Below are 72,089 nucleotides of genomic sequence, written 5' to 3'. Positions count from 1 at the left end.
GACCACAACGATCAACATTTTTAGATTTGAGTAATAATGGAATAGATAACAAAGTGAAGATTAGAGGTTATAGCTTTTGCCAAAAATCAACTGAGACCCATCAGGTTCTTGTACAATCACTGCCCCACCTTTGACGAATAATGGAGATATTTATGCAAAGTGGAAGAAGATGCGGTTCCAATCAGGGGCGGAGCTAGAATAACTTTTTAGGGAAGGCTGAATGAAATTTTAATTTTTTATAGTTTATATTTTTATAATTTTTAAAATATTAAATCTAATTTTTATAATATTAGTGGGGTCAAAGTGTTATTTTACTTTTACTAATTTAAAATTTTAAAAAAATTTAGTGGGCTTAAATAGAAATTTTCTATTTTAGGGGAGCCGAGGCCCATACCAGCCCCCTAGATTCGCCTCTAATTCTAATCTCATGAATCTAGATATACATGGTTGAGAGACAGTTAGTGAGTCTTCATTGAAAGAGAGAAGGATAGATTGGACAAAATCATTAATCTTGATAATTCCTCCAAGGATCAACATTATTGAAAATGAGCTCATTCCTAAATTTCTAGACAATCCAGAGGGTACTAGCAACAAGAGTGTAAAATCTTCTGGATTCCTAAGTAATAATATCCTTATGTTTGAGCAAGCGGAGGATCTAAAAAGAGATAGTAGGGATATGATTAGAATTAGAGCGAAAAGACAACGACGAACCAAACCAAACAGCTTTAGCAAAGTAACATTCAAAGAAAAGGTGTTCAAAGGTTTATATGTGATTAAGATAGATCGGGCAACAAACATCATCCTTAGAAAGACATCTAAAGAGGTCTTTAGCAAGAAGGCAATTGTTATAGAGCTTCTAAAGAAAAAGAGTTATTTTGAATAGAAGTTTGCGTAGCCAAAGTTGCTTCCATATTATTTTAAGATCATGAAGGGTGGAAGAAGATTGATTCCTTCTAGAAAGTATCCAAGAGATAGGAGAAATCATATTCTAATTATATTTGTTCTATTTAGTATAATGTTTAGAACTATCCATAATTCCTCCCATAAATAGGCAGATATTACGATTCAGCACACTTGAACCCATGTCCTCTTGTATTGACAACAATGATCATACTAATTGAACTAATATTCAATCGAGAATTTTATAAAATTTAAAAATATGACATATTCTACTTTAACAAAATACCTATAGTATTATATCCGTACAAAGCGTAAACTTAACATATAAAAAACACACAAAATCTAAGCAAAAAATCTAAATTAGATGGTTATTGGTGATAATTTTCTTAATAAATTGTGTACCAAAACAATATATTTTATATAAAAAATAAAGTAGCACCATATATCTTTTCCAACTAAAGTTCACAATAAATAATTTTTCCAAACTATTAAGGGTTTACAGCATTCTTTTAAAATATATATATGACATAATTATGGGCCACCATAATACAACACATATATAATACATTAATAGTAGAATCAAGTAATTGTTGTTAAATGCTTACAAATAATGTTAAATGATATGATAAAAATAAATAAATCAAACATGTGAAATAGAATTAACTTTATGAGTAAGAACTGTGTGATTGATAAGAAAATAAAAGAAAAAAATATAAAAGTGAGGAAATTATTTTTGAGTTTGTTTGTTCATAAGAATATAGGTATAAAATTATTTGATTGTTGAGAAAATAAATACAAATGACAAATTTTCAAGGTGTTGGAAACTTGGGATTATATTTCCTTCCATGAAGAATATAATATTATATTGGCTTGATCGCTAAAGCAAAACTTTGACAGACTTATTTGAAGTATTTTTATAACTCATTTGACCTGTTTATTTGAAGAAAAACAAAAGCAAATGGAAAAAGTAATGGAGTAGAAACTATCAAATATAATTTCTTATATTTTTAACTTAATTAAATAGTAGTATAGAGAAGAAAGTTCAATTCCAGAAAGACTGGAATTCTTAATTTTCCTATTTACACGACCAAATTTATAAGTTTAGGTAGCTGTCGTGCCTTTGTGCACGCACAATTATAAAATAAATAGAAAGGGGGAGTTTTTAGTTGATAAAGAAAAGAAAAAAAAAACAGAATTATGATTGCAAAAATAAATTTAAGGAAATTAAATTATATTGGTGAATCAAATATATTAATGTTTAGCCTCAGCCTTGGTACACTCCAAAATCGAATTGATGCTTAAAAAACAGATTTTTCCTTCCAAACGTTTAGTTGGTTATAGCGATAAAAAACGCCCCAACCGCCAATTTTTTCTCATGTAGTTGGCTCCGGTACAACCTGCAAACCAACACTTACTGATTATCTAACCACATAACACGTGTCCGCAATTTAAGATTGCAGCAGCCTTGTGATCTAGAAAAATCCAATTCGAATTAACGGCCTCAACTGTGTGGATTGTTTAAATTCAATTACTATCTCCTTTGACGAAATCCAACTAGTTTTTTCCAATTGAACACGGCAACTTGTTCGCGGGAATTAGAACTCGGGAGACGACCGTCTCGTTTTCCCAATTGTACGCCAATACAACTCCCACCCAACGTGCACTTTGAGCTGAAATTGGATCAACTTTAAGGGACGATTGTGACTATCCTATATACCGAAGAAATAGTGAATACCGTGTTGAAAGGTTTTTTAATGTGGGTTCATATCTCACGATTTATTTTTGAAATGATAACTGGACTAAAACTAAAAAGAAATTAGTTGAACATAAAACTAATCATGCTCTGTTGATTTACGGGAAGGAATTTAATGGTAATAATGGAGGATGAGAAGGAGGAAGGACTTAGGGTGCAATTGAACTAAAAGTGTAAGAAATAAGGAAAATAAAATGAAATGGTAAATTGCTCACAAACTTGCTCTAGACGCAGGAAAGAGAAAAGAAATAAATTGCTTTTATTCAATTTCGAGTGTATTTTTCAAAGCCACAATATAAGGGATTTATATATATTTTATATGCTAAATTTAGCTTAATTCATCTAACAATTAATCACATCAAGTTAGATTTTATATCAGATTTTTTTTCTAAATCTAGCTTTTACAAAATCAAATAAAAATTTAATTAGCCATAGATTTTTCAAAATTTCAATTCGGCCCCGTTTTATTGTTTGTGCTCCAATTTAGTCCGATTTGCTTGTTAACTTGAATTTTGATACTCTAACTGCTTACATGATAAAATTAAACAAAAATTACAGTCTCAGTAGTAAAATTACCAAAATTGGGTGTATCAAACACACAAATTCAACTTGTTATCAAATCCCCCTACTTAGCCAATGCTTGTCCTCAAGCATGATGTGTATTTTATACTAAAAATTATTTGATAATTTTTTTTTCGAAATCAAATCTCCTTCTTCAATCAAGCATAATGCAAACAATTAAGTATGCAAACAATTAAGTGAATAAAAAAATAAGTAATTCCTAGGTTCAATCAATAAGCATTTTATAAAATTTCAAATATTATGTAAAATTCAACTACTTCACTAAATTTAGGCTTAATCAAATTTGCGGGACAATCGTACTCAATAAAATTTTTTTCCACAAGTTTGAGACATAATCAAATATTTTTACGCGAAATGAGATGACAACCTAAACACCTCACCCCCAGTTACTCATTTGACATGTCCCCAATTAGTTTATTTCTTCTTTCTCAAGGTAGCTCGGTTAGTAGAGTGTTACAAGTTTCAATTTGTCATTCAAATCTTTTTACGCAAAATGAGATGACAACCCAAGCACCTCATCCTGTTACTCAATTTGGTCACATTTCTGAAATCTTCACTCATAACTAAGCCATTAACGTATTTTCTTCTTCTTCTTTTTTTTTTTAACTTAAATGAGATTGAGTACTTTTATTAGGCAAGTTTAAAGAGCCAAATTTTTTTATGAAATATTGACTTAGCCATAACATTTCCAACTCTACAAAATACTTTATTGATCAAAGTAAGCAATAGTTATTCATGAATTACCCAATTATTTAAATAAACTAAGTATAGAAATTGGAAGTTCATTTTCAAAATGAATTAAAGAATAATCTTAGTATATGAATTAACACATGCAAAGAAGAAATAGGATGTCATGTCTTACAAATCCCCTCTACTTAACCCACATTGCCCTCAATGTGCAGTTTTAAAAGAATAAGAAAGAGAAGGGCCAAGTGTACTCCATGTGTATGTTTAATTTGGCAGAGGGTGGTGGAAAATACGACTTTGCAATATAGCTAGGGTATTTGAGATTTGAGCCTCCATCATTATTCCTAGAAAGCAACACATTAAAATAGATTAAATAATAATCTTATTTTTTTATTTTTGACATAAACTAAATCGAATTCAAAATTAAATAAATTAAAATAAATATTTATGGGTTGCCTCCCGAAAAGTGCTTTCGTTTAACATCGTTAGCTTGACGACCTGAGTGTTATTATTTAGTTCCTTGAGAATTAATTCTTCCATCATGTGCAGTTGGAAGTTCTTGTAAAAAGGTTTCAACCTTTGCGTATTGACCTTGAAGCACTTTTCGAATTCCTTCATCATCAGTGGATTGAGGCATATTTGAGCTTTTCCATTCGGATTTGCCTTTTCCTCTATTAGAATCTTTAAATGTCCCAGTAACGGTTTGAGTTCCAATTTTGGGGCCTGCAAAATGGAAGACAAAAGTTTAGTTTACAAAGGAGACAATTCAAAATTTTTACTTTGACTTCTAGGAAACTGTGGTGCCTCCATGAAAATGACAACTTCACGAATTGGTTTCTTGATCACCACCAATTCCTCTAGTTTTTCCAACGTGTCGATATCTAAACTCCTGCAAAGTACAGTTTGTAATTTTCAAAATGTAACGTTGTCAAGGGTTCAATAATATCAATACTAGAGACATTCGTCATTGTACTGGGGTGGCCCATCGCCTCATAAACATTACATTTGACCACTTCACCGTCAAATTCCATAGTTAGAGTTTCAATTCAAACATTAATTTTCGTACGTGAGGTGCTTAAGAATGGTATTTTGAGTAAAATATCCGAGGAATTTTTCGAGTTGTCATACTCCAATTTGATGATGTAAAAATCTGTAAGAAAATTAGTGATACACAACTGACCTATCTGCCAATTGAATGATCACCCCTGTTTCTTTCAAATGACCTGTGTTTAGAAATTTAAAAATAGATAGAGGCATAATGTTAATCAGTGCACCTAAATCACACATGGCTTTCTTTATGCCAACATTACCTATTTTACAAGATATAGAAAGCATACATTAGTCCTTACAATTGGGAGAAATTTTCTTTTGTAGAACCGTAGAGATGTTTTCTTCTATATTTACCCATTCATTACCTTGAAGTTTCTTCTTAGTAGTGCATAATTCTTGTAACACCCCAAACTCGGCCTAAAAGTTTAGACCGAATTTGGAATGCTACATTGATCACCAAAGTGACCGTGAGAAAATATTTATATAAACATCCTTTGCTCGATTTTTGGAAAACATAAATATCACATGTTCAAAATCCGAATAATAAAATGATTAAAACATAAAACAGCATTCTACCACAGTGTTTGTAAAAACCTTAATTTCAAAACTGAATAACAAATAGAAATCAGAAACCATAACTAATAAATTTTTTTTTTATCTCAGACTGCCTGAGTCCTTCGCATACCGAGTCAAGCAACAAAATTTTCGAAATGTACTTGAAAGGGGAAAAAAAAGAGGGGGTAAGCTATACGAGCTTAGTGTGAGATCAAACTAATTAACTACCGAAATAGGAACAAATACAATAAACCTAAAAATAGTTCAACAGCGGAACAAACTTACAAAGCGACTTAACAAAACAGACCATATGTAACTTTACAGTCATACGGCTCTGTTAAACACAATACCTAAAATTCTCAGAAGTCACAAACTGTGCCTAAGCCCTTTCCTAGAATCCGAGTCGATTGGGCCTTAGCCCATTACACAAAATTCCTTTAGGCACGAGTGCCTTCTAGTCAAATATTGTAGTTAGATTTCCCAGACAATCAGACAGAAATGTTTCAGTCAAACAGATATAGCAGTCACAGAATCAAACAGATGTATATGAGTGCGAATGAGTTATAAAATAACTCACCCATCCAACCAACACCATCTCCGTCCCTCATCAAACCTCAATAGAGCTGTAAGCTTATCCAATCAATCACTCCAAATAGGACCTCGAAAAGCCCATCCAACCTTATATCCCCTATACATTGTCCACGACCCTTGGGGAATTGGGACTATCTGAAAGCTGTACAGTGCCATGCGGAATACCACGGTACAGACATGAATTATAACTGCCAAATCAGATACGTTATGCAGCAAAGCTAACGTATACTGTACTGTGCTATGCGGTGAACCACGGTACAGATGTGCAATATAAGCTGCCCAATCAGATAATAGTACGTAGCGTAGCTAACGTACATACGGTACAGTGCAAGGCGGTAAACTGCTACACCATTAACGAAAATGTCCACGACCCTTAGGGTATTGGGACCACCTATGACCCTCTAGGTATTATTAAGGCATTCAGAATGCAGATCAACTGCCAGATCGTAAATCTCCCTTCTCTTCAACATCCCACCTAAAAAAGGTTTATGCAGATGAGTGTATGCGGTGGTATGAATGTCGATGCATCAATCTACAACATAATCTTAGACAGACCTTCAGAAACATTCACTTGCAATCAGTCAATCAATTACAGAAACATGTACACTTGTGCACTTATATTCGATATCTAACCTGTCACACTTCAATCACAAATAGTACATAAATCGAGGTGAGAACAGAGTCATAATCACCCTCAGAAATCTTAGTTGAAAGGTTGGAACAAACAGAGATCACGAATACATTTAAATCAACCAAAAATCAAGCTTGGCGAAATAGGGCCACACGTCCGTGTGCTCCGGTTGTATAGAGCAATCCGGGCCGTGTGGGGATCCATACTCCATGTAATGAGAAGCGTACAGCCGTGTGGTAGAGGCACACACCCATTTGGTACAGAGGCACGGCCATTTAAGACACTGTTCAATTTCGCTAAATTCAACTGCAGAGTAGACACGACCGTGTGAAGGTGTCACACGCCCGTGTGGCAATCAGACACAGCCGTGTGTCTTACAAACACGCCCGTGTGGAATCCTTAAACCCCAAATTGGCTACACGGCTGTGTGTCTTGAAACACACGCCCGTGTGAGAACCCTAAAATTTCCAAATCAGTCACACAGTCGTGCGGCCCTAGGGACACGCCCGTGTAGTTTCTCACAAAAATCCCCAAATCGGCTACATGCTCGTGTGGCACCCATAACTAGCCTGAAACCTTAATCCCCAAATCCACATAATCGTGTGCCTCGGCACACGCCCGTGTGGCTGTCAGGGCAGTCACGAAACCACCTAAAATAGACTTGAAACCACCGCTTAAGCCCCCGAAACGATCCTTAAGCCTTTCCCTATCAATAGTACATCATAAAGTAGCAATTTCTCACCACTTCCATCAACTAACATCCTAAAACAACGGTTTAATATACCGACAAGAAAAGCTGAAACAATTACATAAAATAAAAGGGAAAGTAGTCATAGTTTGAATCCCACACCTGTTTGATGGCGAAGAAGACACGTCAGAGGAGCAGAAAAATTGAAGCCCTTCAACCCCACAACACTACGGATTCAAAAACGAGAAGAAGAAAACAAGAGCCAATCCCAAAAAGAAAAGAATAGAAACTAACGTACAAAGTAAAAGAAAATCAAAGAGAATAAAATAAAATAAAATAAAATAAAATAGAATAATAACCAAAATAAATGATAATATCCCTAATCACAATTAATAAAACAATTACTTAAACTTAAACTTAAAACAGAAATAACTAAAACGTTTTCTAAAACGCCCACACAGTAACTCAAACTCCAGACCTTCAACACAGTAACACACACCTTAACCACTAGACCAGCAGACCCATTCTTGTCACTAAACTGCACAACTTAGCTTATGTGTGCAGCCTCCCCACTATCCTTACACTCAAAACCCAAAATTTCTAGGCCCAAAATTTAGGGCGTTACAATTCTTTTAAGAATTTCACATAGTGTGAAACTTACTTTATTGCATCGAGTACGGGGATATTAATTTCTACCTTTCGAAATGTTTCGAGGATCTCTTTTTCTTCTCGATCCCTTTTACATTGAACGAGATTTCTAGGGAAGGGGGGTGGTGCCACAAATTGTTTCAATGGTGCCGACTCTGTGGGATTTGTTGGTTCAAGTTTTTATTCTTCCCATTCAGTATCGTGATCATGACTCGTGCCAGATTCTGATATAAAATTATTCTATCTTTTACGGTTACAACACTCACATTTTGTCATGGGTTCAGCTCAATTTGAGACGGCAATTTACCTTGGCTCTCCAAATGACTAACTGTAAGCACAAGCTTACTTATTTGCTAATATATTTCTTAAAAGTGCACTTTAGCCTTTTGTTGGAACTTTTTTGTTGAAATTTTTTTGTGCTAACAACTAACTTCTCTACTATGGTTTCAAAAGATGACTTTTGGGTTTGATACTGTTCAGGTGGAGATGACCTTGGTTGCTACAGTTGATTGTATCGAGGGTTCAAACCATAGCTCATATTTGAGTGGTCCCTCCACCCTGCATTGTAAGTGTTCGATTGTGGATCATAACACCTTTGAGGTGGCCCTAGGAAGTTCCCAATGACATCTACTTATGTTGTTATGTCCTCGTGTAAAACCGGACATGAGTTGTGATAATACTTTAGAATGACATGTTTTTATGTAACACCCCAAACCCGTGACCGTCACCGGATTTGACCACGTGGTGTTACCGGGCTTACTTCTCTTATTTCTCTCTTGGAAATATTTAATTTCTGTTCCAGGCAGGCTAGCTAACTGCGTCACTGTCACCTTAAAAATCATATCTCGAGTTCCAGAACTTGAAAATCAGTTCCGTAAATTTTTCCTGAAACTAGACTCATAATCCCATCTACACATTTTTTTCTAGAATTTTTGGTCCAGCCAATTAGTACAGTTTATTAGTTAAAGTCTCCCCTGTTTCAGGGTTCGACTACACTGACCTTTGTGCACTATGACTTGGATATCTTCCTGTACAGGGCTCCAACACTTATTCCGTTTGTTTCTAGAGAAACTAGACTCACAAAGGAATCTGTACATATAGAGCATGACTTCTAATTCTCTCTGGTTAATTTATAGTGAATTTTCAAAGTCGGAGCAGGGGATCCAGAAACCGTTCTGGCCCTGTTTCGCGAAAACCTGAATATCTCTTAAAATACAGATCATATGGTCATTTCGTTTCGTCCATATGAAAATAGATTCATCAAGGTTCAATTTCATAATTTATTCACTATTTAATTCTACTTCTATTATTTTTAGTGATTTTTCCATCTCACCTCACTGCTGCTGGCAGCATCTGTTACTAAAGCAAACAATGACTATTTCATAATTCTTCCATGGCCAACTATTTCCTCATACATAATACAAACTATGGCCACCTTATCAAAATTAAGGTTTCAAAGGCTCGTGCCTATAGGTTTTAGATTCACACTCAACCGACCACATAGGCCATTTTCGCATGGCTTAAAGTTTACAACCGAAATTCAACAAAACAAAATAGCCTATACATGCCAAATGTTCTCCTAGTTCAACTACGAAGACAATACCAAAAGATTTCCAGCCGGTGTGATGACTTCAACAAAGGTTCCGAAACGCATAAGCGATACAAGTCCAAGAGACCTAAAATGGGTGACAAGAAAACACCGAGTGAGTTTATAACTCAGAAGTCATAAGCATTCGACAACCATCCATTAATAAAATTATCACAACATGAAACAATAAACGAGGCTAGGTACTCCATCCATATCGAAACTATACCATAATTCCTCGGACCTTTCGGTTCAATCTCATACCAAGTCATACATCCACATTTCATATTCTGTACAATAAGATATTTGAGGCATTTTTTACACACCAACTCATTTTCACCACAATCATACAATTGCAATCATCACATAGATTTAAAGCTTACCAAGCTCAACCCCGAGCATGAACATATTGCCTATTCGTCATGAGCTCAAGGTACTTACCCGATCCGCTGTCCGGGATTAACTCGATAATGTCGCACACTCAGTGCCAATTGTAATGCAAGAGCATATAGTGAATCCGCACACTTAGTGCTATATATATTCAGCTCGCACACTTAGTGCTATATAATCAAACTCGCACACTTAGTGCTGTACAATTTTAAACCCGCACACTTAGTGCCAATCTTGTCACCGTGTCCATTTATACCCGCACACTTAGTGCCGAGACCAATACCTTATGCATTTTGCTGCCTTTATACATTCAACAATGGCATCATTCCATACACATACATTTCCATTTACACATCAACTCATTTAAACACAATTGCATATATATTATGATCATTTAAATCAACACCAAATATATGCTTAATGACTTACCTTGTGTTGGGCAAATAATTCTAAGTCGGCTACTCGTTGACCTTCGATTTCCCCTTGTTGGACGCCTCTCCTTTAGGATCTTAAGCTTAAATAAACAAATTAACTCATTCAATCGCTTTGGTACATATGTTGGTATCCACATTCTAATGATCATATAACATACGAACGACATGGTAAAATTTTATCTTGCTACCTTATGTTCTTGGCTATTCGCCAATAGCCTTATGCAATTTACTATTCTATCAATAATCCAATCACACATACACATATACATATTCGTATATTAAATAACCACCCTCACTAACCACCCATTTTAGTTGATTTTATACAATCAAAGGCAATATCATGATTGGGTATACTTATATAGCGAATGTGCTAAAATTGATCTAACATCACCTATACCCTTGATTGAATGGCGAATACTTATACTATCAATTATAGTATCGATTTTATTCTTTCAAACACATAGTCCCCATTCGGCCCTAACCATTTACTTAACGTATGTGTACAAATTCCATCTCAAAATTAGGAGTTGCAACTATAACTAGGTTACCACAATACTCATCAATGACCGAATGCCTAAGCACAACTCTACTAAAATTTATCCAACATCATTAACTTTGCCCTTCACTATTTTTTTCTAAACATCATATACAAAGTAACTTACATGTATATATTAAACCAACCTTGCTAGCACAATATCCCTTAACCGAATATCATAAACCCAAGCCACATATATAGTTCATCAAGGCCTTTCATTGGCCACATTCGACACCCTCCCTTATGAACAAACCAATTTCAACTTTCATGAAAATATATGTACCAAGAGCTTCAACTACTTGGCCAAATACCAAACCTCCAAACAACCAAATTTAATCCATGGAATGAATAGAACTTGAACTAATCACCTCATTTACATCTAAATTTCCAAGAGTTTCAAAGTGCTTACCTCTTCCTAAGCATCAACCAAGCCAAATCATGCACAAAAGAATTCCTTCTTCTTCCTCCTTCAAGCCACGGCAATGGAGAATAGAATGAGCATTTTCCTTCTTTTTTTTGTTTTTTCTCTCTAGTTACGGCACAATGGGGGGCATCCATGCTCATTTTTTTGTTCATTTCTTTAATGCTAGCTATTATTTTATGGCTTCCTACATACACCACTAGCATAACATGTTGGAAACATGTTCCCTTGCCCATAATTTTGTCATGGCCGGCCACTAACCTTGTCAAATGGATTATTTGACATGCAACTCCATTTATTTTACTTCATTCCTTTATTAACCTCTTAAAATTAGCCACATATAATTAAATCCTTTCACATGAGTCCTTTTTCTTTCAATTCACCTTCAAATTAACTAAATCAAAGAATAAAAAAATTCACACATGCATTTTCACATATTTAGACAGTAACTATCATACTCAAATAATTTAGTGACTCGGTTTAGCGGTCCCGAAACCGCTTTCCGACTAGGGTCACTTTAGGGATGTCACATTTTATGTATTAATTACATATTATTTTGAGTATGACCTTACTAATTTGAGCTATTTATAGTTTTTTATCTTGTAAGGACTAAATTGAAGGCAAAATGAAATTTAGGGGCAAAAAGCTTTAATTTAAAGATAAAATGGGCCAGCATGCGAAGTAGGAAAGAAGTGGTGCTGAAAATGCAAAGTATAGAAGACTTGAGGGAAAAAGTGCAAAGAAGAGATTTTATAAACATAAGACTCTATTTAAATTTTAATTATATTAGGATAATTGTTAAGATTATTATTTAGATTTAATTTTAGCTTTTAGCTTTATTTATATTTATTTATCTTTTAGAATTTAATTAGGGATAGACTAAGTTTCCTAGTATTATAAATAGGGAATAGAGTCAAATTTCACTCATCTTTTCTGTAAACAGTTCCTCTCTCAAAAAGCTTAGCCTTTGTTCTTTTCATATTATTTAATAAAATTCCATTTTTATTAAGTTTATTTTTTCCCTAAAAAGCATAAGCCATTAAATTTATCTAGCCAAAGGTTGTTGATATCCCCCAAAAAGGCCTCATGAGGCTTAGAATCCAAGCTTAGCCTTCTCAATAAGTATTCATCATTTCTCCGTATTACGGGGTTGACGCTTCCGTCCATGTCCCTTCAAAGGTGATTTTTTCAGCTTGTGCAAGGAATAATCACTTTGTATGTTTTGGGAAGGTTACACAGTCGGTTCGTTAGCTTACTGCATCAGTGGTTGTCGAGCCCAAGAGACAAAACGGCATGGCAATCACCATTGAGAACTGATGATTTAGTGTAAGACGGTCCCACAAAAATGAAAATTGGCTAGAGTCAGGTTCTTTTAAATCGTAAGTCTAAAATCTAAGTAGGGCTGGTGGTCGTAGGTGTCCTCTTCCACTATAACTAGCTTTTGCTATTCGAGAAGGATCACCTAAAAGCCAAAGATTGAACCCAAGGCGGATCGAGACAACCGGAGGCTAGAATCTCTCTATAAAAAACTCTCTTTCCTCAACTCTTTTTATATTTACAATTTTAATTTTAATTTTCACAATTTCAATTCAATCACACTTTTAATTTTGTTATTTTGTTATTTTTTTTCTCAGGTACGCAGGTTTTCTTGGGCACGACTCTGTCCATGGTCTCAAAGAACAGGAACTTGTGCAAATCTAGTCCCTGAGAATTTGACCCTACTTCCCTTATATTATTCTTTTCATTATTTTATAGGGATATGATATTTTTGGAGCTCTTAACGACGTATCAAATTTTGGCGCCATTGTCGAGGACTGGTAACATACTAATCTTGTTTCTTTTATTTCTTATGACCAGATCTGCTTCAGGTATTCTTTTTTTATTCAGAAATAGAGAAGACCGTGAGAGCTAATCGCAAGGAAACAAAGCTACGGAAAAAACAGTCAAGGGTGGTTGGGACTCAGAGTAAGCCACCACCGAAAATTGAAGTAGAAGACGATGGTTAACGAAAACCCTACTCAAACACTTGAAAGTGAAAGAGTAAAAGTTGATCCACCAGAAGAAGTGGTTAATGCTAGGGTTAACGAAAACCCAAATCTAGCACATCAACCCATAACTCAAACGATTCAGTAATTGGCTGAAGTTCCTATAGAACAACCGTCATTGTGCATTGCCTATCCTACTATAGATACTAATTTTGAACTAAAGTCAAGATTAATCCAGTTACTGCTAACTTTTCATGGATTGCAAAACGAAAATCTCCACAAACATCTGAAAGAGTTTCATATAGTTTATCTTAGCATGAAACCTCAATGTGTAACTGAGGATCAAATCAAATTGCGTGCTTTCTCTTTTTCCCTAGCAGATTTTACTAGGAATGGTTATTTTATCTACCCCTTGATCTATTACCACTTGGACTGATCTTTCTAGTTTATTTCTTAACAGGTTTTTTCCAGCATCGCGTGCAGTTGAGTTAAGAAGAAAGATAGTTGGGATAAGGCAAAAAAAAGTAGAGTCTCTTTACGACTATTAGGAGTGATTTAAGAAGTTGTGTACAAGTTGCCCACAACATGGTATAATGGAACAGTCCCTAGTCTAATACTTCTATAAGGGTTTAAAGCCCATAGAGATGAATATGATGGATGCTGCCAGTGGAGGAGCATTGGTCAACATGACTCCCCAATAGGCAATGGACTTGATATCCACGATGGCAGTAAATACTCAATAATTTTGAGCCAATCCTGACCCCACTAGAAGGGTTCACCAGCTAAGTATTTCAGCTTTACAAGATAAAATTGATCGACTTACTAATATCATGAATTTTTTTTGCAGTAAAAACATAACCAACCCGACTGTACGAAATTTGTGCAACACTTGAACATACAATTGATGCATGCCCTAGTTTGTGTGACAATACTATGGCCGACTTAGATGCTGTGGGAAACTTTCCTAGACCGCTCCAAAGACGATATAACACTTATGCAAATACATATAACCCAGGATGGAAAGACTATCCTAACTTGAGTTATGGCTTAAACTTGCAGCATAACCAGCCATGCCAAAATTAGTTTCCACAACAGTCATGAGATTCAAGTACTTCTCTAGAAACCATGGTCAATAAATTAGTAGCTAATATGCTTGATTTTCAACAGAAAACTGAAGCGTCTATAAGAGAGTTGACTACATCAATTGAGAAAATGAACTCTTAAGGAAAGTTGCTGTCACATACGAAACCAAACTGAAGCAAAACATGAATGCAGTGACGTTGCAAAGTGGAAGAGAACTAGAACCAATTCCTAGCAGAAATTTTGGCCAAGATTCTGCCCAAGAAAAGCACGAGAACGATGATCAGGTCCGAACAAAACCTCCATTGCCCATAATTCAACCTCCTTTTCCAAGACGATTGAACTAACATCGGAAAGGTAAAGAGGAAAAATAGATCCTCGAAACATTCAGAAACATCGAGATCAACATACCATTGTTGGATGTCATCAAACAAATTCCGCGTTATGCCAAGCTCCTCAAAGAACTCTGCACCAACAAGCAAAAATTAATTGGTAATGAAAGAGTAAGTGTTGGTGAGAATGTATACGAGATGTTACAGAGGAAGATGCCAGCAAAATGCAAAGATAGGGGCATGTTCGCAATACCATGCAAAATAGGCCACTTAGGAATTAAAAAAACTATGTATGATTTAGGGGACTCCATAAATGTAATGCATTTTTCTATTTATGAATCACTTAATGCAGGTTTTTTGATGAAAATTGGTATTATCATTCAATTAGCAAACATGTCTATTGTGTATCCCGAAGAAGTCTTCGAGGACGTATTGGTGAAAGTCAACGAACTTATATTTCATGCAGACTTTTATGTGATAAAAATGGAAGAGGATAACACTCTTAGATCTTCAGATATCTTGTTAAGCCGACCTTTCCTTAGTACTGCAAGTACTAAGATTGACGTACGTAGCGGAACTCTCACGATGGAGTTTGACGGGGAGATTATGAAGTTTAACGTTTATGACGCTATTAGTCACCCGAGTGAAATCTTGAACGTAAACAGTGTCGACATAATTGACTCATTAGTAAAAGAAACTTTTGAGTCACCTTATAAAGATAAACTTGAAACATTGTTTGATGATAATTTCAATTCAGGATCTATTTGTGAAACTGTTAATGAATTATTGGCTCCTATGGATACTAAATTTCTACCTTCTATTGTGTAGGCCCCTGATTTGGAATTAAAACCACTTTCTAAGCATCTCAAATGCGTATTTTTAGAGAATAATGAGACCATTGCCGACTTAATAGGGATTAACCCCTTCATAGGCACACATAATATTTTCTTCGAGGAAAAAAACAAAACCAAAGCAAAAGACACAAGGACGATTGAACCCAAATATGATGGATATAGTAAAAAATGAGAATTTCCAAGCCTATAAGAATGACAGAATTCAGCTAGAACAGCCCCAATACTAATTGAGGTGTCAAGCTAACAACGTTAAACAAGCGCTTGTTGAGAGGCAACCCAAATTTTATTTTTCTTTATTTTTCTTTTATTATTTATTATTTTATTTTATTATTTATTACTTTATTTTGTTTGGATATTAATAAATTTCTCTTCTTCTGTCTAGGTAAACCGGTGAGGAAAAAACTCAGGAATTGACATGCTTTCACAAACATCCCTTATTCTATCCCTATTCCAAGTAAGAATAGCATATCCCTGCTTTATACTTACCCAAAACCTGCATCCAAACACCCACCCTACAGCCAAACACCCTTTTTTTCTACACCTTCAAACCCTAAACTTTTCCCCATTTTTACCCAAATAACCCTTTAGCTGCCGTCCCCCTTCTCCCTCACTCCCACCACTGATTTTTTCCACCACCATGGTTAGGGCTAGAAGCGGTGCCATCGCTGAATCCTCATTCGCTGTCAACAGCAGCCGACGTTGATTCTTGGTGCCCTAACACGTCAACTTAGCCAACGAATGCCTTCTTCTCCTTCCTCTCTATGTGAAGCCAAACCTTCTCCTCCTTGTAGCTATGCAAGAACGACAGTGGCTACATGGGGAGTTTTCCTAAAACCTTTTTCTTTCACATATTTGTTTTCCTTTTTCTTTCAAATCGAGGACAATGTATTTTAAGTAGGGGGAAGTATTCCTCATTATTTTTGTCATTTTATCTATTATTTTTACTGTTGTGTTACTGTTGCTACTGCCTTATGCTTGTTTCTGCCCACATTTATTTTTTTAGAATATTCTGCCTCTTTTAATGCCCAAGATTTTAACCAATAATTGCCCACTGTTTGACCTGCAAGCATGATTCTTGTCTACTGAGTTAATTATAATTTTTCTAGTTTGATTTCGTCTCCTCTGTTTTATTTCTATTAAGCTAAAATAATTATGATTAATATAGTTAACCACATTTTGCTTATAGTAAAATCGATTATGTCTCAATGCAAAGAGGACACTTAGTACAATTGCATGCTAAAATTATGTTCATGACTGTTAAGTAGTTGTTGAAAGTTATTTTGACACTTGACTGTTTTTCCTAGTCCTCCAAAATTAAATTTCTGTTTCATTATAATAAATTTTGATGTCTCTGTGATTATGATTGCAGCTTAAAAACTTGACTAGCTAAGTAACCGGGGTAGGGTGCTTGGGTTGTCATCCTACTTCATGTCAAAAAGTTGTGTGACATGGTAGGTAAAACTCTGCTAACCGGAATTAAACAAAAAAAAGTTTTTAAGAATGTGTTGAGCTGAGTAACCGGGGTGGGGGTACTTGGCTGTCATCTCTCTTAGCTTCAAAAGGTTCAATATATTCTTAAGAACAAAAACATATATAAATATGATAAATTAGGAGTATGTTGGGCTGAGTAACCGGGGTGGGGTGCTTGGCTGTCATCTCTCTTCGCGTCAAAAGGTTCAATATATTCTTAAGCAAAAAAAAAAAAAAAAAAAAAAAAGAGAAAGAAAAAGAGAAAGTGTATTAATAATAAAATTGCATTTGGGGACTAAGAGTGGAAACAAATAGGGTGTCTTGGTAAGTTTAGTAAATTACCTAATTTTCATAAAATGATCCAAGTCGATTTTGATTTTTGTGTGAATAAATTGGAATACTTTTTCAGATTTACTTATAGCAAGCTAAATGTTCTCTTTATTTTCATATGCATTAAGCCCAATTTTTATAAAAGTTCGGAGTGATATTTCTTTCGTGGCAAAATCTAAATTCACAGTGGATAGGAACCATACTTGAGGACAAGCATGGGCTAAGTAGAGAGAATTTGATAATACTCTAGAATGACATATCTTTATGTATTAATTACATATTTATTTTGAGTATGATCCTACTAATTTGAGCTATTTATGGTTTTTTTATCTTGTAGGGACTAAATTGAAGGCAAAAGGAAATTTAGGGGCAAAAAGCTTTAATTTAAAAATAAATTGGGCCAACATGGGAAGTAGGAAAGAAGTAGTGCCGAAAATGTAAAGTATGGAAGACTTGAGGGCAAAAGTGCAAAGAAGAGATTTTATAAACACAAAACTCTATTTAAATTTTAATTATATTAGGACAATTGTTAAGATTATTATTTAGATTTAATTTTAGCTTTAATCTCTATTTATCTTTATTTATCTTTTAGAATTTAATTAGGAATAAACTAAATTTCCTAGTACTATAAATAGGGGATGGAGTGACATAAATTTTACTCATCTTTTCTGTAAACACTCCCTCTTCCAAAAAGCTTAGCCTTTGTTCTTTTCATATTATTCAATAAAATTCTATTTTTATTATGAGCCACTAAATTTATCTAGCCAAAGGTTATCGAGATCCCTTAAAAAGGCTTTATGAGGCTTAGAATCCGCGCTTAGCCTTCTCAACGAGTATTCATCGTTTCTCTATATTACGGGGCTGACGCTTTCGTCCTGTCCCTTCAAAGGTGATCTTTTCAACTTATACAAAGAACTGCAGCTTTGTATGTTTTGAGAAGGTTCCACAGTCGGTTCATTAGCTTACTGCGTTAGTGGTTGTTGAGCCCAAGAGACAAAATGGAGTGGCAATCACTATTGAGAAGTGATGCTTTATTGTAAGACGGTCCCACAAAAGAGACGGTTGGCTAGAGACAACCGGAGGTTGGAATCTATCCATAAAAAAACTCTTTTTCCTCAACTTTGTTTATCTTTACAATTTTAATTTTAATTTTATCAATTTCAATTCAGTTAGACTTTTAATTCTTTTTTTTTTGTTTTTTCTAGGTATGTAGGTTTTCTTGGGCACGACTCCATTTGGGATCTCGAGGAATAGGAACTTGTGCAAATCTAGTCCCTGAGGATTTGACCCTACTTCTCTTATACTATTCTTTTCATTATTTTATAGGGATATGATATTTTTGGTGCTCTCAACGACGCATTAAGTCGATTGGATGATCAAGCATGGTGCAAATTCTACACAGTCGAGCTAGGTTTGTTTTTCCTGTAATCAAAATTTTAACTACATTAGTGAGCTCGTCAATCTTATCTACTAAGGACGGAGTATTTAGCTCAAGGCCCTTCTTGTGGGTTCTGTAGTTGGTCGATACTGTTGAGAATTCACACCCATGGTCAAAATTAATTCCATTGCTCTTTGAAGAGCCATGTTAATAAGTGTCCCTCCACTAGCTACATCAATCATCTTCATTTCCATAAGGAGTAACCCCTCATAGAAATATTGAAGAAGTGATTGTTTAGTTAGGCCATATTGTGGGCAACTTGTACACAACTTCTTGTATCGCTCCCAATAGTCATAAAGTGATTTAGTCTCATTTTGTTGTATTCCGACAATACTTTTTCTTAATTTGGCTGATCGAGCTGTTGGGAAGAGCCTGTCAAGAAACAAACGAGACATATCAGACCATGTATTAACAGATCCTAGAGGTAAATAAAATAGTCATTCTCTAGCAGAGTCGGGTAACGAAAAAGGAAAAGCTCGGAGTTTAATTTGATTCTTGGTTACTCCCTGTGGTTTCATTCTTAAGTAAACCATGTGGAATTCATTAAGATGAGTGTGGGGGTTCTTTTTTTTTTTTCAAGCTACAGAAAGTGGGCAATAAATGAATTAAACACGACTTTAATTCAAATGGTTTTCCTCCTGTTAGATAAGTTATGCACAACGGTTATTGCTCATCTGGTGCTATAGCGAGTTGTCGAATGGTTTGATTTTCCATTTCTTTTGATTCATTGAGTGTATCGTCTATTGCTTATGTGTAAGATAATATTTTGTATTCGACCTCTCTCACTTGCGGTTGTTTTTTGCACCGAATAGCTTCTTTTCAAAGTGTTCGAGCTAATTTCTCGATTTCTAGTTCAAACTCTAAGGTTCCTAGTTTTGACCTGGTCATAAGTAAAATAAATGAAAATTAGAATAATTTTCAATCCACGGCAATGGCGCCAAAATTTGATGGGTGTAACGACTTGAATTTTATGGTTATCGGAAAAGTGTATTTTCGGATCTCAATTTCTGAAAAATAGATTCGTAAATATTTATTAAAAATATTACGAAGTTAAGTGGGTAGTTAATTAGAGTTTAATGAAGTAAATTAGCTTAAATTAAGGATAATTGGATAAAATGATTAAATTGAATATAGTGTGAAAGTTTAATTATAGAATAAAGAAAATTGAAGGGACTAAATAAATAAATAAGCCAAAATGAGTGTCAAGTGTGTGGTAAAAATAAAATACATGTGTAATAAATATTATACATACATTTGTAATACATGTATGTATTTACTTATTATTTAAGTAAATATTATTGTATTAATATTATTTTATATTAATTAAATAACGTAAATAATTAAAAAGGAAGAAGAAGAAAGACAAATGCATGGTAATGATGATATACAAATGTAAAAATATATATGGATACAAATGTAAAATAAATACTTGTTATTAAATAGATATTTATTATAGATATTATTATTGTTATCATATTATATATATATATATAAAGTAAAAGAAATAAAAGAAATAAAAAAAAAGAGAAACAAAGAAGAGAAAAACAGAGGAGAAAGAAAGAAAGAAATGGAGAAAAGGGAGAATTAAGGTTTTGAAGCTTTAAATTTAATAGGTAAGTCAATCAAGTCCTTTTCTCTTAATTTTGATGCTTTAAAAGCTTTAGAACAAAGTTTTGATGAAATTAAATTAAGGTTTTGAAAGTTTTAAAGTTTTTGAACATAGTTCATGTTGGATAAATTGTTGAATTAGGGATTTAAATTGAATGAATTTCAAGTTAAGATTGACAAATGGGTTAAATTGTAAAAGAAGCTATAAGTTTTGTGATTGAGAGATTAAATTGAAAGAAATTTTAAATTAAGGTTTTATCATGAACATTGGATATTTATGTTGAATATGATAGAAAATTGAGTTAGAAAAGTAAGTGAACTTAATTAGGCTCAAATTGAAAATAAGGTAGAAATTGAATAAAAATTCAATTATTCAATGTAAATTAGTGCTGTATTAATAGTATAAATTATCTTAATTTTCATAGCTAACATCGCACCCGAGGCATCCATGAAGAAAGGAAAAGAAAAAAGTGGACGAGGAGTAAACTCGAGAAAAATTCACGGTTTGTATTTCTATAATCCGAACTTAGTTATTGATTGTCATATTTTTTTTTATTTAAAGTATATGGCAAATGTTAAGGTAAGAATTATTGTGTTTTAGGATTGAAATGGGTTAATTGGAATATGTTAAATTTATTGAATTTATATGAATATATATATTTGATGTGGTATTGAATATGAATGTATGTTATATTGAAAATATATTGATTTGGGAAAAATAATGAAATTGATATGAAAATATATGATTATTGTGAAATTTGAACATTTGTTAATGTAAAGTGAATTGAAATATATTGAATTGAAAATATATATGAATAACTGAAATATGTACTGGCTAAAACAGAAAGTTTACTGTAAAACCCTATTAACAGTGTCGGGCTAGTCGGATTTAGTTGTCATGCCATAGGATTGGAAGTGTTCAGGGATATTCTGACTTTGTGTCGATGAGACACTATAAGTGTCGCCTTCTTTATTCTTGTTTGGATTCATTCCGAAGAGGTACTCCGTACCTTCTTTATTCTTTATTCTTGTTAGGATTTGTTACGATGAGGTACTCGTGTCTTTATCTCTTTATTCTTTATTATCGTTACGGTGTATTCCGGCTCCAGCCGATGAAACACTGTATGCTATCCCGATGTGTGGGTTAGATCTGTGTATCCGTCCATGTCCGAGTCATGTTAATAGGAGTAAATAAAGGTACTGAATAATTGATTTCTTCTTTGAATATTTGATATTCAATTCTGATTATTACTAATGGTAGTGATATTGAACAATAAAGATTAATTGATTGCTATTAAATGATAATGATAAATTGATTGATATTAAAAAGTACTGACTGTTACCGAAATGGATAAGTACAGAATACTAATTGAAATGTGATAGTTTAATATTATTTAATGTTACAAAATAGCGAACTGAAGAATGATTGAAACATATGAATTAAGTATCTCTGAATTAATGAATGGGAAATATTATTGTTCAAGTGATATATGAATTTATTTTGGAAAGCCAATCGGATTAATAGATGATAAGAATTGAATGAGTTATAAAGAATTTACCCATGAAATGAATAATTGAATATTTATGATCAATATATGTTTTAAGTGTATGTTATATTATTAAGTGTTTGGATTATAGAAATACCACTGAGTTCATACTCAGCGTACGGTTTGTTTCCGTGCGCAGGTTAGGTTAAGGTTAGACCGTTGAATCAGCATCTTAGGCCGATCTCGTACTCAATAAGGTAAAACATGTTACTTGTTGATAATGGAATGTACCTAGGATGTCTTAAGTGTGTTATTTTGCATTGTGATATTAATAGTCAATTAAGTAAATTGATAATTGATAATGATAAGTGTTTTAAGTCAAGTATTGGATTGATTTAGTATTGGTATTTGTATTGGTTGTGCTTTGAAATTTGCAGGGTTGGCTAGTAAAGTTTGAAAGGTTCATTATTGAGTCCATACGGCCTGGCACAAGGGCGTGTGACCAGACCGTGTGAGACACACGGCTTGTACACGGGCATGTTGTTAGGCCATGTGTCCCCTGCACCTAAAATGCTACAAAACAAATTGCCACACGAGCTGAGCACACGGGTGTGTGTCTTGACCGTGTGAAATTAATATGTTCATAGGTAAAAGTTAGAGAGCTCCACTGGTAGAGGACACGGGCGTGTCCAGGCCGTGTGAGCCACACGGTGTGGTCACACTGGCGTGTCACATAAGCCACACATGCGGGTAGTACTGTTCATAAAAGGGAAATTTTAAGAATTTTATGAAAAATTTTATAAGCTTCCGATTGAGTTCTGATTTGGTTCTAACATACATTTTAAGTCTCGAGGGCCCATTAAAGGAACATTAAGATATATTTTATGAACTGAATTGTACTTCTTTCTCTATTAATTGTAATCGAACTGTAGTGACCGGTAATACTCCGTAATCCTGTTCCGACTACGGGATAGGGTTAAGGGGTGTTACAATGGGCATCAAAACAACCAAATATAATTTCCTATGCTCTAACTTAATTAAATAGTAGTATAGAGTAGTAGGGTTGATTCCACAGGGACTGAGATTCCTAATTTTCCTATTTATGCGACCATATTTCTGAGTCTAGACAGTTGTCGTGCCCTCGTCTTGTGCGTGCAGAGCTGTAAAATAAATAAAAAGGTGGTTTAGTTGATAAAGAAAATAAAATAAACAAAAATAAAATAAAATAAAAATAGAATTATGATTGCAAAATAAAATTAAGGAAATAAAATCAAATTGGTGAATCAAATATATTAATGCTTAGCCTCAGTCTCGGTACACTCCGAAATCGAATCGATCCTTGAAAAATGGATTTTCCCTTCCAAACGATTAGTTGGTTATAGTGATCAAGGACGTCCCAATCACAAACTTTTCCTTGTGGTTAGTTCCAGTACGACCTGCAAACCAACTCTCACCGATTATTTAAAAACATAACACACGTCCACAATTTAAGATTTCGGCAGCCTTGCGATCTAGAAAAGCTCAACTCGAATTAATAGCCTCAGCTGCGTGGGTCGTTTAAATTCGATCACTATCTCCCTTGATGGAATCCAACTTGCTTTTTTCAATTGAACATCCTAACTTGTTCGTGAGAATTCGAACTCGGTAGATGACCGTCTCGTTTTCCCAACTGTACTCCAATACAACTCCCACCCAACATGCACTTTGAGCTGAAATTGAATCAACTTTAAGGGATGATTGTGATTATCCCATATATCAGAGAAATAATGAATACTGTAATGACCTGAAATTCACGGGCATCGGAAAAGTGAGTTATAGGGCCTCCGTCTTAGTGAAATAAGTTCGAAAATAATTATTTAAAATATTTATGAGCCTAGTGGTGTGTCTAATTAGGATCTAATTAAGTGAATTTAGCTTAATTTAGAGTAAGTAATAAAAAGGATTAAATTGAATAAAGGGTAAAAGTTTAATTATAAAGCAATAGAAAATAAAAAGGATTAAAATGGCAATTAAGCCATTGACTACAAATGAGGTGGCATATTGGTGAAATAAAATCAAAGATTTTTTAGGTTTTATATATTATAATGATTATTATTATGGTTTTATATTAGATTGTTATGATTATTTAATTGATAATATATTATAAATAAATTAAATAGAAGACAATTGTATGGTAATAAAATATACATGTGTAAGAATTGTATGGGTACATTTGTAATTTAAATATTTAATTACTTATAATTTAAGTATAAAAATATTTTATAATTATTAATTGTATTAATTAAATCATGAGATTTTTATTTAATAAGCAAATTAGATAATGACATTTGTAATAATATAAATATGTACACTTGTTATATAATTATTAATTTACTTAATATTAAAGTAAAAAATATTTTAATATATTATATTAATATTATATTATGTTAATAAAATAATAAAGTATAAAAGAATTAAAGAAATAAAGAAACAAAAGGGAATAGAAACAGAGTTGAAAACGGGAAGCAGGGGAGAAAAAGAGAAAGAAAAAGGGAAAGAAAAATAAAAGAGAAAACTAAGGATTTGAAGCTTGGAGTTAATTTGGTAAGTCAATTAAGTCCTTTTTAGTTAATTTTGATGTTTTAGGAGCTTTGAAACAAGATTTTGATGAAATTAAGTTGATAGTTCAAGAGTTCATATGTTTCCAAGTAGGGTTCATGTTGGAAAAATTATGGAATTAGGGATTTAATTGAATGAATTCTAAGTTAGAATTGATTAAGGGATTAAATTGTAAACTAGGCTATAAGTTTTATGTTGTAGGGACTAAAGTGAAGAAATTTCGAAATTAGGGAAATATGCTGGAAATTTTATAGTTAAATATAAGTTTAGACAAAATTTGAATAGAAAAAGAGAGTGAATTGGATTAAGAAAATAATTAAGTTTAGTTAGGATTAAATTGGGAATAAGGTAGGAGTTGTTTAGAAATTTAATTATTTATTGTAATTAATGCTGTAAATAATAATGTAAATTACTATTATTTTCAGTAGCCAACAAAGAACCGGAAGCATCAGCATCGAAAGGAAAGGAGAAAGTCATCGAGGACTAAAACGGGAAAATTACGGTGTGTATTACTATTATTCAAATTTTAATTATTATTGATTGCTGAAATTTTAATTGTTATGTATGGTAAATAAGACTTGAGGTAAGTATGTGAAATCGATATGAATATTGAGTGAAAATGAAAGTGATATAAATTGAATCAAATTGAATTGAATAAGTGAATTATGGAATATGTGATTATTTGAAAAGTGTATTGATTGAAAATAAATAAATTGTGACAAATGTATGGTGTTGATGGTATACACTTGTGTGAAAATTAATTTGTATATGAATTAAGATAATAGATATTTGAATTGAATGAGTATTGAAAATTTTGTGTAAATGAAATTGAAATTAGAAAAAAAAAATAATACCTTATTAACTTGTCGACTAGATTCGATACAAATGGCATGCCATTGGATTTGTGATGTGATGAAGAGATTGTAGTTCGGCCGAGAGGATGTTTCATTATTATATACTTGGTTTATCCAAATAGGCATTTAATGCCTTATTGGTGTGTTTGGGAGGACATATTATACCGGTGTGTTATGGAGGATTTACAATATTCCGGGTGTGTTTGGGTTGGACATTCTGGTGTGTTTGGATGGAATCTGCGTATCTGTCATAGTCCGAGCTTTGTTAATAGGGTAAATAATTGAAATGAAATTTTGAAAATGAGATTATTTGTTTTAGCACTATTGAAAAGTATGAGAAAGAATGTATGAACTAAATTATGAATTGAGTTAGTATGAGAAAAATAAATTATGAATTTAAGATTTATGAAGTAAAAGAATTTTATATAAAAGTAGTTTAAATAATTATAAAATTTATGGTTGATGTTTGTAATTTATTAATGTTAAATAGTCTTGATTTATAGTAATACCACTGAGTATATCCATACTCAATGTCAGTTGTTTCCGTCTTGCGAGTTAGTAGAAGTCAAGTGTCCCTCTCGACATCCGAACAATCCAGACTCCAACACAAACTTGGTGATGTATATTTTCTTTTGGGTAAAGGTGGCATGTACATAGGTGTTATTTAGTCACTTGAATATGTATATTACTTTGAGTAGTGAAGGATGAATTATAAAATTTAGATGGTTAAATGAAATGGTAAGGAAAGTACATGATATTTTGATACATGAACATTAAGTTGTTAAATGAATGAAGTTTTTAATCAATTTTGAATGATGCTATGATAGTTATTAAATTAAAATTTTGTTAATAATATAAATATTAGTATATGAATGTGAAATATTGGTGTTGGTTGTTTTGGTTTGAATTTGCGGGAGGTTTAGGTAAAATAAGCGAAATCTTTGAAATTTTTATAAAAAAAAATTGGAATACTCGAACAAGTCCCGTTCTACTTTTAATACGTGTTTGAACTTGAGAGTTCAAGATAGGGACTTAATTATTATATTATACTATGAAAGTTATATTAATTGTAAATTATTCGTAAGTTGTACGATATGTCCAGTAATGCCTCATAACCTCGTTCAGGTAACGGTTTGGGGTTAGGGGGTGTTACAAATACTGTGTTAAAAGATTTTTTAGTGTGGGCTCATATCTCACGATTTATTTTCGAAATAATAACTAGGCTAAAGCTAAAAAAAAAATTAGTTAAGCATGAAACTAATCATGCTCTGTTGATTTATGGGAAGGAATTTAATGGTGATGATGGAGGATGAGAAGGAGGGAGGACTTAGGGAGCAATTGAACCAATAGTGTAAGAAATAAGGAAAATAAAATGAAATAGTAAATTGCTCACAAAGTTGCTACAGACGCAAGAAAGAGAAAAGGAATAAATTGTTTTTATTCAATTTTGAGTGTATTTTTCAAAGCCACAATATAAGGTATTTATATACATTTCATATGCTAAATTTAGTCTAATTCATCTAACAACCCACTAAGTATAGATTGCAAATTAATATGAGCACTAGTCAAAAGTGATGATTTATCATCTTACAAATTTAATTATTCATAAGCATTATTCAAATTAAAAGTGATGATTTATCATCCAATGAATACATCTCTATGGGATAGGTTTCTCTCAAGGAGTATGTCCAATATGAAGGGTTGTGGCTCTTCAAATTGTATTCATTGAATGCATATAAGTAGAGACATTATGGTGCTCACAAAGATATAATTACAATCAATCTTATTTTCAAAAACTAGAGTAATAGTTAGGGAATTCCTCGATTTTGCTAATCAAAGGAAATTCAAAACTTCGTTGTATCTCGGGAGGACCTTTGTCTTAACCCTCTAGCAACTTTGTATGGGGGCAAATAGTTCTCTTTGAAAAGTGTCACTCATGCCTTGAAGTCTATTATTTATTTCCATACAAGTCTCCGGTTCTATCGTCTCCACTCAAATTTTTCAGCACTCACCATATAAAATCAGATTTTATATTAGATTTTTTTTCTAAATATAGCCTTTACAAAGTGAAATAAAAAATCTAATTAGCCATAAATTTCCCAAAATTTCAATTCGGCCCTTTTTTATTGTTTGTGCTTCAATTTAGCTCAATTTGCTTGTTAACTTGAATTTTTATACTCCAACTGTGTACCTGATAAAGTTAAATAAAATTACAAATTCAATAGTAAAATTACCGAAATTGGGTGTGTTAAACATATAAATTCAACTTATTATAAAAAGTTTCAGATTTTGCTATTAGTGATTTATGTTATAAGGATATAACACATATTTATTTTTATAACTCCTTTCTTTTCAACTTTTCTCAATATAATCTATAACTTACATACATACATCTATTTAAAGATATATATATTACATGAGTAAGTAAGATTTGATTTACTCGAAAAAATAAATAATTTAATTTTAAATTAATTATATTCAAAATTTTAAGCTAATTAAAATAAGTAATTTAGGTTATTAAGTTTGAGTTGAGTTGAATTTTATAATTGGAATAACTTGATAACTAATATATTAGTGTAAATACCTCTTTAGTCCTTGTCAATTTTGAAAATGAACAAATTAGTCTCTTTCAACAAAAATTCAAAAATAATAAAAATAATTTTAAAATTTAAAATTTTCTTAAAAGATCTAAAGAATATATAAAAAGTTAATTTTTTAAAAAAATTCCAAAAAATTCAAACAAGTAAATTACCAACTCAAGTTTATGTCATACTCTTATTTTGGTGTAAAAGAATTTTAAATATATATGATTTTAAATTTATGTATTCTAACATGAAATTAGTTATATTGTAACAAATATTTTAATTTGGCATATTTAACGTTTTTAATTTAGCTTGAATAAATTCATTCGATTCGACTCAATTTGAATTTCATTTCAGTCGTCTGAACTCGAAAAAATTTTAAATTGAGTTAAATGATAAAATAGGACTTGTTAACTCGACTAACTCGTAAATTTTTTAATAGATTTGGTCCAATGCTCACCTTTAAAATTATATTATAATATATTCAAATGTTATGAGTCATAACTCTTCTGATATAATGCAGGTTATCAATGGATGTTAATTAGCTACCTCCTAAAACTCCTAGTGTTGAAAGTTTTTTACCACCTTCATCATGCAACTTGACAACATATGTTCCAACACCAGATAGTGCCTCAGGATGAAGCTATGAAAGTATACCCATGTAGCTTGTAGTTATAGTTATTAGTTGTAATGACTTGTCGGATTCATGTGGTTTCAAACCCAACTAAGGATTTCTAAGGATCATCAATGAAAAACGTATTAGTCTAATGATATTCATATTTCATAAAATATGAAAGAAACAAAATGAAAGGAGACGACCTGGAAGTTGAAACTTTGAGTTTCTTTCGTAGTTTCATTAGATCATAAAACGGAATAACATCACATAACATGTTTAAATAATTTTTTTCATTTAAATTCTTTAAAATTTTAAATTAATAAAAATATAATTATAATTTAATTTCGAGTCTTACAAAATTTTCTGCCTTTGTCGATGATGCGAAGGAATAGCTGTCCATCAATTGAGCGTAACCAATATCAAGTCGGTGCAATTATTGTGGGTATTTCGCTACATTGAAAAAAGGTCAAATATGGTATATCAATTGAGTTTAAGTTCAATTGAAATCAGTAATAAAAAGTGTGAGTTTGAATATGTTTTTTTATTATATATTTTACTTTAATTTAAGAGATTAAAAGAGTCATGGAAGAAGAAGTAAATAATAAAGAGTCATGGTAGAAGTAAGTAATGTGTAAAAAAAACCTAAGGAACTACCAAATGAAAATGAGTTTTACATCATTTAAGTGTCATGAACCAATTTTACATAATTTGTGCATGCAGTTTTGAATGAATTAATATATCAGTTAAATTAGAATTTTTTTTCTGTATTAACTCGACTATCTTGTATTTCATTTGTATGAGTAACAATTTCAGCCAAAAGGGAAAAATATGTTTTTTTTCTCCAAATTAAGGTTGATGAACATCAAATCACACAAACAATTTAAGCAAAAATTTTATATCACTAAAGCTTTATTGAAGTTGGCCTGCATGCAACAGATAAAGCAACCAAGGAGCAGACCATGCAACATAAGTTACGGGGATGAAGTATGAAGAAGCAGATCAAGCCGCACTTACAGCACATGAAGTATGCATGCAGCTGTTGAAGCACAATACTGTTATTGTATTTCATTCCGTTTCGTTACCTTAAATATTGTTTTGTAATTTAGTCAGATTTGAACTAAGTAGGTGACATATTTGATATAATTAGGTGCTGATAGATTGATAAATCAATATACCTATGTGTGCAAGCAATTTTTTTTAAGTTCCAATGTTACTTAGTGGTATTAGGTAATGTTAGGTGACAATTTGCTTTGCTTTGACCAGCTAAATGTCTGGTATATATATTGGCTTTTAGCCTTCATTCATGTTAATGAAAATTCATTAGAATTTCATCCAAAAATACTCTCTCTTTTATTTGCTTTCATTTTTGTTCCTTAAGCCCGATTCTGTTCATTTGCTCAAAATCTCCTGACTTGAATTTCAAGTTTTCTTCATTCTTTATTTGGATTTATTACGTTGTTGCTTAAGTTCCTGACTGAGCTTCATACTTCCTCCGGATAATATGTTAAAAAACACAACAATTGGTATCTAGAGCCAAATTATTAGCGGACCTGTTACTTTTTCATTCCTTAAAACCATGTCTTCCTCAAGTTTTTCACCAGCTGCACCACCAGTCTTTAATGGAGAGGGCTACCACATTTGGATAGTGAAAATGAAGACCTACCTGCAGGCTTTCGATTTGTAGGAGGTTGTCAACTCAGATGTTGAACCAACACCTCTTAGAGCCAATCCAACAGTGACTCAAATGAGGCAGCATTCTGATGAAAGAACCAAAAGGCAGAAAGCCATGTCATGCATCATGAACAGTGTGTCTGATGTGATTTTCACAAGAATCATGGCTTGTGAGTCACCAAAGCAGGCCTGGGATAAGTTGAAGGAGGGGTTCTAAGGGACTAAAAGAACAAGACAGAAACAACTACTAAATTTGAGAAGAGATTTTGAAAACTTGATGATAAAGGAGGAAGAAACGGTGAAGCAATACTCAGATAGAATCATGGCTGTGGTAAACAGCATAAGGCTACTTGGAGAATAGTTTAGTGAAGTAAGAATTGTGGAGAAGGTGATCTCAACCTTTGTTGAAAGGTATGAGGCAAAGATATCATCCCTTGAAGACTCAAGATATCTGACTAGCTTCTCATTAACAGAGCTGATTAATGCCCTTTATGCTCAAGAGAAAGGAGAGCTAGTAGGTTGGAAAAGCATCAATAAGGTACCTTCCAAGCCAAAAGCAGACCAGCCTCAAACTCCTCTATATACAAAGGGAAGAAAACCTGGTCAGACAAGCCAAAGTCAGATGGTGCAAGAAGATATCCACCTTGCCCACACTGTATAAGGCTAAGTTTTCCGGGTGAAGTATGTTGGTTCAGACCTGATGTGCAATGCAAATTTTGCAAAAAGATAGGCCATGCTGAAAAGGTCTGCAAAACCAAAGGCAAGCAGAGACAAAAACAATTTCAACAGCGAAGAGCTGAAGCTCGAGTGGCAGAAGAAGGCAGTGATTAAGAAGAGCAAGTTTTTGCAGTCTCTTGCTCAGCTGTAAAAGAAGAAACCACAAAGGGATAGCTGATAGACAGTAGTTGCACAAATCATATGACTCATGATGCTGCTATTTTCAAGTCAATAGACAGAAGTTTCAAACAAAGGTGAAGGTTGGAAATGGACACTTCATCAAAGTAGAAGGCAAATGAGATGTGCTGATTGACACTCTTATAGGTACTAAACTTATTTCAAATGTCCTGTTAGTGCTTGAAATTGATAGAAACCTGCTCAGTATAGCTCAGTTCCTAGAAAAGGTCTACTCTGTGGTGTTCAAAGACAAGGAATGCCAGATCAGTGATCCAAGTGGATCCAAGCTCATGTCAGTAGCCATAGCTGACATAAGCTTTGTTGTAGACTGGAGCAAGGGCTCAGACAGTGCCTACACAGCTGTTCAAGATGAATCCAAGCTGTGGCATAAAAGACTTGGCCATGTCAACTACAACTCAATGACTCAACTAACCAAATAAGATTTGGTTGAAAACTTCACTAACTTAGTTGAAAAAGAAGAAGTTTGTGGAGTATGTCAGCTAGGAAAATAAGCTAGACTACCATTTCCTACAAACAAAGGCTGGAAAGCTTCTAAAAGACTGCAACTTGTACATACTAATGTGTGTGGTCCAATGAAGACTCAATCTCTAAATGACAGTAGGTATTTCATCTTATTCATTGATGATTACTCGAGATATTACTAGATTTATTTTTTAAAATAGAAATCAAAAGTGGCTTCAATATTCTGGAAGTTCAAGGCTGCAGCAGAAACTGAAACAGGTTGCAAGTTGAAGACATTAAGGTCTGATAATGGGATTGAGTACACTTCATCAGGGTTTCAAAGGTTTTGTGATGAAGCAGGCATCAAGCATCAGCTTACCTGCGCTTATACACCTCAACAGAATGGTGTAAGTGAAAGAAAGAATAGAAGCCTGATGGATAAGGCCAGGTGCCTAATGTTTGAAAGAGATTTGCCTAAGACATTTTGGGAAGAAGTAGTTAACACTGCTGTTTACCTCCAAAATAGGATCCCAACCAAGGCTTTGGCTTAGAAAACTCCGTTTATGGCATGGTTTGGGTTCAAACCATCACTAGCTCACCTAAGAGTCTTTGGATGCATTTGCTATGCTCATGTTCCAGCAGTAAAAATAGACAAGCTAGCCATGAAGGCTCAACCTGGCATCCTGGTGGGCTATAGCATTGTCAAGAAGGGCTACAGAATCCTGGATCCTTCATGCAACAAAGTGCTTGCGAGCAGAGATGTAGTGTTCGATGAGAAATCAGCCTGAAATTGAGAGAAGAATGAACCAGAGGTAGTCTCTGAAGATTTTGCAACAAATCAAGCTGAAGCTGATCAAGATGGTCTTGAAATGGACGTTGATCATGAACCAGTTAGGGGCACTAGACCATTGGCTGAGATTTATGAAAGAGCTTAAGTGGCTACTGTTGAACCATGCAGCTTTGAAGAGGTTGAAGCTCATCAAGGCTGGAAATAGGCAATGGCTGATGAAATCAGCATGATTGAGAAGAATCAAACCTGGTAGCTGATAAACCGTAATTTATACATATTTTTACCCCATGTTTAACGCATTTTATGGATGATTTTCCATTAGAATTGGTGAATTCGATGCTCCTAATGCTTTAATTTCATGTTTTACACTTAGAAGAGCATAGGAGAGCGAAAGGAATGAGAAACGGGCCAAAAACGGAGAAAATGGGCCAAAGTACAAAATCAACACGGTCTGGACCTCTTCACACGGGCAGACCACACGGCCATGTCAATTTGGCAGGCTCGAGCAAGGCCTGAAGTAATCGCACACGGGCGTGTCACACGGGCGTTTCCCTGCAGAGCCCAAGTTGAGTCCAATTCGGAAAAGGCTAATTTTGAGTGCTTTTAGGCATTCCAAAGCTTATAACTACACCTTAGAGGAGGAAGAAAAGGAGTGAGGGAGTAGGGGGTAAGGAATTACTCCAAGAAAGCCGATTGATTCATTTCAGAAGCTGGATTCATCATCAAGACTGAAGATCTCTCCTCAATTCCCCTTCAGGAGTTTTGAGTTTTCTTTATGTTTTGTATTCTTTATTATTCTGAGATGTTTTCTTATTTAGTTATGAACTAAATCCCCTAAATACCTAAGGGGAATGAAACCTAAGATGAATCTTGTTATTATTTCCTAAATCGTATGATAAATATCTAACTTGTTCTTAATTATATGTTCTTAAATCTTGTTTTGATATCCCAAAATACTGATTCAAGATAACCTCTTATTCAAAGGAGGAATAGACCTTGTCTAAGAGTACATTTTTCATAATTACGCGGAGTTGATTGCGCGCCTAGACATAGGCTGACAAGATTTTGCTGGATTAAAGTGAAACCTAATAAAGGGATCCATAGATCGAGTTAATGCAACCCTAGAGTGTTAATTAGAGAAAAGTCTCGGTTATTCAATCTAGGGATTAGACGTTATTAGTCTTGAATAGGGATAATAGCATAACTTAGGGATCTCTACGGAACAAGTTAAATGAATAAATCGTCCGATTCGGAGCCAGAATGACAAGTACAGTCTAGGTGGATTTTTCCTTAGCTATTGTCTTCATTCAATCGATTTTCCAAAAGCAATTCCCCAATTCTATTCTATGTGCATTCTTAGTTTAGATAATTAGTTAATTAAAACAAAACCTCTTTATTCTTAGGCCAGATAATAAAAAGACAGTCATTACTAGTACTTTTAGTTCTTTTGGGTTCGACAATCCGGTCTTGCTAAAACTATACTACTGTTCGATAGGTACACTTGCCTACATCGCGATAATAGTTAGTTCAAGAACGAGTAATTATAAATATTTAAAACCTATCACGAAATCACGCGATCAAGTTTTTGGCGCCGTTGCCGGGGAACTAAGATATTAGGAACACTCAATTTTTATTACTTTAGCTATTTATTTTTCTTACAATTTAATTTAATTTTATTATTATTATTATTATTTATTAATTTACTTTTTCCTTCTCTTGGCAGGTTTTTATAGTTTATGACTAGAAGAAACCTGTCAGGACCATTACTTTTTGACTAAGAAATCGATCATACAGTTCGCAAAAATCAAAAAGAAATAAGACGAAGGTTAAGATACACAGAGAACGAGCAAGAAGACGAAACTCAACCCCCAACCGAAGAGATGGCTGAAAACCAAGGCAATCAGCTACCTCCTGCAATTGCGTTTAATCAAAATCCTGCTCCACGCACTATGTATGATTATGCTAAACCTTCTTTAACAGGAACTGAATTGAGCATAGTTAGACCTGTTGTAGCTGCAAATACTTTTGAATTAAAACCTAACACTATTCAAATGATACAACAATTTGTTCAGTTTGATGGTTTGCAGGATGAGGATCCCAACGCTCATTTAGCCAACTTCTTAGAACTATGCGATACATTTAAAATTAAAGGTGTTTCTGATGATGCCATTCGTTTTCGGTTATTCCCTTTTTCATTGAAGAGCAAAGCTAAACAGTGGTTGAACTCGTTACCACGAGGGTCAATTACTACTTGGGAACAAATGACCAAAAAATTTTTACTAAAATATTTTCCGCCAGCTAAAATGGCTAAATTACGTAATGATATCTCTTCTTTTGTGCAAATGGATTTAGAAACACTCTACGATGCATGGGAGAGATACAAGGACCTTTTGAGAAGGTTCCCTCACCATGGGTTACCGCTTTCGCTCCAAGTACAAACATTCCACAATGGTCTGAATCCTTCGACTCGACAAATGGTTGATGCAGCTGCTGGCGGAACCATCAATAATAAAACACCTGAAGATGCCTATAAGTTTATTGAGGAGATTTCACTGAATAACTATCAGTAGCAAGTCATGAGGACAAAGCCAACGAAAATAGCCAGCGATTATAAAGTCGATTCGGTCATCATGCTCTCTAATCAGGTAGGACTCTTAAATAAAAAGATTGATGGTCTTAAATAAAAAGATTGATGGTTTTCTTAGTTCTTCACAGGTTCACCCAGTAATGCAGTGCAAAGCAAGTGGAGGTGGAACAAGCCATTCGGAATACCAACCTTATGGCCACAACATGGATAACGAGCAATTAAACTACATGGGTAATAATCTTCAACCTCAAAACAATCCATATAGTAACACTTACAATGCAGGTTGGAGGAACCACCCCAATTTCTCGTGGAGCGTTCAAGGAAATCAAAGACCACAACCACCTCCAGGCTACCAACAACCACCCTACCAACAAAAAAAGAAGCCGAACCTTGAAGAGATACTTTCAAAGTTTATATCGGTGTCAGAAACTCATTTTTAGAACACTGAGACAGCACTTAAAAATCAACAAGCGTCGATCTAAGGGCTTGAAACTCAGATAGGTCAACTTTCCAAATTAATCTCTGAATGACCACAAGGTAGCTTGCCAAGTAATACTGAACCCAACCCAAGGGAATAGCTCAACGCAATTAATATTCAAGATGAAGAAGGAGTTGTTGAGCCTGAACCAGAACCGAGGCAAGAAACTATAGTAAGCAAAGGTCAAAGTGAGGTAGATAACAATTAAAAAAAAATAGTGAATGTCGAATATAAACCTCGTGTGCCATACCCCAACACGACAAGGAAAGACTGCTCAGATGAACAATTTGGTAAATTCTTTAAACTCTTAAAAAATTACATATTAACTTACCATTTATTGAAGCTCTATCGCAGATGCCAAACGCAATGAAATTTTTAAAAGAGCTTTTAGAAAATAAGCGGAAGTTGGACGAGGCATCGCATGTGGAGCTAAACGCAGTGTTCTCAGCTATTCTAAAAAATAAGCTACCGAACAAACTAAAAGATCTAGGGAGTTTTACAATTCCTTACTTAATTGGTAGTTTAGATGTTAATAATGCATTAGCTGATTTAGAGGCTAGTATCAACGTCATGCCTTATAAAATGTTTAAGCAACTAGGTCTTGGGAAACCTAAACAGACTAGAATGAGCATTCAACAAGCAGATAAAACTATAAGATTTCCTAGGTGTATTATTGAAGATGTGCTAGTCAAAATCGATAAATTTATATTTCCCGTTGACTTCATTGTTTTAGACATAGAGGAGGATAGCAACACCCATTTAATTTTACGAAGGCCTTTTTTAGCAACTACTAAAACAATTATTGATGTTGGCACAGGTGAGCTCACGCTTCGCGTAGGAGACGAAACACTCACCCTTCAAGCTCGCAATTCTGACAACACATCAGAAATTGAAGGTGATCGTTTAACCTATTCTCTTAAAACTGACCATATGATACAACCCACTTTTCAGAAGATATGTCTGAAGGAAGTACATGAGCTACTCTCAAACAATAGTAAAGGATCTATTCATGAAGAATGAAGGCTGCAAATAAAGGAGCTAGATGAATGGTGAACACATAAATTGAGAACACATGATAAATTGAAACTACGCCAGAATGAGCTTGATACCTCTCCAAATCAACTTATAGTTGGAGATAAAGTCTTCTTAAATGCCGCAGATCCCCACATTGTCACTACCACACCGAATGAAGAAATCCCTCTTACGGTACTCAGCATTTTTCCATTCGATACGGTGGAGGTGAGTCATCCTAAGTTCGACACTTTTAAGGTAAAAAACACCCGTTTAAAACCTTATTTTAAGATTGATAGCAGGAATGAGGAATATAAACTCTTCGAACCACCATGATCATTCAACGGAGAGGTAAGTCGAGCTTAGACTGTATTAACTTCTTTTAAAATTTAGTCTTCAACACCTAACTTACTAACGGAGCTCTTAAATACAGGTTTTCCACAGAGACACGACCAAGCACACGGGCGTGCTTATGGTCCTGTGAAAACAAGGCAAGGAATTCCCCAAACACGGGCTACGATAAAACACCACGGTTGTGCGAAATGGCCGTGGTCAAGCCTGCCAAAACTACATGGGTGTGTCACACGCCCTGTGGAAGACCCAAGGTTGAAACTGAGACACTAGCACGGGCGTGCGACACGCCCGTGTCTAACACCCGTGGTCAAACCTGTTAGATTGACACGGCCGTGGGGATTACCCACACGGGCGTGGGAGAAGCGAACAACGCTAGACATGACCGTGCGACACGACCATGTGCACCCACACGCCCAAGGAACACGGGCATGTACTAAATATCAAACGCGCCCAAATTCAAAATTCGCGAATCACTCGGGCTAAAATTGGGGAACACGGGCGTGTACCCTGGCCGTGTGGCCCAAAATCTATAAATACCCTGCACTATTCACTTTCTTCCCCATTCAAAAACCCTAACCCTAGCCGTTGCAACTCTACACGGCCTCGCTGCCACGCCCGTGCGCCGCTTCCCACTCTATTTTTTACGCTCAATCTCTCCCCTCTAGCGTTTGTTTACTCCTTTCACTTCTATTTTACTTATTTCTAATGCTTAGTATCAACATAATCTTCATATATGTTGAACTATTCTTCATTTTTCTCATTATTCTATCATTTAATTTGCATTCTTAGGTTAGTCATGACATTTCTATGCTTCTTCTCATGCTATTACCATGTCAATGTCTATCATTTAATTTGCATTCCTAGGTTAGTTATCATAAATTTCATGTTAAATTGAGATTAGAAAAACCTCATACCCATTACATTTCTATTCTCATTCTTATTGTTATTTTGGTTGAGTTTGCTTCATATTAGTAATCTTGGCTAAAATAGTTACTTCAAATTCATGACTTTTTACTTCTTCGAATTCGTTTACCTATTATTATTATTCTTTATATAACAGACTTTTAATGTTGTCTTCACGAGGAAAGAAGGCTGCTGTCCCTGCTTCCAAGAAACGGAAGGAAACTTCAACTTCTGCGGTTCTAACTGTGGAAATTCGTCACCCCCTCCTTCAGTTTCCTCGAGGGCCCCACGAAGAACTTTTCCAAATAATTCAGGCTCGACCTTTAATTACGGGATGTTGCATTGACTGGGCTGCCGTAGAACAAGTTCAGTTGGTTGATGCGATTCAGGCCCTCTTAACCACCGACCCTTGGGAGTTGTTCTTTGGGATCATCGAACCAACATACCTCGAGCTCACGATGGAACTATGCTCAACATTTCATCTCCAGACCGTAATGACAACTATGATGATCCCGGCACGGTGCAATTTTGCCTAGGCGGATTAGTCCGCCAGCTCAGCGTCCTAGAATTTGGTACGGCATAGGGTTTATATACGGAGGAGTTCAAGGAAGAGAATGACTTAGATGCTTTCACTCGCCACATACATTTCTCTCTCTCGAAGTGCTAGCACACTTTGGCCCCTGACGCAACCTCCTACAATCCTAGCCGCTCCAAGGCATCAGTTCTCCCACCATCCTTGAGGTACCTACACGTTATTTTGGCTCACACAATTACAAGGAGGCGAGAGAGTACTGGCGTCATTAACACTCACGATGCCTACTTTTTATGGTGTATGTCGCACGGGCACGTCATCGACCTTGCCTATTTCATTGCCCTCGGGATTCAGCACCAGATGGAGCGGCATAGGAAGAGGGTCATCTCCATTGGCCCCTATGTGGCTCGACTGGCGTGACACTTCGGGCTCTTCAACACCGCGGCCCAAGAATCATCCCTCACCCTCATCGGCCAAATGTCTCCACAAGGCATCTCAAGCATGCTTAGCATTAGGATGATCGAGAGGTGCCGAGGAACCTACCCTCCCCAGTATCGTCTCGCCCAATCTACCGAGGAGGAGGCCTACGAGGACATTCCTGATGATGTCCTCCCAAAGCACGAGGACCCACCGACTCAGCCACCACCACCCTCTCGTCTAGTTCATGCGGCGGCTTCATATGCTGACATCTCTTAGCGCCTCACTAGATTCAAGCAGCAGTGTTTTCAATGATTTGACAACATTGATGCTACTCTACAGCAGATTTGTCAGCACCTCCACATCTCATCGCCAGTCCCACCTCGCGAACCATCCAGTGATGAAGATGTTTAAAACATTTATTTATTATTTTATGTTTTTAATTTTTATTAAAACTACTTGTTATTTTTATTAGGTTTTAGAAATTTTATTTTTAATTATTAATTTTGGTTATTTCTTTTTGAGTAATTATTCTTCCTAATATCCCCTAAAAATTTCCTGATGTTATTACAGTTATATAGAGCTCTTAAGCTCATCATCACATAGGAACTAAAACTCCACCGAGAAAGGTTCTCCACGACTGCCATGTCCTGCTCTCCCACGACCATAGTTACCACTAGAGATAATATCCTTTTGGCGCAGGACTTATGGCCTAATGAACCTCTACGACCGTCGGAGTATCCTCCTCCACTCTCGAACCGATTACTCTCCAGAACTCCAGTTCGAGGAATTCATCATACAGGAAGTTTCACTTCTCTCTCTATCTTCTTTTTATACTCTAATATCTATCTTTGTACATTGAGGGCAATGTACATCTTAAGTGTGGGGGGTATTTATTTCATTATCAGAAAAATCCCTGAATGACTGCCTTGTTCTCTTGAAAAGCTCTCATATCATATTTAGGATAAATTTTGATTGATTTATGATTTCGATTGATATATCTTGAATTAAAACATAGGCATTTATGCATTGATTTTTTAAACCTCAAGACATTAGAGAATCAAGCATGATAAGTTGATTTTTAAGAATTTAAATCTTAGGTTGTTTCCCCAAAGTTTTGGTATTACTTTGAGTTGGGATTCATAAGTTTTACACATCAAAAAGCCATAATTTTTGTGAGATTTTTGAGCCTTTTGAGCATCTATTAATTCTTTCATGCTCACTTTTATTATTGCTTTGAGTGCGTCAGTATTGAACTATTATTCTAGAACTTGCTTGATTATGCATGTCAAGACCACACCATTTGATTTGATATGTCAAAATGATTAAGGCACTTAGGATTAACTCACTCATGCTATGAAAAGCCTACCTCCACAATTAACCCCTAGTGAACCCCCTTGAACCTAACAAGCCATTTCTTGTATTACCATTAATATTAACCTTTAACCCATTATTGTTGAAATCCCTTAAATTAATTTAAGCCCCATTTTTGTCGAGATTTGAATTGAAATAGTTGCTTAGCTATGTTTTATTCTACTTTGTAAGTTAACTTGTTCTTAAAAAAAAAGTATACATATTAGTAATTTCATAATCTGAAAAGAAGGCCTGTTGTACGTAAGTGTTGATCAACCCTTTTTCTAGTTAGGCAATTTTTCAATTCAATCTTGATTCTAACCCTTTCTTTCAGCTTGTGACCACACCCCTTAACCAAACCTCATTACGACCCTCTAAAAACCTTTTGATTGATGTATCATTTTAAATTGTAGTGGTGGAGATTTTATTTTCATGCAAGCTTATGGTAATGAATTTTCATTATTGACTATAGAGTGCTTCATTTATTGTCCTTAAACACCTCGAGTGATTTGAGTGAATCTTTAGTGAGGATGTGAAACTCTATGATATTCTGAATCACAGTTAATTACTTAAATGAGGAGAGACATTTATGTTTGCCTAATTAAATACTCAACTTGGAATGTTTGAAACTTTTATGTTCTTTTAGTTGAATTCTCAATGTATGATTACCTATGGATTATTTTGAGATATTATCGATAGAAATTATAAGTTGAGAAGAATTTATTTTGATTATGAGTTGAGAATTTTGCTTGAGGACAAGCAAATGCTTAAGTGTGGGGGTATTTGACAAACCGTAATTTATACATATTTTTACCCCATGTTTAACGCATTTTATGGATGATTTTCCATTAGATTTGGTGAATTCGATGCTCCTAATGCTTTAATTTCATGTTTTACACTTAGGAGAGCATAGGAGAGCGAAAGAAATGAGAAACGGGCCAAAAACGGAGAAAATGGGCCAAAGTACGAAATCAACACGGCTTGGACCTCCTCACATGGGTAGACCACAAGGTCGTGTCAATTTGGCAGGCTCGAGCACGGCCTGAAGTAATCGCACACGGGCGTGTTACACGGGCGTGTCCCTGCCGAGCCCAAGTTGAGTCCAATTCGGAAAAGGCTAATTTTGAGGGCTTTTAGGCATTCCAAAGCCTATAAATACACCCTAGAGGAGGAAGAAAAGGAGGGAGGGAGTAGGGGGGTAAGGAATTACTCCAAGAAAGCCGATTGATTCATCTCAGAAGCCGAATTCATCATCAAGACTGAAGATCTCTCCTCAATTCCCCTTCAGGAGTTTTGGGTTTTCTTTATGTTTTGTATTCTTTATTATTCTGAGATGTTTTCTTATTTAGTTATGAACTAAATTCCCTAAATACCTAAGAGGAATGAAACCTAAGAAAAATCTTGTTATTATTTTCTGAATCGTATGATAAATATTTAACTTATTCTTAATTATGTGTTCTTAATTCTTGTTTTGATATCCCAGAATACTGATTCAAGATAAGCTCTTATTCAGAGGAGGAATAGACCTTGTCTAAGAGTACATTTGTCATAATTAAGTGGAGTTGATTGCGCGCCTAGACATAGGGTGACAAGATTTTGCCGGATTAGGGTGAAACCTAATAAGGGGATCCATAGATCGAGTTAATGCAACCCTAGAGTGTTAAGTAGAGAAAAGTCTCAGTTATTCAATCTAGGGATTAGACGTTATTAGTCTTGAATAGGGATAATAACATAACTTAGGGATCTCTACGGAACAAGTTAAATGAATAAATCGTCTGATTCGAAGCCAGAATAACAAGTATAGTCTAGGTGGATTTTTCCTTAGCTATTGTCTTCATTCAATCGATTTTCCCAAAAGCAATTCCCCAATTCTATTCTCTGTGCGTTCTTAGTTTAGATAATTAGTTAATTAAAACAAAACCTCTTTATTCTTATGCCAGATAATAAAAAGACAATCATTACTAGTACTTTTAGTTCCTTTGGGTTCGACAATCCGGTCTTGCTAAAACTATACTACTGTTATAGGTACACTTGCCTACATCGCGATAATAGTTGGTTCAAGAATGAGTAATTATAAATATTTAAAACCTATCATGAAATCACGCGATCAATAGCCAGTTGAGAGACCAGCAAACAAGAAAGTCATTGGGGTGAAATGGGTGTTTCGAGCCAAACACAATGCTGATGGATCCTTTAACAAACTAAAAGCAAGGCTGGTTGTGTAACACCCCTAACCCGTATCCGTTGCCAGACTAGGGTTATGAGGCATTACCGGACATATCAAAACATTTCGTAACCATTTCACAATTTAAAAGTCATACATCATCATATCATAGTCAAATATAACATAAAGTCCCTTTCAAAGGTCAACGAGACCATAAAACATGTATTAGAAAGAGGTCGGGACAAAATCGAACACATACAAAATTTTTCCAAAACTTAACACTTTTTTTCTAAGTTACAAAGGTCATATGCCCGTGTAAACAGGCTCTGTGCCTTGCACAGCGTTAGACACGCCTGTGTGTCTAGGCCATGGCAAAACAGGGCATATATACTGACTTGTCCACATGGCCATAAGACACACCCGTGTGTCTAGCCCGTGCTCAAAACTAACTTAAATTTGTAGGGCTACCCCAGGGGACACACGGCCGTGTAACATGATCGTGTGTAGCACACGGCTGAGACACACGCCCGTGTCTTTGCCTGTGTGAACAAAAATAGGTCATTTGCAAAGCCAATTTGCCACCCATTTGGGTTCTCCCCACAAGTCCAAAATCAAGCATCATATATACAACATTTTTAGCCAAAATCAACTCCAAACATGTATCAATTAATCCATAATATCATTTGTATCAATTAATCCATAATATCATCAACCAACTCATTCTCTATACCAAAACATACTAAAATCACATGTTAAACATTACCAAATTCTCAACTATGAACATACCAAAATGACCATATCACTTGGCCATATATATATATATATATATATATATATATATATATCTCAAATCAAAATAAACCATATCAAAACTAGTCTATACATGCCACATAACCAAAACTTAGAGATTTTATTTACCGAAGCAATAACCGGATAGTGTGATAACGTCTCCTACAACTTCTAACCCGAGTAGGTCTCTGAAACTCTATATACATAGGAAGAACACACAGAGTAAGCTTTGAAAGCTTAGTAAGCCATAAGCTAATAAATCATTTCAATGATATTTATAAACCAATATCACTAAATCGAATTTAACAAATCTCAATCACATATACATTCATTGTACCCGTAAATTCATATAACCACATTAAATAACTTTATTTATCTTATTTATCAATGAACATATAACTATGCTTTCAAATTCGAATAACATCCGTTCACTCAATCAATAAATCAAGCTCGCACATATTCATTACATCGCCAACCAAACCATGGTCATTTATTACAAGTCATACATAAAGTAGTATCAACTTCTTTACAAACACTTCCAAACTCGAACATCCATAATTCCCTTATTCACATAAACCAAATTCGCATACATGAATCATATAGCCAACTAAGATCGACTTTATGTTACTAATTATATATCAAATACAAAGCATACACCAACTCAACCATTTTAATTTCATTATCTGATCAAGTTTTTGAACCAAACAGTCATACCTCAAAACCATGTTTCATGTTTCATAAATCTCATGTCCGAAACGTAGGACCACAATTCCATATAACGAGTATATATAACACATTATTCATTTATATACATTCATATCATTTGTTGTCATATGTTTCACATATGGTCATATGATACATACTCACCTTTCATCTCTAAATTTCATAAACAAATCACACGTACCTGAATCGGATACAATTTCACATAGTTATTCATTTCTCGGAATGCCCTTTGAATCGTTCGGAATCAATAAGGATACTCGGATAGCTCATAAGCTCGTATAATGCCAACGCCCCAGACATGGTCTTACATGTAATCAAATATCGATGCCACTGTCCCAGACAGGGTCTTACACGAAATCAAATACGATGCCAATGTCCCAGACATGGTCTTACACGTAAATCACAAATCGATGCCAACGTCCCAGACTTGGTCTTACACGATAACACATATCGAAATCCTATGTCATGGCATATGTATCGTAACTATTCCTATGGTTCGTACGGGGCCTTTCAGACGTTGTCACATTATCAGAACTTTCTCAAGTTCACATATTCAATTAATCCATGGTCAGAACAAATTCTCCCAAGCTCGATTCAATTCGGCATCACATATATATTTCTTTACAATTCAATTCAGCATATATAATGCACATACATTTCAATTTAACAACATTTACTTACTTATGAACTTACCTCGTACTAACACTAACGAACCGGACAACTATTTGATAATTTTCGATATTCCCCGATCCAAATCCGATTTCCTCATTTCTTAATCTAATTTAATGCAATTTCGACTTATTTAATCATATATTCAATCAAATTCATACAAAAACACATAAATTGGCTAATTACACTTTTTCCCCTAACATTTCACATTATCACAATTTAGTCCCTAATTTAAAACAACACAAATTATTCAAAATTTCATTATGCCCATGTTAGGCCGAATTCACCTTGGGTCCCTAACAGCCCATTAATTTCATTTATTACACATTTTGACCCCTCAGATTACAAAATTTTCAATTTAGTCCTTAATACACATTTTTATCAAAAATCACTTAATTAAACATGAAAATCAAGCATCAAGGATTTATTCTTCATCATCAAACAACAATTTCATCACATTATCAACAATGGAAAATCTCAAATTCATCATCAATTTTGAAAATTAAAGCAAAGGCCAGCTAGTACAAGAAGCAATGATTTCAAAAATGTAAAAATTATCAAAAATCGAACAAAAACGAACCTTTAATTTAGCTTCCAAAGGTGCTGAACTAAAAACAACCTCCATGGCTTTCTTTTTCTCCACATTCGACCATTAAAGATGAAAATGCATGTGATTTTTTTATGTTTTATTTTATTTATTTCATAATAATATATTATTTACCTTTTTAACCTTTGTAAATTAATATGAAAACCTTATAATATAATCCCATAACCATCCATCCCATGGTATAATGGCCAAATTTCACTTTAAGGACCCCACATTATAAAAGCCATAGTAATGTAGCACTTTAACAATTAGCTAGCCACTTTTACAATATATGCGATTAAGTCCATTTATAAATTTAAGCAACCAATCGGTAAAATTAATTCACGAAAATTTCATACATGCATTCTAACATGCTGTAAACACATAGAATATAATTAAAATATTTTTCTAACTTGAATTCATGGTCCCGAAACTACTGTTCTGACTAGGGTCTAAACCGGGCTGTTACAGGTTGTAAAAGGGTTCAACCAAAAGTATGGCATTACCTACTTTGAGACCTTTGCACCAGCAGCTAGGCTTGACACCATAAGGTTGCTAGTTGCCTTAGCTACACAGATGCAATGGAAAATCCATCAGCTCGATGTGAAGTTAGCCTTCCTCAATGGTTTTCTTGATAAGGAGATCTATGTTGAGCAGCTTAAAGGTTTCAAAGCTGTTGGTGAAGAGGACAAGGCGTACAAACTGAAGAAAGCCTTGTATGGCTTAAAACAAGCACCAAGAGCTTGGTATAGCAAGATTGATGGCTACCTAGCTAGCCTTGAATTTGAAAGAAGCATTAGTGAACCTACCTTGTATATGAAGAAGCAAGGTAGTAAAACTCAACTGATAGTGTCTCTATATGTTGATGACATGCTATGTAACAGCCCGGTTTAGACCCTAGTCGGAACAGTGGTTTCGGGACCACAAATATAAGGTCAGAAAAATATTTTAACATTATTTTTCGTGTTTATAATATGTGAATTGATATATGTGAAAGTTTCGTATGAAAATTTAATTGTTTGTGTACTCAATTTGATAAAAGAACTTAATCGCGTAAATTATAAAAGTTGTAGGTTATATGTTAAGTGTGCCTATTTGCTATGTCTTTTTAACTGTGAGGTCCTTATGTTGTAAATTGACCATGGTAAGTGGGATTGGTCATAAATGACCTTAAAATAGATGAATTATAATGTTTTAAACAAAGGCAAAATTGGAAATTAATATTAATATGTGTTATAATAAAAGAAAACAATCAGCCAAAATTATAAAAAGAAAAAGAAGAAGAAGAAAATTCAAGTTTAGGGTTTATCTAGGAGATTTGGTGATTAAGGTATGTTTTGAGCTTGGTTTTTGATGATTTTTACGTTTTTGAGATCGTTGCTTAGTAATCTATCAAGCCTATGCCCTAATTTTTGAATTGTTTGATGATTTTGAAAGATTCCATTGATGAATTCATGTGTTTTATGATATTTAATGATGAATTATGAAAGCTTAGTGCTTGATATACATGTTTTGTAAAGTGATTTTGAGTAACAATGCATATTAGGGATTTAATTTAGAAAAGTGTAAATTCAAGGGTTGAATTGTGAAATAAATGAAAGTTTTGGGATCCTAGAGGTCTTTATGATATTCAGCTATACATGGGTTCATTGAAATCATATGTATTTTGTGTTTTTTGTGAAATAGGGACTAAAATGTTAAAATGAGAAAATATGAGGGTTAATTTGTAAAATGCCCTAAATATGTGTTTATGGATTAAATTGAATGATTTTTTTAAATAAAAGGGTTAATTTTGAATACATATAGATTAAAAAAAGAGGAATTCGGACTTAGACCGATGGAAGTCGAAGGTTATTGAGTAAACGGTCCGAATCATCAATTCCAAGTACGAGGTAAGTTTGTACTTGATAAATGATGTTATAGTTATGTTTTAATGCTTTGATAATGCATAAATTGTATAGATATTTGATTACAGTTTGAGCATGATGATAATCGACTATGTTCGGCGCTAAGTGTGCGGTTCGAAATTAACTTCGGCTACAAATGGCACTAAATGTGCAAGTTGGAATAGCTTCGACTATATGAGGCACTAAGTGTGCGATACCTAGATAGCTTCAGTTTATTGAAATGGCACTAAGTGTGCAAGATTGTTACGGTTTTGACAAATCATTGATGCACTAAGTGTACGAATTCTTGAAGCATGGAAAGACTTTCGAATGAATTAATTATTTGAACAAGAGGTGAGAATGAAATGAATAAATACGGGAAAGTTCAGGTATGTTCGATACCTATGTGGTAGATGATATTATGTGTATGAAGCTTGACGAATTCGTATGAACATATTAAATGAGATAGAATGGAATTGATGGATGAATTGTGAATTACTAAGTGTTTATTAGTTGATGTTTCGTGTATTATAAACTGTTGATTATTTATGGTACGAACTTACTAAGTTTTAAAGCTTACTATGTGAAATGTTCTCTGTTTTACAGCGTTACAAAGCTAGCTCGGACCTGGGGATCGTCAGTGACATCAATCACAGTATCAGACATCTATTTTGGTATTAATTTGAGAGTTGTATTTATGGTATATGGCATGTATAGGCTTGAAGTATTTTGGTATGTTTTGTGATGTGAATATCTAGCCATGAGATTTGGCTTGTAAATGTTGGTATATATAGCCTTTTAAGTTGGCCTAAATGGAGTGTTTGATAGGTAAGTCATACGATGTATTTGATGTTCATGTGATGGTTTGAATATGGAATATAGAATTGGCAAGTTTTGTGGTAGGAAGTATGTGATAAAATGATGAGTTTATGTATTTTAAACTTATGTAAGTTGTATTGATTTTGGTACATTGACTAGGCATGTTCTGGTTGTGAAATTGAGTAAGGAATTGAATGGTATTTGAACGGCATGAAATATATACAAAATGGTTGAATTGGATGCCAATGAATGTATGCAAATAATGCTAAAATGTTGTGAGTTTTGAGTGCTTGAGATAGGTGGGAAATGTGGCTTAAACCAAGCCTAATTTCACCCCACACAGTTGAGCACACGGGCGTGTGTCTCGGCCGTAATAATTTAGCTATTAAGTCAGTCTCAAGCACGGCCTAGACACACAGGCATGTCTGGTGGCCGTGTGAGGCACACAGCCTTGATACATGGGCGTGTGTGGCCATTTCGAAGGGTACACGGGCTAGACACACGGGCGTGTGGTCGGCCATGTGACCCAAGTCAGTTTCAACCATGGCTAAGGCACACGGACATGTCTTATGGCCGTGTGGACAAGTCAATATGTATGCCCTATTTTGCCATGGCCTAGACAGACGGGTGTGTCTAATGCCATGTGAGGCACACGGCCTGTTCACACGAGCGTGTGACCTTTATAACTTAGAAAAATGTTTAAGTTTTGAAAAAATTTGTATGAGCTCGGTTTAGTCTTGACCCCTTTCTAAAGTATGATTAAGGTCTTTTTGACCTTTGTAAGAGACTCTTTAATGATGTGTGACTTTGATGTTATGATGTTTGAGAAATGAATACGAGATGTTTAGATTTGTTCGGTAATGCCTATAACCCTAGTCCGGCAACGAATATGGGTTAGGGGCGTTACATGCTAGTGACGGGAGGAGATCAAGCAATGCTGACAAACTTCAAATGCAAAATGGAGAAAATGTTTGAGATATCTGATTTGGGAAAGATGACTTACTTCCTTGGCATGGAAGTGTCACAAACTCAGCATAGAATCTTTCTAAGTTAGAAAGCTTTTGCCTTAAAAATTTTGAGAAAATTCTCCATGCAAAATTGCAAAGCAACATGCACACCAATAGTTGTAGGAGAGAAACTATCAAGCCAAGGTGACTTTGAGCAGGTCAGTGAATCTGTCTATAGGAGTTTAGTTGGTTCTTTGCTTTATTTAACTGCCACTAGACTAGACATTATGTTCCCTGTGAATTTTCTATCAAGATTCATGCATTGCTGCAATGAGAAGTATTTTCAAGCTGCCAAAAGAATTCTCAGGTACATTAAAGGTACACTGAGCTATGGAATGATGTTCACCAAGGCTGAAAGCATGAAATTGTTGGCTATGCTAATTGGGCTGGATCGATAGATGACGAAGAGTACCTCAGGGTATGTTTTTACTCTTGGTTTAATTATTTTTTGCTGGAGTTTGAAGAAGCAAAATGTTGTGGCTCAATCAGCTGCTGAAGCAGAATATGTAGCAGCTGCTAGTGCTGTTAATCAAGCCATTTGGCTGAGAAAGATAATGGGCTGATTTGAATCTACACCAAAGGAAAGCAACAAAGATTAATTGTGATAACCAGTCTGCTGTTGCAATTGCAAAGAATCCAGTGTTCCATGGGAGAACGAAACACTTCAAGATCCAGTTTTATTTTGTTAGAGAGATGGAGTAAGCACAAGAAGTGAGATTGATTCATTGCAGTTCTGAAGGGCAATTTGCTGATATTTTGACTAAGCCCCTTAGTGTGTCAAGATTTGAAGATTTAAGAGCCAAAATTGGAGTTTGCAGCATGCAAGCCAAGGAGGAGTGTTGAAGTTGGCCTGCATGTAGTAGATAAAGCAACCAAAAAGTAGACCATGCAACATAAGTTATGCAGATGAAGTATGAAGAAGCAGATCAAGCCACACTTACAGTACATGAAGTATGCATGTAGCTGCTGAAGCACAATACTGCTATTGTATTTCACTTCGTTTTGTTACCTTAAATATTGTTTTGTAATTTAGTCATATTTGAACTAAGTAGGTGAAGTAATTAGGTGCTGATAGATTGATAAATTAGTATACCTATGTGTGCAAGCAATTTTTTTTAAGTTCCAATGTTACTTAATGGTAGTAGGTAATGTTAGGTGACAATTTGCTTTGTTTTGACCAGCTAAATTTCTGGTATATGTATTGGCTTTTAGCCTTCATTCATGTTAATGAAAATTTATTAGAATTTCATCCAAAAATACTCTCTCGTTTCTTTGTTTTCATTTTTGTTCCTTAAGCCCGATTTTGTTCGTTTGCTCAAAATCTCCTGACTTGAATTTCAAGTTTTCTTCATTCTTTATCCAGATTTATTAAGTTGTTGCTTAAGTTCCTGACTGAGCTTCATAATTCCTCCGGATAATCTGCTAAAAAACCCAACAAGCTCAACCTTTGGCAATCTAAAGATGTCATTGGATTCTATGCATGTATATTGATTGCCTGAGATGAAAATAACTTGCACTAATCAAATAGCTCAAGAAAGCATTGCCTTGCAGTGCTAAACTAAACCTTGGGCTTCGTAAGCTTGCGGTGCTCAATAGGCATCAGAGTAGGAAAACTTACAGAACTCTGGCTCCAATGAGTGCTGCCGCTTGATATAAAGCCTTGTGAACTGCTTTTTGACTCATTCCTTCATTTACTGCGTAAAAAAAATTTGAAAGGTGAGGACACAACTGCAAAGCATTCATGAGATAGATATTTAGTCCAATTAAAGCGAATATGTACCTATGGACTGACGATCCGTCAGTACCTCCAACCAGTGTTGTTCGAACTGCATGTTAAAAAGAGCTTCCTCTAACCTTGATAATTGTTCAAACAAGGGTCCAAATGTTCTAGCATGAGAGTAACAGTAAGTGCCAGTAAAGTTGTGGAGCAAAAGAAAGATGGAAACATAAATAAAAACATAGTTTACCGACTTTTGCATGCCGATCATAGTACGATAAATGGCTTTCACGTACATCGAAATCCACTGTTTATTGATTAGGAGATTTATTTTTGAAGCAGAAATGATAGACGCCCTTTTTATTAGTAAGAAACGGGAATTTCTCACTTATCCTATCACGAGTAACGTGAATCTGATCACCTGAAGCTCCCTTTACCTAATCAATATTACAACACTCGATGAGACTTTGGTAAGTATAAACTTTTATGACCCCATTATTGGAATCCAACTTATCAGATCAAAACAAAAACATTTGGAATCGAATGTAATAAAGAAAGAGGAAGCTTACCACCAGATCAACAGAAGGCCAGCCCGAATTAACTTTAATGACGAAGAATGATACATGAATTGTATCTCCTTCATACTTAACATCATGAGAAAAACATTCCTTTTTAGTGATCGTGAATCTAATTCCAAACACTGCATTTAAACTGCATAATGATGCTATCAATATAACAACTACAAATTCAAGGAATCCGATTTTTATTTTTATTTGCAATTTACAATGTCAATGAATCCCAATTATGCAACTTGATAAATGAATAAGTTTACATAAAAAAAAAGATTTTCTTAAATGATTTTCTCCACAACATGTCATTAAATTCAGATCCAGAGAGTTTTTCTTTCTCTTCAAATTAAAACGCTCCATGATCATAAAAACCTTTTCATACTAGGAAATTTTCCAAGGAAAAACCCAGATTTATTGAAGAAAAAAAAAGAAAAAGGGTGAATTAGAATTACAATTGAATGATCTGTTAGTGTTATAGTGTCTAAGAAAATGCAGGAAAATATGAAAATAACTCACAACAAGATCCAAACTATGAAAGTTAAAAAGAATTGCATGAAACTAAGGCAATAATTGCAACAATAAATTTTAATTAAATAAACAAATTTACTTTTTTGGGGTTTTTTCTTTAAAAAAAATTTAGAAGGAGGATAATGTGATGTCATCAATGTGTATATGTAATCGGTATGTCTAGAATGGATGAGTTTAAGAAATCTAGTTGCATGAATGTATTTATCTAAGATACATGTATTTACTAGATACACATTAATTACTAGATGCATGTATTGAAACTAATAGTCAATTGTAACAACTATGTAATGGTGTACTGCAAGTGTGACAGGTCGAGTTGTAATATTTATAGTGTTACAATAAATACTCGAGTATTCCAAGTATTGAGCCCAAAAGAGTTCGGGGACTAAGTGATTCCTTATTGACAAGCATACAACAAAGAATTCTAGCTAACTACTTACGGTAATTCATTATTAGAGTTAATTAAGCTAAGGGGAACTACCTAACACTAACAAGGACCAAATTGTAAAATCGTAAAACTATGAACTTCACAATTCAATAAACGACAGTGGTTGGTTGGACAGTGGTTGGTTGACTTCTATGCTGCCGATTAGTCTTTGAGTTAGGGATCTAAAAAGCCTAAACTTCTAATTGGCTCAAATTTACCTTCTGATCATCATTTTACCAAATTGGACAATTTAGTCTAGTTTATCTCTTGATTTCATCAAAATAACTTGAGATAAACAAGCTGATGCTCAATAAAATCTCTTCTCAGTCTCACCTATCTATATGTCCCCTTAGAGGCACCAACTCCAAGTTTTAAAATTTATTCAATTTAGTCCTTATACAAATAACTAACCAAACAACATTTCCAATCAACCAACCACCATAAATTTAGCTACTCATCATCATTTCCATACAAGAAACAACCCAATATACATTCAAATCATACATTAAAATAAGCACAAAAAGAAGGTTAAAGAAATCTTAAAATTTTCTTGATAGTTGTTTAGAGAATATGAAGGTGGGAACAATGGTGGTTAAAAATAAAACTAAAGTTCAGATTTTTATCTAAGAAAAGAAAATGGAGTTGAGCTATATTAATGACTATGGATTAAACTGAAAATACAAAGAGAGTTGGAGTACTAAAGTGTAAATAAAACCAAGCTATAGTAAAAACTAACTAACTAGCTAACATTAAAACCAGAAAAAGCTTAAAACTAAACCATAGAAAGGAGGAAGATAACTAGAAAGCTAAAAAGATGAAAAGAAAGTAAAATGAATAACCTCTCTTCAGTTCTCAGCCAAAAGTGACTTTTAATATTTGATTACAACCCAAAATTTTAGACAAAAATGCCCCTAGACTATAACACCCTAGGCTCGACTCTATCACCGAGCCCAAGTACTAGATGATACAAAGACTTGAATAACTGGCTAACATATTTGAATCAAATCTTATTTCATTCTCAACTATTTAATATACACATTAAACTACACTATCATATACATCTTCTAAAAGTTACTGCCTTACAACCATAATTAAAATTTTGAATTTAAAACTTTAAAATTCCATGACTTTGGCTAAACCCTCGAGGTGTAACCTCTAGGAGTGCCCATCTGTAACGCCCCGTACTCGATACCATCGCTGGAGTCGAACACAAGGTGTTAACAGACTTAATTCATTACTTAATCAGCTCAAACAATTTATTTTTAAAATTTTCAATCAAGCTAGCAATCTGCATCACAGTCGCTTAAAAATTCATATCTCGAGTTCCAAAACTCTAAATCTAATTACGTAAATTTTCCCTGAAACATAGACTCATATATCTATTTAATAATTTTTTCTAGAATTTTTGGTCAAGCAAATTAGTACAGTTTATTAGTTAAAGTGTCCCCTGTTTCAGGGTTCGACTGCTCTGACCTCTGTGTATTACGAATCAGATATCTCCCTGTACAGAGTTTCAATGACTATGCCGTTTGTTTCTAATAAAACTAGACTCAATAAGGAATCTGAAAATATAAATCATGACTTCTAATTATCTTTGAACAATTTATGGTGAATTTCCAAAGTCAGAACAGGGGATCCAGAAATCGCTCTGGCCCTATTTCACAAAAATTTAAACATCTCATAAAATATAACTCATATACCTGTTTTGTTCCATCCATATGAAAATAGACTCATAATTCTTCAATTCCATATTTATTCATCATCTAATTGTATCTCTACTGTTTTTAATGATTTTTCAAACTCACGTCACTCTCTATCGTTCGAACCTATTTTATGGTAAATTTTACCTATTTCATGGTTTCCATGAATTAGCTAGCAATTTAGCATACATAACACCAAATATGATCATGATTAGCCATTCCAATGGCAAATCATTACCAAGCATTTCCATACCACTCAATAACCATATCATAAGACCATATATACAAAATGATTATAATGCTATACATGCCATACTCAAAATATGCAAGCCATTATGCCAAGATGGTATACGGATAGTGTGAGCATGCCTCCGATCGTTCCCGATTTCCGAGCTGGTTTGTCAACACTACAAGGAATGAAAAGGAGGAAGTAAGCATAAATGCTTAGTAAGCTCACATGCAAATAGCAAGTAACACAACTATATAAGCAAACATAAAACATCATTTGCATAATCATCACCGAGACATTCATATCACATTTTCTTTTATCATCTTACCATATTGTTGTTATATCGAGTTTTCAACCCGAGGGTTAAGTACATACCTGTACAAAGTGTCCATTTCACAACACTTACCAAAACGTCGCTTGCATCTTAAGTGTTCTTCCATTTCACTAGAAATTTCACCCGTTGAACACATCGGAATACAACTCGGATACACGGATAATTTGCACATAAGTGCCTCATATGTAATCAAGAAATCATGTAACCCGCCCCTAAGTGAACTCGGACTCAACTCAACGAGTTCGGATGCCTAGTTACATTTCACGAACTCGGACTCAACTCAACGAGTTCGGACATTCGCATCCATAAGTGAACTCGGACTCAACTCAACGAGTTCGGATGCTCAACCATCCTAGTGACATGTCACATGTATCCTAATCTATTCCTAAGGTTCAAACGGGCTTTTTCCCTCGATCTCACATTTTTCGTCTTCCATGGAATATCGGAACCGATACTCGGTAGCAATTCATATTTATCAAGTAGTAAACATAATTTGCATATTACTCAATATTAACCACAAAGCATAATATTTCATGATTAAAAATCAGCATATCATATAATTAACATTAATAACTTAAAAATAACATTTATGTTACATCATTTACACATGAACTTACCTCGTATGCGAAAATGGCTACTTTTACCATTTCGTCCACAATTTGGCATTTTCCCCATTTTAGCCCGAATTTTAGTTTTCCTTGCTCTATCATTTAAAATATAGTCTAATTAGGACTCACATTATTCAAATTGACCCAAACTCATATTTTAGCAAAATTACATTTTGCCCCTAAACTTTCACATATTTACACTTTTGTCCCAAAGCTCGTAAATTAAACTTTAGCCTATTTTCTTATGTTTTATGACATGCTGATCATTTTTCCCTTCTATGGAAACATCAAATTCTCACTCTAACATGTACTTATGACTATTAGGTATTTTTACCGATTAAGCCCTTTTGCTCGTTTTCGCTTTAAAACCGAGTAGTATAAGTTGTCTAACATAATTTAAAACCTCATATTCTATCATAAAACACCAAAATACACAAATTTCACCTATGGGTATTTTTCCAAATATGAACCCTAGGTTGAATTATTGCTAGCATAAGCTTAATCGAGCTACGGGACTCCAAAACGTAAAAATCATTAAAACGAGGCTAGAACGGACTTACAATCGAGCTTGGAAGCTTGAAAACCCTAGCCATGGTTTCTCCTTGCTATATTCAGCCATGGGGTTGAAGATGAGCAAAATTGGCTTTTAATTTTGTATTTTAATTCATTTTACCCCTAAATGACCAAAATGCCCTTACTACTAAACTTTCCAAAAATTCCATCCATGTCCAATTTTTGTCCATAGACTTAGAAATTGGTAAAATTTCTATTTAAGACCTTCTAATTAATATTTCAAAACAATTTCATACTAGAAACTTCTAGAATGCAAGTTTTGCAAATTATTCGATTTAGTCCCTAATTTCAATTTAAGCACTTTATGCATAAAATTTCTTCACGAAATTTTCAAACAATCATGCAATCATATCATAGACCTAAAAATAATCATAAAATCATTATTTCTATCTCGGATTTTGTGGTCACGAAACCACTATTCCGACTAGGCCCAAAATTAGGATATTACACCATCTATACGCAAGTTACAGCTATCGCTCTTTTTTTTCCTCAATTTGGCAGAGTCTAGCTTAGTCCTCTCATACAACCTTTATATTATTTTTTAACCTTGTAGTCAAGGTAGTGCAAGAGTAAGTTCTGATGAACTTAGTAGGATTCGATGAAATAAGGTAGCAATCATGTTTCAAAATTTCTAAGGGACAAAAATTTAAAGTAGAGAATTTAAACACCTTGTATACTCTTAGCCTTCTGTAGATTTCACCTACGAGATCAATGCTCCGCTCTCCCTTTTCGCAGTTTACCATTGCGAACTAATTCTCTAACTGAGACATTCATGTATTCCTTTAAGGTAACAGTCTTTTAACAATATAAGACTGATTCCACCCTAACCCAACTTCATTTTTTCTTTACAACCTTGGATGTGAATTCCAATATCTATCATTCTCTTTTATTTGTTTCCTCGAGTTTCAGATTCTTAACCTCCATTACTGTACGTCCCAAGTTAGTCCCTGGCGACCTCCTTCTTCTATTAACCCGAGTGACTTAACCTCCGTGTGGGCCTTGGCGGACCTATCTGCCTCTGGTTGACCTTTGTCTGTGAACCTTTAGGTTCTGGTCCATCATCTATTTATATCCTCCATTTCAGGGTTATTCGCCAAAGATTTGTAGCCTTGTACATGTGAATTCTCCATAACTTGACACCATAAATCCTCTTTAAGAGGTTTACCTACCACATCAGACTTTTCTACCCATTTTTCCTTGTTCTTACATGTTTAAGAATATTTGATTTGCCCCATTTACGCGGTCTTTTATGGTCGAGTCGTACCTCGATCTCCATTATCTCATCCTGTCAACTTTTAAGTTCATCCTTTTTTGGCGGTCTATATATGACTCCATGGTCGAGCTATGGTCTCACTCAGTATGGTCCCATGTGAATGTCCTAGTGGACTATGTTGGTTGCCATAGCCGAGTTATAGTCTTACACCTGAAATCCCATATTTAATGTCCTGGTGGATATCCCCATGTTTACTGTCCCAACAGAATACCCCATGTTTACTGTCTCGGTGGACTATATTGGTTTCTATAGCCGAACTATAGTATTACATATTAGACCTCTTTTGAGGTGTCGCCCAATAAATCCTACTGACCACCGTCGCGGTGTTGTTATAAGGAACCTAATTACTGTTATCATAGTGTCACCCCGAAGGACTAGTTGATATCATTCCATTTCTCGTTTAACCTTAATGATCGAACACCGAAATGTCCTTTTCGCAAGGCCTGGAACTTCGCACATCACGGTTTGCACTCAGCAACCCCGTATGGCGGTATCTAGCAGAAATTCCTTTTTTCCTATCCATCCACCCATTCCTAACCTTGATGCTTGAACACCGCAATATTCCCTCTTCAAGGCCTAGAGCTTTGCGCTTCACGATTTGCATTCAGCATCCCCGTATTATGGTTTCTACATAAACTCCCATTACCAAATCTTTCCTAGACATACAGTTTCATACAAGTACACTTATATACTATAACCGAGGAACCACAAATAATCTCTAATAATGAAAATTTCTTTTCTGATGTGAAAAACTTGACAATGCTACAACTAAAAAGCATACTAAGAAAATTAACACTTCTTCACTAGGATTCTGATACCAATTATTGGCAACATTAGATAATATCTCACACAATTGTGGTTTTAAACTTCAAACTTTTATAATGTTTTTAACCCTCACATAAAATTACTCACTTACCTTAGTACATCAACAACCATATATATATATATATATATATATATATAGGTGGATGGTTGAAATCTCAGCTGTAGTGGTGGAACTTTTAGGGCATATGAAAGTCACATCTAAAAGTGTAATTGATTTGGAGGAAGAGAAAAAACAGTTTTGGAGGTAACAATTTCATGAGTATTATTGCCAACGTATGAGGAATGATAAAATAGGTTGATTTTAGTTAGAGGTGTTCATGGGTTGGGCTTATGCATGATATTAACACACCTTATGTTTGCCCAAGCCCGGCCCGGCCTAAAATATGGGTCTAAAATTTTGTCCAAACTCGTCCATATTTATAAATGGCTAACTTAAGCCCATTTTAAGCCTAATATATTATTTTAAAATATATTTATAATATTATTAATTTAATATTTAATAATTTTATATATTTTTATTTATTAAGGTTTTATATATAGACACGCTAACAATTTTTACATCATACTAGTAGTATTATATGTTATTATAGATTTAATTTTTATGTGTTATAAAACATAATATATAAAAATAACATAACCTAAGACATTACTAACTTTAAAATGGGTTGGGCCGGGTTTCAACATTTAAGGCTTAAGCCTAACTCATATTTTAAATTGACCTAATTTTTTGCTGAAGCCTATTTTTCGAGTATAATATTTTATCCTAATTTTCTCAAATTTCAAGTGGACCTTCATGTTTGAACGAGTAGCTCGGCCATAAACAGTTCTTTAGCTTGTTGGTCCTCCTAAAGCTTTTTTTCTATCTATGTTCGCATCCACGTTCAAGTCCGGCTTTCTTTAAACTCATTTGTTCCTCAACGTCTCTTTCCTGATGGATCGATGCCTTCTTTTATATAATTTTTTTGGAATAATTGATAGATATTTCATCCTTTTGCGAAGCTTTCGACAACCATCTATGGGTTGCTGGCTGCACTATTTTTCTGTGGCCATACTTTCTTGGCAAGAAATTCAATAATGGAGTGCCTTTGATAAAACACCACCTATGATTCATCGTCTGCTCCAATCTTTACTGTCACTGTGTTTGTTAATTGGCATTTCCTGGCAAGCAAGCCAAGCAGAAGAGATATTCGTGTTTGGATATGAGAAAAGGTATCACTTAAATTTTGATATCTTCCGTCTATTTGTATTTTTTTCTTTTTGGGTATCATAACATGAATTTACTCCATATCTTAATCCATGCATTTGTATCAGTTTTTAAACATGTGAATACATAAAATATTAATTCTTTTATAAAAATATAAAACTAAATACACGAATTTCGGAACTAAAAAGAGTAACTACAATCATTTGGATTTGGGATCATAACCAAAACTCTTTTGACATTTGTCACTATTGTCATCAGTCAAAGACATTAACATGGCCTTTACCATTTCTTTTCTAATTTTGCTTCTAAGTTTCAGACAAACCATCCTTTCATTGTAAGACATTACTGTCCTAAAGTGCAAAGCCAACCCTCACTTGTCTACCTCTTTCAATCCAAGGAAACAGTGTTCGCCCCTCACTAATCGGAGAAATTTTTTATCAAAATTTCTTGGGAGATTATTGTCCAAGTTTGGAATTTTTCTTGGTCGGTTTTGGTGAATTTTTCTTGGTGGGTTTTGGTCTCTTAATTGAAAGATTAAAAGGGTATTTTAATGAAAGAATGGAAAGTATGAAGATCAAACAAGATGATCATGAAGATTTGAGGATTGATTAATTTTTGACCTTTTGATGAGCTTTTATAAATATTAATTTTTGACCTTTTGATGAGCTTTTATAAATAAGGTGACATTTCTTGAGATGTCAATTTTGTAATGTTGTTGAATTATAGAAAATTTAGAAGGAAAATATCTTTCTTTGAGGCTCAAATAGGGTTTTGTTGGCTTGAATTTCTGGGGAAAAACATTAAAGCTTTTAAGGACTTGACATTATTGACAAGGTTATTTTATGTCGAAATCTTGATGATTTATACAAAGACGAAAAGACAAATATGACAGCATTTCCATGCGTATTAGTTGTTTATTGTAAAGATAACACGAAGCTTATGTTAAGGTATTATTTGCTTAATGTAGGGCAGATTTATACAATAAGCTCCCTCATTTTGCTTCTGAACCTGACAGCCCTTTGAATTTTCCGAGGACTTTTGCCGGCAGATTGGCAACTTGTTCTATCGACACGTCGAAGCGGAGATTTGTACTAGTGCCGAACAATCAGTAGGCCATATAGGAGAAACACAGTTTGTTTAAGAGTATAGTTTCCTTTATCTGATTCATGCCAGAGAGAGAATAAACAAGCAAAACGCAATGGTCGCAATGGGACGCTCAAGTGCCACCGTCTCTCCAAAAGTGCAGGTCGGGGAAGTAGACACGAGTGCACCTTTTACAACAGTTAAAGATGCCGTCACTCGTTTCAGTGAAGCTACTTTCTCTGGGGAAAAACCCACCATGAAAGCAGCAAAAGCTCGCCCTGCAGAGGTATTAAGTTTTCGGGACTCGGATATGATATTTATTAGTATTTCCATTGCCTAATTATGAACTACGTGATTCTATCTTCAAGGACTGGTTGCAGAGGAACTGCGTGTTCGGTAACATTTAAATCTTATCTGTTTTGGATGTATTTGTTGTTGAGTTGCAGAGAGTGTTGGCAAAAGAGACTCAGCTTCACCTGGCTCAAAACGTATTGAACAAATTTAAGGGGCGCCTCGAAAATGCCGAGACAACTAAGTCTCAAGCACTCGAAGATCTCGAAAGGGCTAAAACAACGGTCGAGGAACTGACTCACAAACTCAAAACTGCCAACGAAGCAAAGAATTCTGTGATCAAGGCTACAGAAGCTGCAAAGGATCAGGCAAAGCAGTTTGAAGAAACAAATTCCGGTGATCTCCCTGGAACCAATGGTGCTAGGAGCCAAGACTTGGGGACTGCGAATGAACAATACACAACCGTGATTACCGAACTTTATGCTGCAAAACAAGAACTGAGCAAGGCTCGCAAGCAACGTGATGCATCCTTAGAAGCAAAAATTGCTGCTTTCAACCAAGCAGGAGAAGCTGAACACGCAGTTAAAGTTAACATTGAAAAGGTTGGAGCACTCTCCAGGGAGATTTCAGCTGTACAGGAATCGATCGGAAATGTTAAGCTTGCATCTCTTGAAATACAGAAAGAACAAGCTAAACTATATGCCGAAAAAGATACCCAGAGGCAATTATATAAAGCTAAAATTGAAGAGTCCACAAAGAGGTTGCTTGCTTTAAAGAACGAATCTGACATTGAACTTGCAAGAAATCTTGAGGCAAAACTGTGCAAAACTGTCAATCAGATTGCGGATTTGCAGAAGCAGATTAAATATGCAAAGGCTTCCGATCTGGAGTCCGTGCAAGCTGTTACTTCAGAGCTCGATGGTGTTAAAGGATCACAGCAAAAAGTCATTAACAAGGAAAACTTGTTGAGGAATTTGGTGGAGTCTCTTAAGGTCGAACTAGAGAATGTGAAGAAAGAGCATTCGGAACTGAAGGAGAAGGAAGCGGAAACAGAGTCCATTGCAGGGAATCTGCATGTCAAGCTTCGAAGAAGTAAATATGATTTTGATGTTTTCCTTGCAGAGGAATCCAAAACAAGAGGAGCCTACGAAGAAATGATTTCAACCCTCCAACAGCTATCCGTTGAAACGGAAGGCGCACAACGAGAAGCAGAAGAGATGAAGAAGGAAACTGAGAAGTTGAAGTTGGAAGCTGAAGCCTCGAGAGTTAGGCTCAAGGAAGCAGATAAGAAGTTGAGAAATGTTTCTGAAGAAAATGAAGCTGCAAAAGAAGCTGAGACACGGGCACTTGATCAGATAAAGATGCTCTCCGAAAGAATAAATGCTGCCCGTGCTTCAACCCCAGAATGTGGAGCTGATATCACCATCTCTGGGGAAGAATTCGAGTCTTTGAGCCATAAGGCTGAGGAGTCGAATAATATAGCTGAAATGAAAGTAAAGGCTGCCATGGCTCGGGTAGAAGCAGTGAAGGCTAGTGAAAATGAGGCTCTCAAGAGGATTGAGGCGATTCAGAAAGAGATTGAAGACATGAAGGCCGCAACCATGGATGCTTTGAAGAGGGCAGAGGTCGCTGAAGCAGCAAAGATGGCGGTGGAAGGAGAGCTCCAAAGATGGCGTGAAAGGGAACAGAAGAAAGCAGCCAAAGCAGCAGCACAGATTCTACCAGAATCATCCTCACGGCATGGCAGAAAACAAAAACAGAACGCATCGGATAGAATTGTTCAGGTTCAAAAGTTAGAAAAATCGAAGTCATCTCGAAAAAGCCAGTCAGTATATTGAATCAAAGAAACAACCAAATCGACAGCGGATCTCCAACATATTGGTCTGGTGAGAAGTCTGTGAACATTGCAGTCAACCAGATCTACATCAATAGATCGGTTCGGCTAAAAATATCAGAAATGACACTGATTAGTTTATTGACCTAGCTCCCTTTCAGTTAATTCTGCATCTAATGAGCCTTCCTGAAAGCTTCCAAATATTATCAGAACTGAATGTGCCATGTAAGATAACTCTGAGCTATCAAATGTAAGAATGGGTGCTTCCTCAAAGCAGCAATTTCCCCATTAAAGCAACCATGTTTGAGCAAATATTCAGAGAACGTTATTCCAGAAGCAATGCCATGCATCCTACAGAAAATTTGGTAAAATCATGAGCCATTATCCACCCTGAGAAGGTGGCATATTGAGTTACATCAAATTAGTCGTTGTCTTCTAAAACAGCATTGGATTCAACCTGATGCAAGAAAGCTCTGCTATTACATTTGATAATTGAAAGACCAAAAGGCCTCTCATTCTAATGTTGATTTAACCTTTTCCGGTCTAAGTGCCGACTCTCAAGTAACATATTGGCAACAATTTATGAAATCAGTAGTATCGTAGGATCTAGTCACCATTTACTTTAAGCCCATTTAGGGAGTTGCAAATACCATTTTGGTCTGCAAGCCTCTGAAACTCAGATTCGATGGTCTTTGCAATCTTGGTATCTTCTGGATCTGGCTCGGGAAATTCTACGTGAACTGATCCCTGTTTGATTGGCCTACCACTCTCTATAAGATTAGCTTGATGCCTTATGTAATTGTAAAGTTGTTGATGGTAGGAGTGGTCTAATGAGAAACAATTATCTATGGTTCCATTGCTTCTGTTCCGTGATGATCCGGAACCCTCTTTTCGACAAAAATGTGGGAGGGATGAATAATCCATTACCTGCGTGGTCAGAATAAACATATGATATGTAGTAAGAACAAACAAAACGGCTTGCACCGCAAAATCACACAAGAAAACCAATTGAGTGGTGAAGTTATTTGAATTATTCATATTCATTAAGAGGAACTACTGCGAGAAGTAATTCAATCAAGCTATCTTTTCATACATCATATTGAAATAGAATTCAAAATTACAAAAGGAAGTTTAGTTGGGTCGGGAGAAAGAAAAGTGAGTTGAAAAGAACTTTTGTAAAATTGAAAGGACTAATAGTCGAATATGATTGAATGCAAACTAAAGACAAACTACAATACCCTTCACATTATGGGAGCTTGATATGAAATAGTGGACTTGCGAATCGAAGTGGTGATTTCAACATGAGTGCAAGGAAAAGGCATATATGAAAACCCGACACTTAGCTTTCTTAGTTCATACAACCACCAATAAGAGGTGGTATTCAGCCGATTAGAGATTCAAGTCCCAACATTTGCAGCCCCTTTACCTATTCCTGGGCTGAGGTTTTGCACCAGAAATAAAAACGGAAAGTGCATCCGAAAGGACAAGTATTGCTGACATTTTAAAACGAAAACATGGTTTCAAAAGAGTCTTACAAACATGCAAGGATGTGTTTTTCTTACTTTGAGTAACTCGTCCCTTCCACAACCTTGAAGCACCTGAATTTTCCTCTTTGTCCTTTCTTGCAACAGAGGTTTTACAGCCTGTCAACACTAGCAGAAAAGCATTAGAATTCTACTTTTTTTTGTAGAAGTAAGCTGAGAGATGAAGAAAGTTGCAAAATATAAAAACCTTCCAACATGCCGAAAATATGTATGGTGCATTGACAATATAATATGTCTCCGTCTTCTCTGGATAATTTAAGTCATCAATTGTTGATATAGTAGTCAGTAGCTGCATCAGCAAGCAACCAGTGAGACCGGCCAGTATTACATAGAGGAGAGTTGGCACAGTAATGAGCAGAAATTCTTGGTCATTTTCATTTATTTACTTAGGAACAACATTTAGACTTATGTACAATGCTATTAAAATAGGAATAGAGAAATCACTAACATTGATCTAATTACATTGAAATCAAATAAGCGATTAAGTTGTTGGTTAATGATGCTAGGTTGAGAAAGAGAAATTGAGCTAAAGAGATGGTAAGAAGCACATGTGATATGATACTAAAAACATACCTTTATTTGGTTTAATGCCGAAAGCTTCAAGCCAGTCATATCTAATACCTTCAAACATGTGCTAATATGTTTTCCATACTTCTGTGTGGCCGCAGGCTGTAATAAAAGCAATATGTTAGACAATATAAAAAGTAGGTACGTAAGTAAAGCAAGAAACATCAAATTGAGGCAGTCCATACTCACCAATATTACACGATCTCTATATTCATTCATTTGAATGTGTGACTGTACATAGTAATTCACCTAGAACATAAAAGATTTACAAATTTAAGTATCACTGGAATAACTCCATACACAGTAAGCTGAAGCATACACATGCATCTGGAAGTGCAAAAAGACCATGTTATTCGGACTTGGGTGTGAGTGTCAGATATCTGTATATACCCACTTTCAGATATGTGTTGAAAATGAAGACTTCAAGAAAAATAAAGAGTCAAAGCAACATAGCAAAAAGATGCTTTCCACCATGGCACAACTTATTAATGGAACAAGTCCGCAAGAAGAAAAATCAGTGTGGAATCATTGTATGGCAACAGTCAAATTCTGGGAGAAAATAGTGAACTTCAAGTATCTCATGCCCTTAATTAAACAGTTGAATCTAGTGCATTTCAGAAAAAGAATATAACTTCTGCTCTCCTAATAATAAGTTATACCAAGGTAATGTTTCAGAGAATCATATTGCCACTTAAAAGCTCAATAGTAAGTCTTCGGAAGATTTCTTTCAAAGCAGTTTTAAGCATCAAACCAGATTCTACAGTCTCAGTGCAGAGTTTAAAGTTAAACAGTTCAAATGCCCTTACAGATGCTTTATCATATGTGCTAAGCCCAACACCGATAGCTATGACAGGAAGACCCTGGAAATGTCGAAAGGCAGAGGCCAGTTAATCACCATGGAACCACTTTTGAATGTAACAAAAAATTTCCAAACAAATATGAGTCACCAAATCCACTAGCAGGGCAATCAAAATAAATACAAATATCAAGATAAATCCTACTGAAAAGAGTAAATACCTCTTTCGAGTAACCAGATAATCCTACAAGCTGAGAATCTCGCACTGCTCTATATAAGTCAGCGGGAATAATTGGTTTCTATATAATCAAACGAAGTAAATCAGTTATCTCAAATATTGCCAATTTCCACAATAAATCATGCTGTTTCAACAGCATGGTTTTGCAGTATAAGCTGATAAATAATAGGAATCAATTAGTTTATAATCAGAAAAACTCACTGATAATATGTTGTCAATCTCATTCTGTATTCTCCATTGTAAGCAATCAATTAACTGGAGCAGGCACAAACTAGGAATTAATAAATAGGAAAACGGGGAAAAAAATAAGAAGAAATCTTCGATACCCAAATTTTATTATTGCTCAAGTGCATCCGAGGAATCTCACCATTTTATAGGCTTTCTGAACATCCCAATCTCTCGCTTTCAGAAACCGCGCTAGAGTTTCAGTTGGATACCCATGGTGCATGTTCTGCAGACCAAGGGATTCAACTTTAAACTAAACTTTTGGCAGATCATAGCATAAAACACGGATTTAAAATGCTGTATTCATCCATCTGATCCACACAAGTCCATAAAAACAGGTACATATAAACAAAACTTCATAACACCTCAAATATCTATACAAAGTAGGCTTACTGGGAAGGAAAATCATATCATCGGCATTTTGTTTATCTATAACAATACATATAGCTCTAGATATTGTGTGGCACTTGTAAAATTTTCATCTACAGATTGTATGGTTAATATCAAATCCACAAATCCTTAACGATGATCTTACAATTCGAAAAGATTTAAACTAGCAAGTACCAACTAAGCTTTCCTATAACTCTTTACCAATTTACACAACTATGAAACTTACCCAGAGTAGGATGAATGTTTCAAACCTGCCACATGTATACTAATTTTTCCAAGTTTTTCCATTTATTTAGAGGGTTTTGAGGGATCACACCCCATTTACTATGTCCAAATGTGTCGTGTATATCAAGAAAAATGAATCAGAGCAACATCGACCATGTAAACTAGTAAAACAGTTACAACAGACAAAGCTCCGAATCAAATCTACTACAATTTCAGAGAACAAAGAACATTTAACTGAGATAAATCAAGCAAGAGATAGATCAGAACCAGCAAAGAACATGAACCTCCTAAACAATGAAATTGCAAAAAGGCAAGCAATTGGATCAAGTCCACAGCACAAAACCTATTTACTAAAAAAACTTGGCAAATTATTACTAAAGTTATATATGAGTTCCTATTTCTTATCGTCAGCCCCTTATTTCAGCATCCAAGTACAAAAACAAATAAAAGAATCCCCCCCACACACAAAAAAAAGAAAAAACTAACCTGAAATGTGTCGTTCAATTGCTCGTCAACTGTAAGTCCAATTTTACAAAAATAAAATTAGCAGAAAGGAAAATTGTTAGTGATTTGCAGATCAAAGGAAGAGAAACCCAAGAAAGGGAAGATAAAAAAAAAAATCAATCTTATTATATACTTAAATCTCACCATTTCCCATCAAAGACAGAAATTGCTTTATAGCTTCCTGATGAGTATTGCTCATTTTGTCTATCCTTTCTAACAAATTAACAAAAAGGGAATATAAAGAAGAAAATTTTTTGTCAGCAAAAACTGAAACTTCAACTAAATAAAGCTCTAGTTCTACTTGATTTCCTTTTCTTGCTCTCTTTATACCTTAAAGTTAGAAAATTTATGCTTAAGAATCATCAAAAGAGAGAAAAATAAGAAAGGAGAAAACTCTTTTTTCTTTTTCCAGACAGAAAAAACAAAAATAAAATAAAATTGAAACTAATGAAATCTGGACGTTTTTGTTACCAGCTGCTTCAGAACATAATTGTTAAAAAGCAACCATAGCTTTATGAAATGGAAAAGAATTTGAATTTGAAGTAATTAAAAAATAAAATAAAATTCATTTTTAGTTTAAGAAAAAGAAACTAAAAGATCATATTAAAGAGGGTAGCTACTGCTGGATTCATACGTAATAAATATTAGAATTAATATATAATAAAAAGGGAAAGTTATTTGTGTAAAAAATGATGAAAAATTATAGTTTTTAATAAAATTATATGATTTTGAATTAAATCTGGGAAACAATATAATTAAATTTGTTTATTAATAATAAATATAATTTAAATTATATTGAGTTTCCTCAATCTTTGATTTGCTTTTATCACAAACAAATTTCTAAAATATTATAAAACAAAACCTTGATTCTTTGATTCATATTTAAATAAATGAATTAAATGGCTAGATTATAAAAAGGTTTTTTGGTACATAAAGATTTAATTTGATTGTATTATTGATTTGACCCACTTATGATAATGCCACTTAATTAGCCATTGATGGATCACCTTCCAATTTTTCTTCTTTTTTATCACCAAACAACATTTAGTATGATTTTGAATCAATAGTCGGTTGGGAGGTCGAATGATGACCGTGATTCATCAGCTTGCCATACAACATTTAAATTAATTATTTATTTATTAAAATTTAAAACTCATAAATACATTTATTTAGTTATTTGTTTAAGAATTGCAAGGTTGTAAGGACGAAATGTTTGACCTTTAAAATATGTGGACGTTTCTATTTCTAAAAGGGCTGAAACTATTGACCAAGTTCCCTAGAGATGATGTCGGTTTGGGCTGCTAGTATTATTCGCCTTCCCATTGGAGTTGTATTTCTATACCACAACCTAATATCATTTGGAATGCTGAACTTATTTCACCCACAAATGCCCACTATACTGCTGCTCACTAATATACACACAAAATATTTTCATTTTAATATTTTAAAGATAATAATTTCACGAATTCTGAAAATAATATTTTTCATCAACTGAAAATATTTAATTAGATTATTCATGAATTTGTTGGTTTCACACTAATCATATATGGAACACTTTTACGTATTATCTCCATTTATTCATAATTTTAAAAAAATTAATCTTTAAAATTTATAAATATTCCTAATATATCTTAATTCGAAAAAATTTAAAATAATATATAAAAACACAAATATCTTAAAAAATACAATAATAAATTTAAATTATATATTAATACTTATATTAATATGATACACATATAATTATATTAATATTAAATAAATCCGACCTCCCTCCCATGGAGGATTTTTATATTGATATGAAATAAATATAATTATAATAAGAAGTTTAGGGGACGGGACCGCGGTGGGGAGGTCCAATAGAGTGGGAGATTTTATTTTATTTATTATTAATATAATTATGTTTATTTCATATTAATATGAATATTAATATAATATTTGTACATTTTGACAATTAATTTTTAAAATTATCACTAAATTAATATAATATTTAAAAGTTGAGAGGTAAATTTGTTATTATATAAATTTTTAACTACTACATCAGTTTGTCGTTTATGATTTTAATGTAAGTAACTAAAATGACCGAATTATATATCGTGGGTGTTTAAATTACAAACTTTTTTTTTATTTTAAGTGTCTAAAATGAAAATTTTATAGTTGAATGAATATATGTGTATTTTATCTTTTTTCTTTAAAAATAACAAATATTATTATAATAATATTTATTTTTGATACTTTTATAGAAAATATGTAAATAAAAATCTAAAAATAAATTTAGTGAATAAAATGAAATCCAAAATTAATGATAAAGATTTGATAGGAACATGAATAATTTTTTTCTACCAAAATTTTATTTATAATAATTTGTTTCAGACCATATAATGTAATATTGACATATTTATATTTAAAAATATATATGCATTCATGCCGAATAGAAATATGGAAGGCATATATTTTAGGGATATGAAAAAAGCAAGTAATATAAATGGGGATAAAACAATGCTATTGTTTCTTAACCTTTTGTGTAGGAAGTTTCTTTGAAGCTTCAATTTGTGCCATGTTTGATAGGTGCAAATTAAAAATGTTCTGATTCTCCCAACAAGAGAGGTTAGTGGGAATTTAACACTTACTAGAGGAGAATAGATGCTAAGCTCACACTCATCAAAATTCCATGTTTAAAATATCGAAAATTAAGTTCATGAGATTTTTAGATTTCAACTTAAAATAAAAATTACACAAATAAATTAAAACCAAATTTAATCAATTTCCATTCCTATATTTTATTAACTTACATTTTTGCTGCTAATTTTTTTATCCATAGAAAGTGATTTTTGTCATACAATTTGAGAGTTGGTTGGTTTTACCTTTCGGTTCCACATCCGGTTGTGATTGGCTTCATTAATTCTCTAAGCAAAAATATGTGATAACATAAAAGTTTAAATTTATGAGATTTTATTTAGAGAGTATAATTACAACCTGATTTTTATATATTAATTACATCATTCTTCTCCACTCACAACATATTTGGCCGACTATAATAGCCAATCAAATCACGCTTGATTCAATCTTTTCTTATTCCTTAGTTTGGTTTTTGGGATTAGAAATAAATGGAATAACACATCTAAGTTTCATTTAGCAAAAATACTGAATGACCATTCTAACCTCCACCGTTTAAGGTTGACTATACCCATAAAAATAAAATTTTACACAAAAATAAAATTTTAGTAGATAGCTATGAGTAAGGTCAAATCAATAAAGACCAATAATAATTCTACTTCTTTAATAAAAACAAATAAATTAAAAATTAAAAGGGTTTAAAAATTAAAAGAAACTAAAATTAAAATCAAAATTGTGTAAAAAGAAATTGCAAAATAAAATATAGGAAATAAAATATAATGAAAGTCTAGTGAAAGGTAAAATCTCAATTTTGATTCATGAGTTTAATCATTGATATAAAGATAATTCCACTGCTCTTTATTAAATTAGTTATAGTTGTCAACTTCGTACCTAACAACTAATCTCTCATTACCTTGTCAATAGCCAAAAGAAAGCTTGTTGAAATTATTTTCCATACTAATAAACAACCTTATAATTTCACATCGAGGATTTAGCTTACTGGTAATGTAACACCCCTAACTTGTTTCCGTCGCCAGGTTAGGGTTACGAGTATTACGACACATATCGAATCAAATAACACCATAAAATCATTCAAATATTCATAAACAATCATCATTAATAGCATATATGCAGTTACGGGTCTTATATCGAGCTTACAAAACCTAAAAATTAATTTGAAAACAATCAGGGACTAATTTGAAACAAAACAGAAAAATGTAGGAAAATTGAAAACAAGGGTCACACGGTCGTGTACCCAAACCATGTGGCACAGGAACATTGGAATACCCTAATCCATTTTGGTTGTCGAAATAGGGTTATAGAGTGTTACAATATAGATTAGGACATTTATCATCAAACAGAAACAAAAATATAAAATAAATGAAAACATTCAATAGCTTATAAAAATTGAGGTATAAAAATGGTTTGGAAACAATTAAGGACTAATTTTAATCAAAATATAAAAACATGCAAAACTTTAAAAATTTTGCAAATAGCGGTCACACGGCCGTGAGGAATAGCCCAGGCCGTGTGGCTTCACACATGGCCTTGTGGTTTCCCCACATGCCCATGTGGTTTCCCCACACACCCGTGTGGCTAGACCGTTTAACTAACCGTGACCGTATGAAAAGTCCTACACCTAAAAATTAATAAGACACATGGTCGTATGAAAATTCCTACCCATGTGGCCAGACCGTGTAACTAGCCTAAGCCGTGTGCACATTAAAAATTTTCCAAAACAAGGCAAAACTTTCATCCAACACTTAGGTTCCAAGCCAAATCAAAATCAACCATTTCCAAACTTCAAACACACATTTAAAAAAGCCTAAAACATGTCAAAACAATCAATTTAAGTGTCCAACCAATGTGTCTTCATTGACACCACAATTCAATTATCAACCTCAATTCAATGACATCAACTAATTTGTATTCAAATTCATAAGTTCATATATAAAACTCATGTCAAACTTATCATTTCTTCTTAATCATTCACATTCATTCATACCATGATTCAAATAGTTAGATAAGGTTTATATCACATGACCAAAACAACTTTATACGAACATATTCACACCAAGATTAAAGGCATATACACAAGTAAGCTTATACCAAACTTAAAACATAACATTTGTAATAAGTATCTAAACATATACAAAACCACCTATTACATGTTATATAACCCAAAATAAACATATCAAAATCTACCAAAATGTATCTGGATACTGTGATCTTCAAGTTGATTCAATCGCCCGACTCCACAAAACGTTAACTACAAGAAACAGAAAAGAACATGAGTAAGCTTCACTAGAGCTTAGTAAGTTCAAGGGTTAAAACAATAAAGCTTACCGAATTAAATATAACAGTTTTAATAACAAGATTAAAATTCAGAGTCTCCTGTCAACCACAATCCACAACAGGTGAATTTATACATAAGCAAGTACAAGATCATTCACTATCAAGCCATAATGCTATCATGAGATTCATAAATAATCATTCAACAATTTAATAACAAGACATTTAACATAAGAAACATTGCCCAATGAACGATATACAATTATGAGTAAACAATTATCAATTTAAAACACACCAAACACTCCAACGAGCCAATCTAATCGATAACACGCCTCGGCACCAAGTGCTTAGCCCGTAGGATAACATCCCTCCTCGAACACACCTCGACACCAAGTGTCAAGCTCGAAGGCTTTACATCCGCCCCCAGTAACACGTCAGAAACACTGTAAATATAATACGATAGTCCGCAACAAATGCTGGACTTCGATATATTCAGTGAACAGGAAATAAACAGGAATCATCATCTCATCTTAAACCAATCCCAAACAGCATGCACTATAACCTATTGGCATGCCAATTGTACTATATCCTATGTTCATCTGACTTAGGAGTTATTTTTGTAAAACACAGATCCAAGCAATTTAATACCTCAATTCATATTAAATTAACAGTAAAACATTCATTTCAACATTCAATACCTCATTCAATTTATATTGTAATT

The 72,089-nt window shown here is 34.2% G+C and overlaps 2 protein-coding genes, 1 non-coding gene and 1 pseudogene across 4 annotated transcripts; 1 reads left to right on the top strand and 3 right to left on the bottom strand.

Moving 5' to 3' along the window:
* Positions 1–34,810: 34,810 nt before the first annotated feature.
* On the bottom strand, positions 34,811–34,917 carry LOC128286978 (small nucleolar RNA R71). The gene has a single exon (XR_008277678.1). It is a non-coding gene; the product is annotated as a small nucleolar RNA R71 (small nucleolar RNA).
* A 15,461-nt stretch (positions 34,918–50,378) lies between these two features.
* On the bottom strand, positions 50,379–51,257 carry LOC108462730 (transmembrane emp24 domain-containing protein p24beta2-like; annotated as a pseudogene).
* Positions 51,258–59,826: 8,569 nt separating this feature from the next.
* On the top strand, positions 59,827–62,119 carry LOC108464440 (WEB family protein At5g55860). Its single transcript, XM_017764741.2, has 2 exons — positions 59,827–60,135; positions 60,296–62,119. Exons 1-2 carry the CDS (start codon positions 59,965–59,967, stop codon positions 61,976–61,978), a joined length of 1,854 nt encoding a protein of 617 aa, XP_017620230.1. The 5' UTR covers positions 59,827–59,964; the 3' UTR covers positions 61,979–62,119.
* A 180-nt stretch (positions 62,120–62,299) lies between these two features.
* Positions 62,300–66,994, bottom strand: LOC108464439 (SEC14 cytosolic factor). Of its 2 annotated transcripts, none has more exons than XM_017764739.2 (12): positions 66,794–66,994; positions 66,608–66,676; positions 66,446–66,474; positions 65,487–65,570; positions 65,321–65,374; positions 65,103–65,180; positions 64,892–64,945; positions 64,275–64,334; positions 64,092–64,187; positions 63,706–63,807; positions 63,537–63,617; positions 62,300–62,901 (listed from the first exon to the last, which is right to left on the bottom strand). In XM_017764739.2, the coding sequence occupies exons 2-12, from the start codon at positions 66,660–66,662 to the stop codon at positions 62,581–62,583; spliced, it is 1,014 nt and encodes a 337-aa protein (XP_017620228.1). In that variant the 5' UTR covers positions 66,663–66,676; positions 66,794–66,994; the 3' UTR covers positions 62,300–62,580. The 2 variants fall into 2 exon arrangements, with proteins under 2 accessions (XP_017620228.1, XP_017620229.1); XM_017764740.2 differs by having other exon boundaries at positions 66,935–66,991.
* Between the last annotated feature and the right edge of the window lie 5,095 nt (positions 66,995–72,089).

This window comes from Gossypium arboreum, chromosome 13 (genome assembly GCF_025698485.1).
Source record: "Gossypium arboreum isolate Shixiya-1 chromosome 13, ASM2569848v2, whole genome shotgun sequence".
Lineage (NCBI taxonomy): Eukaryota > Viridiplantae > Streptophyta > Magnoliopsida > Malvales > Malvaceae > Gossypium > Gossypium arboreum.
The sequence above is the reverse complement of the archived record's forward strand: the minus strand, read 5'-3'. Positions and strand labels throughout refer to the sequence as shown.

What these genes read in the sequence shown, in the direction of transcription:
- LOC108464440 (XM_017764741.2), top strand. Translation starts at nt 59,965, where the DNA reads ATGGTCGCAATGGGACGCTCAAGTGCCACCGTCTCTCCAAAAGTGCAG. An exon ending in CAAAAGCTCGCCCTGCAGAG is followed by an intron (nt 60,136 to 60,295) that starts GTATTAAGTTTT and finishes GTTGAGTTGCAG; the next exon opens with AGAGTGTTGGCAAAAGAGAC.
- LOC108464439 (XM_017764739.2), bottom strand. Translation starts at nt 66,662, where the DNA reads ATGAGCAATACTCATCAGGAAGCTATAAAGCAATTTCTGTCTTTGATG. An exon ending in TATCTGGTTACTCGAAAGAG is followed by an intron (nt 64,946 to 65,102) that starts GTATTTACTCTT and finishes CGACATTTCCAG; the next exon opens with GGTCTTCCTGTCATAGCTAT. An exon ending in CGGCATTAAACCAAATAAAG is followed by an intron (nt 63,808 to 64,091) that starts GTATGTTTTTAG and finishes TTGCTGATGCAG; the next exon opens with CTACTGACTACTATATCAAC.